Raw genomic sequence first — 72,089 nt, 5'->3', positions numbered from 1 at the left:
TAATCCCACTCACCCGCTCTTTCCCCATAGCCCTGCAAATTTTTCCTTTTCAAGTACATACCCAATTCTCTTTTGAAAGTTACTATTGAATCTGCTTCCACCACCCTTTCAGGCAGTGCGTTCCAGATCATAACAACTTGCTGCGTAAAATAATTTCTCCTCATGTCCCCTCTGGTTCTTTTACCAATGGAAAGTAAAATTGCACAACACATAAAATGGGTGGATTAGGTTTAAAATTTTGTGGGACCTTGCTGTGCACAAATTTGCTGCTGCGTTTCCTGCATTACAACAGGAACTACACTTCAAAAGTAATTCATTGACTGTAGAGCATTTTGGGACGTCCTGAAATCGTGAAAGGCACTAAATAAATGCAAGTTCTTTATTTCTTTCACCCCCTCTATTTTTCGCCCAGCTGCTCTTGGAAAAAAAACTCTAGCAGCAAATACGTAACCATTGCTTTTAGAGTTCTAAACAGCTTTCAAACATTTAACAGCGATGGTGAACAGAAGATAGCTCAACATATCAGGTCCCTTGAGTTTTATGGACATGTTCCATGTTGTTAGATCAAGCAATTTCTCTGAAGGAGTCAAGCAAGAAATATGTCAACAATGTTCACTCCGTAGTAAACAACTGGATAATGTTATTTATTTTCCTGGGCGTTTAGGTATCTCCAAAAGTGGATATTGACACATGACAATGATTGGAAATCATATACTTGTCTGCCTAGTGCTGCAAATATTAATATTATAATATCACTGCTCGCCCACCACCTCCCCCATCAAATAGAACTTTTAATGTGCTCATTTTTGAACAACATTTACAGAATGTAGGAGTGGCTTCCATTTTATACCCTAGCTGTTCAGGATATATTTAGATATACAAGCCAACCAAGACAAAAACAAAAATCTATTTTGTCACAGTTCCATCCTCAATTCTGGTGACCACAAGATTCACCACAAGAAAAATATTAAGTTCAAGTTTGAGCCTTACCTGAACATGCTGCAGGTGTATATCATGATCGCAAGAGTGATGGTGTATCACAAAGGTGGCGGCACCAAGGATTTATACATTTTTCCTAATCTTGATTTGCCTTTGGTCACATGGGGTGTCTTGTTTTAATCTTGTGATTTCAGAAAAATCTTTAAAAACGATTCAAAAAAAAGGAAAGTATTTCCACAGTATTGTCCCGATTTCCTGCCCTACATTTGGTGGAACACTGGCAGAACCCAGGGAGAAACGGCATGACTGAATGATTTTAGCTGCCTGTGTCATTTCTTCAGAGGTTCCGCTGACCTTCCACCAAAGTTGCAGCGAGAAAATTCCAGGCCAGTTTCTTTACATAGTAAAGGTGTTTGAGGAGCTAGAAAGGGTCATTTCCTTGGCAGACTAAGTGGCTGAAATTCTTTTTTCTAAAAAAATGGGAGAATTGGCGGTTTTCTTTAGATTGAGGAACCACGAACAAAGTTGCAGATATAGTTTTGAAACGTCCACCTGCTGAATAAAGTGAACAGAATATTTGACTATAAAAGCATTGAACAAGGCAAATAAAATGCTTAACTATATTGCCAAAATACAATACAATCAGAGCCAAAACAACAGATTACAAGTCACAGGAAGTCACAATCAAACTGCACAGTGCTCTGGTCAGACCATACCTTGAGCACTGAGTACAGTTGTGGTCACTTAGGTACAGGGTTGACATTCAAGCACAGGAGGCAGTGGGAGAGAACAGCCACGAGGCTGATCCATGGTGTCAACGATCAAAGTTATGAGGAAAGACTGGAGAAACTTGGACTTGAAAGAAGACATCTGAGAAGCGATTTTGTTGAGGTATACAAGATAATAAATGGTATGGAAAAGCTAGACCTGAAAAAACAAAATTGTGACAGTAGAAAAAGGGGACACAAAATTAATAAAAGGAAAATCTAGGGCTGATAACGGACAATTCTTCTTCACACAAATAGTGATTCAAGCATGAAATGGATTTCCAGAGGCAAAAACTCCGGAATCATTTAAGAAACAATTGGATGTCACAGTGGGGAGCTTTTTGGATCTTTCTGGATCAATGAACTAAGATGGGCTGAATGGCTCTATCTTCACCATCAATAGGTTACAGCAGTATTGCTCGGCTATTTTCCAATAATGTCTGGCAGTCTCAGAGACTGTTGAACTTGTATACTGCGCTATTGGCTCCTACGTAATGTGCAATGCTGCAGTAAATGTCCTTAGACATTCCTCTGGGGGCACGTGGCACCATTCTATGCTTTGCTACCACTCATCAGCTGTCTTACATCAATGCCCACATTGATTCCTGTTGACCTGTTTAACTAAACAGCCCAATTTCAAAAGCAGACAATGGAAACAAAAAGCAAATATTTTAATCCTCTGGTAGGCTCACCCTGTCCTTGAGAAAAGCACAAGCATTAAACACTACAAACCCTGAGTGGCACATCAGATATTTATTTTGACTGCTTATGCTGTTCAAATGCCTGTGACTGAAATTGATTAGGCATCACATGGGAATTCCAAATATCATCATACCCTAATCTAATCTCTAGTTTAAATAACTATTTCATCCAAATTTTTATTTCTCATCAATTTGTCTCATCCAGGAAAGAACTAGACTCATCTCAATGAGATGGAATCTACCTCCATACCAGGCCAATGAAGAGTGACTGAAGAGTGAGACTAATGGTGCATTTGTCAAATGTTCAAGCTAAACTACCCCGCGGGTGCACTACATTCCTAATCACAAGAGTCGTTCTATTCTCAAGAGTAGATAGCTGGAGACAAGTGTAATGGCATGCAAAAGGATTGTTGTCATAACTGGGCAGACTAGCAGTTGACTTAATTCCTTGAGAATACATAGGTCTAAAAATTTGGCTGTGCAGGGCCCATTTTTAGGATGCTAAATGGCTTCCTAAGCAAAAAGTACGTGCACATTTCCGGTCGTTAGTGCACCGCCCGCCATATTGTGAAAGATGGATGCACTCATGGCAGGAGCACGTCAGGAACATTTTAACTACAGAATAATGGCTTGCGATTTTTTCCCTCCGAGGCCCGATCTGCCCTTGCCCCCTCCAGCACCGATCCCTCCCCGAGGTTCGATCTTTTCCACACCCCCCCCCCCCCAGTACTGATCCCTCTCAGAGGCCCGATCTCCTCCCTTCACGATCTCTTCACTTTCCTAAGGGCCGCTGTGGTGTTAGCAGTGGCCCGATCTTGATTCAGTCTTCGCCAGAGGGCTCCTCCCGCCACACCAGCCTAATGTTAATGAGGTCCAAAGCCCAATATCGAGGGTTCCTTGGACCTCTCCATTCTAGCCCATGGATTGTACCCTGCGCTCCCCACAAGCCCAAAAATGGGCACTTTCGAAGTTCTGGGCCATAATCTCCATAATATCTGTGGCCTTGAGAAGAAAAGGAAGAGGACAGCTATGAAAATTTTATGCATGCAAGCACCAATTTACTAAAGTTGCTGTAGTTTATGGTCCTCCTGCTGCCGTAATCCTTTACAAGAAAATCTTCAAGTTAAGGTAGATTAAAGCTCAAAAAAAGATAGCACAAGCATCGATTATCTTACTCTGTACAAACTGTAAAGTAAGAAATTGGTAGATTTCATGTTTATGCCTCTTCATGTTTCCTATTTGCTTTACTTCTATTGCATCCTTCATTGCCAGTCCCATGAAGGTTTTTCCACTGTCAATTCGCATTTAGTAAACAATATTAATTCCATTTTGTTTGGTTGAATCTGAGTGCTCCAGAATCCAATTTATTACCCATTTTCCCCTGTCAAAGGAGACAAATATGAGCCCAAGTTCTGAGGTCCAAACTATCCCAACCACAGGTGATTTGAAACATTTTTCTCCATGAAATTCCTTAAGTTGACTATTTTGGAGTATTCAGAGGTGTCTGCCTTGTGCATGAGCTGAAAAGCCTAAATGGTATTTTAAATACAATTTAAAAACAATCACAACTGCTTTTAATGGAATTATTCTGATGACTAGGACCCTAGTGTGTTCATGAATATTTTTGAATGGACTTTCTGAGAAACTGCAAGGTGACTGTTGCCACAATACTTTGTCGGTGAGCATAGAATCATAGAATCATACAGCACAGAAGGAGGCCATTCTGCCCATCGGGTCTTTGAAAGAGCTATCCAATTACTCCCACTCCCCTGCTCTTTCCCCATAGCCCTGCAATTTTTTCCTTTTCAAGTATATATCCAATTCTCTTTTGAAAGTTACTATTGATCCTGCTTCCACCACCCTTTCAGGCAATGAATTCCTGATCATTACAACTCACGGCGTTAAAAAAAGAACACTCCTCTTCTCCTCTGGTTCTTTTGTCAAATATCTTAAATCTGTGTCCTCTGGTCACTGACCAACCTGCCAGTGGAAACAGTTTCTCCTTATTTACTCTTTCAAAATCCTTCATAATTTTGAACACCTCTATTAAATCTCCCCTTGACCTTCTCTGTCCAAGGTGAACAATCCCAGCTTCTCTAGTCCCTCTGCATAACTGAAGTCCCTCATCCCTGGTATCATTATAGTAAATCTCCTCTGCACCCTATACAAAGCCTTGACATCCTTCCAAGGCCTTGACATCTTTTGTTAGCATCAACCCTAACAATCAATTAGTGTTCCTATGAATCCAGATAGCACAAATTTAAATAGATTGTTTGAATGATCATCTGTTTCAATAGATAGTCCTAATGTCTGTGCAATCAATAGCACAGATACTTTTAACTATGCATGGCTCTCCTATCACAGCTTGGTTTATTCCTTTGCCTTAGTAATATCTGATGAGACAATCTCAATTCCAACTCCAGAGTACTTTGTCATATCTTCAAGGATGTAAGTTTCAAAGTCAAATTAGGTTTAAATCCTCATGCAATGGAGTTCATCAAATTTCTACAATAGTCTACATCAATTATTACAATACTGACTGTTACTTTCGAAGTTATCATTCATTCTTTTTTCTACTTGACTGTCCCAAGATGAAAATCTGGGTGGCCCTAGTTTAAGTAGACTAGGGTGGTGAGTGTCTGGAACGAGCTGCCAGAGGCAGTAGTAGAGGCGGGTACAATTTTGTCTTTTAAAAAGCATTTGGACAGTTACATGGGTAAGATGGGTATAGAGGGATATGGGCCAAGTGCAGGCAATTGGGACTAGCTTAGTGGTATAAACTGGGCGACATGGACATGTTGGGCCGAAGGGCCTGTTTCCATGTTGTAACTTCTATGATTCTATGATTCTATGACTGAATGTTCCCTACACTTCTTTTCTCCTTTATCTCAATGCAGGAATCTCTAGAATTAGCTCCATTACAGAAGAAGGAATAATTGGCCTCTTATAACAGTTTATTTATGGAAGTTCAATTTAGACCTTCTCCTATAGATGTCAATCTAAACTTTGTTCCTTTCCAATCTTTGTTCCTATCCACTCCATTTCAGCTCTATTACTGAAGATTAAACCGTTGCTTCACAGATTGGCCAGATAAATTCTTACTCGTGGTGTCTTTAGACATCTACTATCAAATCCTGTTCTTCTACCCTAATGTATGATTCCCCCATAACGAAGGACTTTAGCAGCCCTCCACTTTCTGTTTGACTCACTCCATTATCCAATGAGTTTATTTTTCCACAAAGGTCTAAAATTCAGGCTTCTTGTGTCCTTAAACCTTTACCTGATTAACAATTGTTTAAAACTTCAGCTCCATGTACCATTCCTTCCAGGTGTGTGTATCAACATCTGTCACTTTAGAGATACCTGAGGCCAGGTGATGAAGTTCCATGAGCTGTTGATCATTCTAAGATTGGAATCTCTCAGTCAGAGATACTACAGTCATAAAAGTAGTTACACTGTGCCTAGATTTACCAACCATTTTGCAACTTGCCAAATCATCAGAATCCCATACCTTCCATGGGTACCAATGAGTCCCACCATTAAAAAGAAATGCTGTTTTATAGAAGTAGTTTTCTGATTAGTGAGGCACACCTTCAATCTGAACTTTAAAAAAAATCAATGATCTTTCACCACTGTATTGCAAAAATATATCCAAGTTTATCATACATTTATCACATTTTCTCAATGGCTAAATTTCTTGAGGCTGAAGATTAACGGAGTGGGGGGGGGAGGTAGTGGGGGGGATGGAGGGGTTGGCCACATCTGGGTGCGAGTACTCAGGATGTGTCCGGTCATGACTTCTGCCACTGGCTCCATCAAAGTTTGTGGGGTCAGGGAGAGAACCATTAATTAATTTCAATGTCAGTGGTGAGCAATCGCAACACTAGGGGTGCTCTAGGGTTCCCACCTTGCCTCAGAAGCTCTGCATACAGCGGCAGAAGAGTGGCAAGTTGCACAGGGTGCCAGGCCCTCTGCAACCCCTGTAAATTTGACAACAGTGTCTCCTTCAGACCCCTTTAGGAGGGCGATGAAACCAGCTTCATCTACATTATGGTAGAAGAAAAGGCTATGATACCTGCTTTGACCCTCTCAGGTGGGACCCACGTGTGTTGTTTGGTAGCCCAGTTGTTACCACCAGCTGAGAGTCTGCAGAAGCAGGAACTCCCACCTTCTACATCTCTGGCCTTATAGTGGGTGATCATAAATTCTGCCCTTACAAGGCCCCGCAGAATCCCCGTTATAAGGACAGGACCCAGCCTAATTTGTGGCCCTTCGAACGCGTTCCCGCTGAAGGTATGGTGGGATTGGGCCGGAATGGTGACATATTTCCTTTGTCAATCACCTTAAATCTGTGTCCTCTGACCTTTCCGCCAATATAGATACTAGTACTGTTCCTCTGATAGTTTTGTTAAATATATTATCGCTGTTAACTGTTCAATTTTTCTGAAACCAGCTTGATTAAACAGGTACTTTACCCTATTCCCTTTTATTGTTCTTGTCTTTCATCTCATCTGCATAGTACTCAAGTAGCTTTTACCTCAGCTTCACCTTGACACAGTGAAACCTCTGATGCTTGACAACATCATGTTCAGTACATCACAATGGAAGCAATTTTGATTAAGTAATTACTGTTCTATTATCAGGGTCAACGCCTTGCATCTGAGCTTATCTTTATTTAAATCACAATTTCCTATTAAATTTAAGCAAAACCATTTACTTATTCATAATTCACAGTTAACTTAATTTGGTAACATTAATTAATATGACACTTTCATAAAAAGCTCATTGGTAAAATAGGAAACCCTTTTTACGACACAGTGGCCAGACATTTAATATTTGATTCTCCTTTGGGTAAGTGGAGATAATGGGTCTGATAATGGGACACTCAGCATGCATAGCACTGATGTGCATCGGGCACAGGCGATTGGGTGCCTGTGTGCCTGTTACACATAGTGGGATAACGCAGTGAGGAAGCTCCTGTGGTGCTGAGGACCTGAATGCCAGGCATGTTCGAGGCCACCTAAGACCTCAAAAAAAAAGCTAATGAGGTCCTTGCCCCATCATGTGGTCTCAGTGCCTGAACAGCACTGCTGGAGCTCAGTGCCCATATAAAACAGCAGCTGGCCTATTCAACCATGTTGGTTCCTGTATCTGAATGGGTTTGGTAGCTGTCTCAAGTTAGCTGCATGTTGACCCAGTGATTTCATTGTTTATTTCTTTGCGTTTCGGTACCACAGCTGTTCACACCTTCTTAAAGCTGCAGCTCATCTGGTATCTGTGGGTATTATTGAGCAGCACTTGGGCTCTATGTAAATAGGACCTATTGGTCACCCCACTGGCCATCTGCTGGCTGTGGAGCAGGCAGGGCAGGATCAGAGGGGGCAAGCAGTAAAGGCCAGCCTAGATATCCAAGGTGATTACACCCTGATGTGCCTCACACTACCCTGTCCTGCAAAGGGTCGTTGTCATGGAACAGATAGTGAACTAGGGAACCTGCCTCAAGCAAGGGCGCAAGAGACCTCCACCAGCAGCCACCTTATGTGAACTTGTGAACATGCAGCGTACAAATACCTCTGTGTTGGCTGCATGCTTGGTGTTTGTTCCATACATGTTTCATAGGCGACACAAGGCTAGAGGAAATCATATTTTAAGATGTCCCTAACACATAGCAACCGGAGGAAATTTTCCCCTCTGTAGTTGATGCTATAACTATATAACATTGTACTGTATTGGCATTAGGCACAGCTAGTAGTAAAATATTAGTAGTGTGCCTATATTAGTTTTTAAATGAATATAAAAACATCTCTTATTTCACTATTGGGTCATCATTCTATGAAAAATTGAAGCAGGCTCTGTTAGAATGCAGATTTTTCATGGCAAGTCATAGATATCTTTCTTTTTAATTTCTTTTTAAATTAGAAATGGTGCTTTGTGCATACTCTTACTCTTCAGTGTTCCTTGCTGCCTCTGTCCATGTCCATCTGATTTGCTTTCCATCACCAACACCAGACAGTAAAGCTGTATGCTGTACTATATTTCTGTCAAAACACATCACTGTCTGTATTGGCTTGTCGACCCATTGGATATTCAGTTTGCAAACACTGAATTCATAGCATTAGGCTTTGGTGTCTAAAAATAGCCCTGTATACTTATACTGCCTCACTCACACAGTCGGCAACAGCAGAAGTGCAGGAGTGGCAACGAGTCTGGATGGGTTTTTAATAAAGTTTATCAATGTTCTTTTCACAGTTCACAACCCACAATTGCAACCGGAGCTCTGCCCCTGACAGTAGATGCATTCCAAATTACTTCAGGTAGAGATACCAGAGGTCTAAACATCACATTGGCCCCGAGTAATCTATTCACCAGACAGTGTGTGACACTGTGGGTAGACTTTGTAAGCTTTCACTCTTTTTTTTTATCAGGGAATGCCTTTTTCCAATGACCCAAAAGGATGCTCTGGGTTGTCCCAGTGTCATCAACTGAAGACCTATTTGAAATGCGCCCCCTGCCCTTTTTTTTTAAAGGGCACAATTAATAAAAGAACTTGAGCATAAAAAGAACAAAAGGAAACTTATAAAACTAAATTACAATATTGTTTCTGGTATCCACAAAACACTCCAGTCCTTACTGTGCCCACCAGTCGCGGAAGGCCCCAAGTGTACTGGTAGGCATTGCGTGCCCCCTGTCCAGGGCCACCCAGTCAAGGACAAAACCGCAGAAGAGAGGCAGGCAGCCAGGGCGACCCCTGCTACCCTACCCCAGGCACGCCTGCTTGCATTACTATGATGTCCTTAAAGAATTTATATACAGATTGAATACAAATTTAGCCTAACTGCAGCCTAACTTGGTCAAATGGTCAATTTAACATGGCTTTTACTTTTTGCCTTAATATGATTGCCACCCTAAAATGAATCTGTAATTTTCTCATGTTTATGCCTGCTGTCTTGTGCTAATGGTTTCTATTGTGTTTTCCTTGCAACTTGTTAATTTACAATATTTATTCTTAACTCATTCTAATTGGCATGTTCATAGTTTTCCCATGGTAAAGTGGCGTGTCATTTAGGATGCTTCCAAAGAATTATTATTCTGGGAATGCAGAAACCTTCATCCATCATCTGGTTATTATAGATAATAATTAAAAGGTGAGTTGAGTGACTTACTGCTACAGACTTAGGAAGTAGGGTCATGCCTGTAATTGTCTCCATCTTGCATTCTTAATGTTAACTGTGCTGCTGTGAGGAGGAACTAAAAATAGGTCAGTCATTCCCCTCTTCTGATGGTTCACCCCTGGCTGCTCGCAGCTACCTCCTCAAAAATGCTTACAGAGTATCATTGCTATTGACTTGGGAAGTGATCACTTATGTGTCTATGGAATGGTGCATAGAGCTTGAGAATATAAAAGAGGGGAAAGAGACCTTTCTTATGAATTGTGTTTCTAAAGAATTTTATTTTAATAATGCAATTTCAATTTGAAAATAGTACTGCAAGAATTCTACCCACTAATAGCTATATAATGATCTCTTGCATGGAAACCTTGAATGCATTAAAGAAAGAACTTGCATTTATAAAGCACCTTTCACGTCCTCAGGATGCCCTAAAACACTTCATAGCCAATGAATTACTTTTGAAATGTAATCAATGTTGTAATGTAGGAAAATGTGACATGCAATTTGCACACAGTAAGTTCCCACAAACAGAAATGAGCTAATGAGCCCATTAAACTATTTTTGGAGGTGTTACTTGAAGGTTAAATACTTCCCAGGACATCAGGAGAACTCCTCTGTTTTCAGGTAGTGTTTTGAGATCTTGTACGTCCACCAGCACTGGCAGACAGGGCCTCGGTTTAACATCTCATTTGAAAGACGGCACCTTCGACTCTCTCTTAGTACTGGACTGAAGTGTCAGCCTAGGTTATGTGCTCAAATTCGGAAATTCCTCAACTATCACTTCATACTTTAATCAGTTCTCTGCACCTATATCAGAATAATACCTGGGGGATAGTGCACGATAACTTGACTGCTATGGTGATGACACAGCCCTTTACAAGTCCAACATCATAGAGGATATATATCAGGGAAATACTATTCATGAAAAATAAACCACATAAACCACAAGGCACATAACTCACAAGCAGCACATGTATGAAAGGTATATGCCCATAGTCTAAATGGCTTACTTCTCACAATTCATCTATCTACCTATATAGACATATAGGTTTTGTCAGGTTATGGGAGAGTGAGATGTCCTGATGCCCTATTCCATTAACCACAAATAGACAAAAACATTTTTATTCTGAAAAAAAGAACCAATCAGATTCTTCAAACAGATTACTGCAGCAGCCAATCATATTGCCGATTTTATTTTTAGTGACCATGTTGGTTCCTGACCTGGTGCACCTTATTCCCAGAAAAATCATCTTTAACATAGTAAACACGTAAAAAAATTAAGAATACTGAAAACAAATTGGAAACATATCCATCAATTCTTTACTCTCTAACAACTTCTTCACACACACTTGTTGGGGCCCATAGAAATCTGTGATCTTGGTTCACTCCAGGCAAACTTATAATATTTTAAAGAAACCAGTCTGGGACCCTGGGAATCATGCCAAACAACTGGACTATAATTCCCGGGAGCTGCCACCATCCACCACAATGTGCGCATGGGAGGAAATTGTTCAAGCCATTGCTGCCACATCTGATCCAACTCTGCAGCGACACCTCCGCACCTGCCCTAACTGTGTAGCCATTACTGCTAGCCTGACCCAGCCCAACTCTGTAAGTGCTATTCCCCAATCACTGCTCAAACTCTACAGCTGCTACAGTCTGCAAGTGTATGTACTCTCTGCTCAACCTGTTTATGCAGCTACAGCTCTCTGATTGACCTGACCGTACCTAACTCTGCTGTGATTTAAAATTGTCAAGATGCTGTCTGATTGCTATCCCCGGCCATGCCTGACTTTACTCTGCAATCAGACTGAGATGTCGAGAGGCCAAAACAAATGAAACCTGCAAGAGGCACACTTGTGTATTATATTTTTTCAAAAAATGACAAACCCTGCAAATCACTTTAGAGAATCATTGGCCAGGATTTTGACTCGGAGTTGGGAAGGGGGTGAGGGGGGGGGGGGGCGGTTGAATTGCTTTTGATGTAAGGACGTCTTTTTTTTGTCAGTTTCCCACCCAACAGCCCAGTCTGATTGACAGGCTGGCCTCAGTCGACGGGAGCAGAGCAAGGAAGAGAACGTGAAAAGGTAAGTCTTCAGGTAAGTCTTAGATTGTATAAAGGGGAGGGCATGGGGGAGGGGGGCATGGGGGCATCGATGGACATGGGGGCATCAATGGACATGGGGGCAGGGGGGTCACGGTGGGGTGGAGTCAAATCTTGGAACTCCCTACCTAACAGCACTGTGGGAGAATCTTCACCACACAGACTACGACGGTTCAAGAAGGCGGCTCACCACTACCTTCTCAAGGGCAATTAGGGATGGGCAATAAATGCTGGCCTTGCCAGAGACGCCCACATTCCATGAATGAGTAAAAAAAAGACAGTCATCCAGTGGTGAGGGGGTTGTCAGTCAAAGGAGGTCAGTCAGTGTGGGGGGGGAGGGGATCGGGTGTCATCGCAGTGGTCCGCGATTGTTGGGGTGGGGTCGTGATCATTTGGGGGTGGGGGTCACTGCAGGTAGGCTCGTTGGGTTTGGGAGAAGCACTCCTGCTCCTCCGAGCCCACATGCTGTGCAATAAAGGCATTTACCTGCAGTTTTGGGCCTTCTCACCTCCTCTCACGCTACGTGAAGGAGAAGGCCCGGGAATCCCGGTCCTCAGGGGCTGCAATTGCAAAACCTATCAAAATGGAGGCCCACAGCCTCCTAGAAAGGTTTTAGTGACTGACCCGCCTCCTGGGAGCGGGTTGGTCACCCGGTCCTCGTCCCGCCCCAGTGAAAACCGGAAATGGTCAGGTTGGGGGTGGGTCTGAAAGTGTTAGAATTTTCAATGCCCCCCTGCCCCCAACCCACCCATTTTTCAATTAAAACCCTACCCTTTGTCATTAAAGATAGCCGCAACACATTGTAAATATTTGTGATGGGTGCACTTGATTCCTATACAAGTTTTGTTATAAAGTGTTTTATGCACCAGCTTTTATCAAAGTCCATTGTTCCTATTGACAGCAGAGACAGTTATAGAAGATCCTCATCATCCTGAGGAAGAGAGAGATAAGGTCCTCATCATCCGGAATTCCTGGGGCTAGAGAGGGCACAAGTCACATTTCTGCCTGAAGGGAGCCTGGAATATAGGCCGGATTCCAGCCCAAGCCTCCCTATATCAAGCGGGCATGTCAAGGGAGTTCCCAGACATCCACAGGAAATTCTTCCCTTGAAGGAACTCACTGAGACCCGGCATGAGTCCCTCTGAGGCCTTCCAAAGGCCCCAAACCTTCACTAGAGTAAGTTAATTAACTGTAGCGGAGTCAGAGGGAAGGGGGGATTATGACTCCCCCAATCATTTTGAGGTCGACCAAATTTTTATGTCAGGACTTGGCCAAAATAGACTGCAAATAATTTACACATTTAACCCGATAGTGATCGCGTTGTCATTTTGAGTCTGGCGCGGATAGCGCAAAAGTGTGAATCTCAGTTAAATCTGAGTTTGGACTCACAGTTGTCCAGTTGACATTTTACCAGCAGCTCTACTGAAGAGGAACCTATTCCTGATTTAACCTCTCATTTCTACATGAAACTGAAAAGGTAACGGCTCAATTGCTATAAAAACAGAAAATGCTGGAAATACTCAGCAAGTCAGGCAGCATCCGTGGAGAAAGAAACAGAGTAAATGTTTCGGGTCGATGATCTTTCATCAGAACTGGAAGAAGTTAAAGATTTAATAGTTTTTAAGCAAATATAGAGCCAGGGAAAGGGGGAGGGGAGGAAAGAACAAAAGGGAAGGCCTGTGATAGGGTGAAGGGCAGGAGTGATTAAATGACAAAAGGGATGATGATGCAAGGCTAGGAGGGTGGTAATGGGACAAGTAAAGAAACAAAAGATGGGTCTAGAGGAGCTGTAAATGGCAACAAGAGACCCATTACCAGCACCTGCCGCCCGAGAAAATGGAAGCAGTGATTCCTGGCACCACGGGTAGCTCTGCTGCACAGGCTGGGAGGAAAAAGAGTGGCAGAGCTATAGTGATAGGGGACTCAATTGTAAGGGGAATAGACAGGCGTTTCTGCGGCCGCAACCGAGACTCCAGGATGGTGTGTTGCCTCCCTGGTGCAAGGATCAAGGATGTCTCGGAGCGGCTACAGAACATTTTGGAGGGGGAGGGCGAACAGCCAGCTGTCGTGGTGCACATAGGCACCAACGATATAGGTAAAAAAGGGGATGAGGTCCTAAAAGCAGAATATAGGGAGTTAGGAGGTAAATTAAAAAATAGGACCTCAAAGGTAGTAATCTCAGGATTGCTGCCAGTGCCACGTGCTAGTCAGAGTAGAAATAGGAGGATATTTCAAATGAATACGTGGCTAGAGGAATGGTGCAAGGGGGAGGGATTCAAATTCCTGGGACACTGGAAACGGTTCTGGGGGAGGTGGGACCAGTACAAACCGGACGGTCTGCACCTGGGCAGGGCCGGGACTGCTGTCCTAGGAGGAGTGTTTGCTAGTGCTGTTGGGGAGGGTTTAAACTAAAGTGGCAGGGGGTTGGGAACCTGAGCAGGGAGAGAGAGGAAAGCGTAACAGGAAGGGACAGAAGGTATGGAGTAATAGGTAAAGTGTTAAAAAAGGAAAAAGCAGGAACTAAGCGTCACAAAACAGATTTGAAAGTTCTTTATCTGAATGCACGTAGCATTCGTAATAAAATGGACGAGTTAACGGCACAAATAAGTACATATGGGTATGATCTTGTGGCCATTACAGAAACATGGCTGCAGGGTGACAACGACTGGGAATTAAATATGCCAGGGTATTTAACAATCAGGAAGGACAGGCAGGAAGGAAGGGGAGGTGGGGTGGCTATGTTAATAAAGGAAGGAATCACTGTAATACAGAGAAATGATATTGGGACAAAGCATCAAGATAATGAAACAGTTTGGGTGGAGATAAGGAATAATAAGGGAAAAAAAACATTAGTGGGCGTAGTATATAGGCCTCCTAATAGTTGCAACTCTGCTGGAAGAAGTATTAATCAGGAGATAGTCGGGGCATGTAATAAGGGAACAGCCATAATTATGGGGGGTTTTAATTATCATATTAACTGGACAAATCAAATTGGGCAGAGCAGCCTTGAGGACGAGTTCATTGAGTGCATCAGGGATGGATTTCTTGAGCAGTATGTAACTGATCCTACAAGGGGGCAGGCAACCTTGGACCTGGTCCTGTGTAATGAGTCAGGATTAATTAATAATGTCCTAGTTAAGGATCCCCTTGGAACGAGCGACCACAACATGGTTGAATTCCATATCCAATTAGAGGGTGAGAAGGTTGATTCTCAAACAAGCGTACTGAGCTTGAATAAAGGAGACTATGATGGTATGAGAGCGGAATTGATTAAAGTGGACTGGGAAAATAGATTAAAGGGTAAGACGGTACATGAGCAGTGGTGTTCATTTAGGGAGTTATTTTACAACTTTCAAAATAAATATATTCCACTGAGGAAAAAAGGGTGTAAAAGAAATGACAGCCATCCGTGGCTAAGTAAAGAAATCAAGGATAGTATCCGACTAAAAACAAGGACATATAAGGTAGCCAAACTTAGTGGGAGGATAGAAGATTGGGAATTCTTCAAAAGACAGCAAAAAGTAACTAAAGGATTGATTAAGAAAGGGAAGTTAGATTATGAAAAGAAATTAGCAAAAAATATAAAAACAGATAGCAAGAGTTTCTATCGTTATATAAAAAGAAAAAGGGTGGCTAAGGCAAACATAGGTCCCTTAGAGGATGAGACCGGGAAATTAATGGTGGGAAACATGGAGATGGCAAAAATGCTGAACAAATATTTTGTTTCAGTCTTTACAGTAGAGGACACTAAGAATATCCCAACACTGGACAAACAGGGGACTCTCGGGGGGGAGGAGCTAAATACGATTAAAATCACTCAGGAGATGGTACTCAGTAAAATAATGGGACTCAAGGCGGATAAATCCCCTGGACCTGATGGCTTCCATCCTAGGGTCTTGAGGGAAGTGGCAGTAGGGATTGTGGATGCTTTGGTGATAGTTTTCCAAAATTCCCTGGACTCAGGAGAGGTCCCGGCAGATTGGAAAACTGCTAATGTAACACCGTTATTTAAAAAGGGTAGTAGGCAGAAGGCTGGAAATTATAGGCCAGTTAGCTTAACATCTGTGGTGGGTAAAATTTTGGAGTCTATTATTAAGGAGACAGTAACGGAACATTTAGATAAGCATAATTTAATAGGACAAAGTCAGCATGGCTTTATGAAGGGGAAGTCATGTCTGACAAATTTGCTTGAGTTCTTCGAGGATATAACGTATAGGGTGGATAAAGGGGAACCAGTGGACATAGTGTATTTAGACTTCCAGAAGGCATTCGACAAGGTGCCACATAAAAGATTATTACTTAAGATAAAAAATCACGGGATTGGGGGTAATATTCTGGCATGGGTGGAGGATTGGTTATCGAACAGGAAGCAGAGAGTTGGGATAAATGGTTCATTTTCGGACTGGCAACCAGTAACCAGTGGTGTTCCACAGGGGTCGGTGCTGGGTCCCCAACTCTTTACAATCTATATTAACGATTTGGAGGAGGGGACCGAGTGCAACATATCAAAATTTGCAGATGATACAAAGATGGGAGGGAAAGTAGAGAGTGAGGAGGACATAAAAAACCTGCAAGGGGATATAGACAGGCTGGGTGAGTGGGCGGAGATTTGGCAGATGCAATATAATATTGGAAAATGTGAGGTTATGCACTTTGGCAGGAAAAATCAGAGAGCAAGTTATTTTCTTAATGGCGAGAGACTGGAAAGTACTGCAGTACAAAGGGATCTGGGGGTCCTAGTGCAAGAAAATCAAAAAGTTGGTATGCAGGTGCAGCAGGTGATCAAGAAAGCCAACGGAATGTTGGCTTTTATTGCTAGGGGGATAGAATATAAAAACAAGGAGGTATTGCTGCAGTTATATAAGGTATTGGTGAGACCGCACCTGGAATACTGCATACAGTTTTGGTCTCCATACTTAAGAAAAGACATACTTGCTCTCGAGGCAGTACAAAGAAGGTTCACTCGGTTAATCCCGGGGATGAGGGGGCGGACATATGAGGAGAGGTTGAGTAGATTGGGACTCTACTCATTGGAGTTCAGAAGAATGAGAGGCGATCTTATTGAAACATATAAGATTGTGAAGGGTCTTGATCGGGTGGATGCAGTAAGGATGTTCCCAAAGATGGGTGAAACTAGAACTAGGGGGCATAATCTTAGAATAAGGGGCTGCTCTTTCAAAACTGAGATGAGGAGAAACTTCTTCACTCAGAGGGTGGTCGGTCTGTGGAATTTGCTGCCCCAGGAAGCTGTGGAAGCTACATCATTAGATAAATTTAAAACAGAAATAGACAGTTTCCTAGAAGTAAAGGGAATTAGGGGTTATGGGGAGCGGGCAGGAAATTGGACATGAAGCTGAGTTCGGATCGGTCAATGCCCTGTGGGTGGCGGAGAGGGCCCAGGGGCTATGTGGCCGGGTCCTGCTTCGACTTCTTGTGTTCTTTAGATTTGTGGTTGGGATCAGATCAGCCATGATCTTATTGAATGGCGGAGCAGGCTCGAGGGGCCGATTGGCCTACTCCTGCTCCAATTTCTTATGTTCTTATGTTCTTATTATGATCTGAAGTTATTGAAATCAATGTTGAGTCCGAAGGTTGTAAAGTGTCTAATCGAAAGATGAGGTGCTGTTCCTCAAGCTCAATTGTTGTGCTGGGTAACAAAGATTAATTTCCACACCTTCACCATGGTGTCAATTTGGGCAGCATCTAACACTCATGTGGAAAAGCCACTGTTAACATTGTTAATGTCTGAATTATTCAGAATTACCTTCTGAGGTTAACATCCCTACCAGACGTAGGAGGGTGAAAATGGTTTATGTCAGTAGCACAGAACGGTTTCATTGAGTATTGGAAGCCCGTTTTGGACCAAGTCACTTCACAGGTTTTGATTTGCTGTGAGCCCTTACCGCACTACTGGTATAGATCAAATTTCACCGCCGTACTCTGATTGACATTGGCGGGGAAATTCCTTGGAGCTGCTCCTGCTCCACCGGAAATGCAGTGGCTACCCCACTTACATACAAAAACGCAGCTTCCACCGCATTACCTGCAAAGTTACACTGGCGGCGTGGGAGCAGCTCTGAGGAATTTCCTGGCCATTGTTTTGCTGTTCACTGTCAGTGTCTTCTGCCGAGGCGCCTCACTCTCACAGCCTCGTGCCTCTGCTGATCCACTTGCCCTTCCATTATTATGCCCATTCGGAATGCTATTCCAGCTGCTTAGGCCTTCTGAACATCTGGGGGACTGATAAATTGCAGGTGCAGTGAGAGTGACAGCACTTTGGTTTAAGTATAGTGCAGGATTCAGTGAGAAACCTTCAAAAGAAATAGTCAAGAAAATTGCTTTCAAACTCCAGGAATCTCAATTACCCCGATATCAGGTGACTTCGGGCCATGCTGTGCCTAAATATTTGGCCGTACATCTGTGCCAGCACATTATTCACGTAAGTTCAGGAAACTCACGCGAGCCGGACTCTTGTGTGGGTGGGCGGAGTTATGCAAATGAGAGGCAGAGGGTTCCAGTAGACATATCTTGGAAATCCGCGCAAATGGTATAAAATTAGTTAAGTGTGGAATTTCCTCGGGGAAAAAAAATGCCGTACAACCACTCTTACACCGCAGTTGCGCCAAAACCTTCCAGGAAATTCCTGGCATATATTCTCAATATCAAAAACAACAACAACTTGCATTTATATAGCGCTTTTAATAGCAAAATGTCCCAAGGTGCTTCACAGCAGCGATTATCAAACAAAATTTGACACTAAGCCACATAAGGGGATAGTAGGGCAGGTGACAAAAAGCTTGATCAAAAAGGTAGCGTTTTAAAGGAGGAGAAACAGGTAGAGAGGCAGAGCGGTTTAGGGAGGGAATTCCAGAGCTTAGGGCCTATGCAGCTGAAGACAAGGCCGCCAATGGTGGAGCGATTAAAATCGGGGACGCGCAGGAGGCCAGAATTGGAGGAGCGCTGAGATCTCGCACGGTTGTAGGGCTGGAGGAGATCGCAAAGATAGGAAGGGGCGAGGCCATGGAGGGATTTGAAAACAAGGATGAGAATTTTAAAATCGAGGCATTCCCAGACCAGGAGCCAATATAGGTCAGTATCAATCTGAGGTTGTGCAGCAAAGAACAGTTTGGAGATCAGCAGCTTGTTTTATATCCTCTCATCCACGGTGTAATTCAATGTCACATCATTTTCGATGCATTTGGAAGCTATGTGCGCTTTCAATAAGTTAATGCATCGCAAAAATGTTCCAATACTCTTGGGAAGCTTAAAATGTCAAAATCTTCCATATCAGGCTCTCTTATCTGCGACTCAGATTAACGATCATAAGATCATGTCCATTAAACATTTGACATACAAAATGATCCAGCATAGCTTTCATTTGGCTGCTAATTTTTTTTTTGGCCAGTAGTTAAGTGGCCTCTCGAATCTGCCAATTGATTCCTCTTTTATCCTCCCCTTCATATATTAATTCAGATACACTCTCAAGGCACAAACATGATTTGGTTTATTTTTTGACCTTTTTTCCTACATCTATTCATTAGCAATGTCACAGTTAAGCTACCATAACAAAACATGCCACTTATTACTCATCATATCCACCAATTTATAAACTTCACAAGGTACTTTCTATTTTATACCATTCACTGGATATCTGCTCCCAAACATCATCTGAGAGATGTGGTAAAGCACAATGTATTATTATAATAAATAGGAATAAAGGAAGCTCTGTGGTGCTTATACTGTGTAATGTACAATATTTTTTTTACCTCTGCTTATAGTGTCCTCAATAAATAAATAAATAAATAGAATTGAGATTGATGTGAACTGACAAGGAGCATGTTTGGCTCTTCACTTCCTCTCAACAAACACTTGATTTTTATTTGCTTGATTTCCTGTGCTATAACTTTAAAATTGTACCAATTAACATTATCTTCCATTATTCATTGTGTATGATCCTTACCTCCCGCATATTACCATAGCATTACACTCATCACCTGAGCCTCTCCGATCTTCAATTATCATTAACTGTGAATTGATTATCTAGGATAATTTTTTTTTGGTTTTCTCACCAATTTTCCCCTCTCCTCAAGCTGGGGTATTGTTCCAGGGCTGCCAGGAACCCTCTGGTAATTCATACAATTGATCATGTGTGAACTTCAACAGTGAGTCTTGGCAGGTTATTTGACCACAGGTGGCATCACAGCTGAGCCCGATCTTAGCCCTTGCCTCTTAACGAGGCTTCCCCGCCTGGCGATACATTCCACCACCTGCGCCCCCCCAGGTCTTAACCTCACACAGCTGAATAGGAGTTAAAGGGCATGAAGGACACCCCCACCAGCGTTATCTAAAGGGAGCATGCAGGAGTTACAGGTTAGTTGTTGGATTAGTTATTCTAGCTGCTGGGTGTTCGTGGAAGTTTCCTATACTTGGAGAAACTTGCAATATTATATAGAGAGTGGTCTGGCTGGTCGTACAGTACTGTTAGTGGCACTTTAAAATAGTGTGCTGAACTGGGTTGCTTCCAGACATGTGTGGCCTGCTAGGGCTTCCTCTGGGAATTGAATGTGACTGGAAGCAGACAGAGAGGCCACGCAGAACAGGACAAGCTGCTAGAAGAGGGAGGAGGAGGAGGTGCAGGGCACTCAGCAGGAGGCCATATCCAACGAGGGCCTTCAGGAACCAATTCTCTTACCTCAACTTCAGCGATGATCAGTGCATCCGACGGCTGCGGTTCATGAACGAGGTCGTGACTGAAATTTGTCAACTGCTGCAGCCACAACTGCAGCTTCAGAGCAGGGCAAGGACAGCATTGCCTGTAGCTGTCAAGGCAACCGTGACGCTTAATTTTTACAGCTCAGGCTCTTTTCAGGCTACTGCTGGAGATATAAGCAACATCTCGCAGTTTGCAGTGCACTGCTGTATAAGGGAGGTCACTGAGGCTCTGTACACACTCAGAAACAGATTCATCACATTCCCTCTCGACAGCAACAAGCAGATGAGCGAGCATGAGGGTTTGATCGCATTGCAGGCTTCCCCATGGTGCAGGGTGCCATTGACTGCGCACATTGCCATGCGTGTTCCACATCAGAACTCAGGCATATTCATGAACAGAAAGGGATTCCACTCCCTCAATGTGCAGCTGGTGTGCGACCACAGGCAGCACATCATACAGGTGAATGCCCATTATCCTGGCAGCAGTCATGATTCCTTCATTCTGCGGCAGTCTCTGATCCACCTATATTTCAACCAGCTGGCTATTGGGTGACAAGGGTTATCCCCTCATGAAGTGGCTCATCATTCAGGTCCAGAACACGCACACACATGGACGGCAGGCGTACAACGAGAGCCATGCTGCCACACGGAACATCATCGAGCATGCCATAGGCATGCTCAAGCACATTTCCGCTGCCTGGACTGCTCTGGAGGAGCCCTGCAGAACTCAACTGAGCGACTATCAAGATTTGTCGTTGTATGCTGCATGCTGCACAACCTGGCCATTGTGAGGGAACAGTTCATGCCACCGCCTATCTGTTGAGAATCTGAGGAAGAGGCAGAGGAAGAGGAGGTGAAGGAGGAGGAAGTGGAGGAGGAGAAAGTAGAGGAGGAGGAAGTGGCAGGAAGGCAGCAAGATAGAAAAGCCCTGTCTACCAGGACTTTACGTGATCAGATGATTAACGAGCGATGCCAGTAACCTTAACGACACTTCCCCATGCACTAACATTCCCACAATCCTTACCTTTCCTCTCCCACATGACCATCAAAATTGTCCTCCTTATGATTACACATTGTTTCCTCCCTCAGCTCCAGAAATGAAAACCAAAACCAAATACAAATTCATAACCACATTTACAGATTTACACATGAAATGATTCAAACAAACTGATACTATCCACCCTTGTTCGTTCCTGTCATTCGTGTGCCATTACCTTTCCTTGTGCTCCTACGAGGCGCACCCCTGTGGCTGGAGCATGGGTAGTGGGAGGCTGCTGACCTTCATTTGAGGACGATGCAGATGGAGGATGAGCTGGAGCAGCTCTGGGGTGAGAGGGCCCAGAATCAGACTGCACCATCTCGGCCTAGGCTGCAGCAGTCTGGCCTGACTGGCTGACAGGCAACAGCAAGGGCACTGGCGGAGTGGCAGGAGTGGGAGCAGGAATGCTGTCATCCTGAGAGAGGACAGCAGGTTCGTCTTTATAATGACGCCACTGCCACTTTCCCGGGCGACGCCTCAGAACTCCTGGTGATCTGCTGGAGAACAGTTTGCTGGAGTGCTGTGATGCCCTGGAAGCCCCGTTCCACAGTGGAAGCCAGAGCCACGATAGCAGCAGTCTGAGCGCCAAATGCAGCATGCAGACCTTGGATGGTAGCTGCTTGTGCTGCAATGGAAGCTGAGACATCAGTCATCAGACACTGTATCATGGTGGGTTCCACAGGTGTGCTGCTGGAGGTGACCATTCGTCCTATGAGGGAAAGGATGGGGTCCAACCTTTGCGCAAAGCCCTGCGCCAAGTTGGAGCTGGACTCCTCTATGCCTTTTGACGTTGTGCGCAGGCTTTCCAGTGCACCAAGCATTTAGTTGTATACACCAATCAGCCTTCTTCTGTAGCCTGGACCATCGGAGTCATCATCTGACTCCTCAGCAGCACAACTAGTGTGCGACCTCGCCCTCCGGCAAGCTGGCACCTGCAGTATCCATTCCCTCTGCCCCAGCTCGTGGGCACTTGTGCCCAATATCTCATCACGTGCAGATCCCTCCTCTATTCTAGCCTCTAAACTATGCGCGTGTCAGTATCTGAGCTGGGGTGACTGTGAGTGTAAGATCGAGTGACGGTGTGTCTACATCATCTCTGTCATCTTCCTCTGCCTCCTCTGACTCTACTGGTTCCAGTTCTTGGGTATCTGAAATGACAAAGGGACATGAGTTGAGTTGTGGTGAGGGGAGAGGAGACGGTAAAATGTATGTGCTCACACCATCTTCAGCACTTGAGTCAGAAAAGATTGTGGGATGAGGGAGAAGTGGGAAGCGGACAGCACTTTCTCCTCCATGGGGGTGAGGACATGTAGGCGTGTCTGTCCTTCCCCAGGTCTTTCCTGCTGCCTACTGTTGTGCACCACCTTCTCCTGCAAGAAAGAGGGAAGTGTGTCAGTGAGTGTCCTGCAAGATGTTTGGATGTTGTGGCTATCATGGTTGAATAGCTGCCAATGTGTGTGATCTGTGAGTTGTGGATGTGCGGCTTGCAAGAGTGGTATTGTGTGAGGGTGAGATGCAGCATCTTATTTGAAGGGTTGCATACTGATTGAGTTTGTTGGTAGGTGGGTGATGGGGAATGTAGTGCAGGGAGCAGTGGATGAGGCTAATGGTGCAGTTAGTAGGAGACACCACTTGACAGTTGAACTCACTCACCTTGACCACCCATGTCAAATCACTGAACGTCTTCCTGCACTGCAACCATGTGCATGGTGCGATGCTCCTGGCATTTACTTTGTGCGCGATATCTTCTTCCTCTTCAGCATATGTCGGGAGGGCCTCCTGCACCCCTTCCCCTCCCCGATGGATAAAGGATGCCCCTCTGTGCCTCCACCTCTTCGATCAAGGCCTCTAGTGCACCGTCCGAGAACCTTGGTGCACGGTCTCTCGCAGGCGCAGCCATTCTTCAATATCTTCCAGCACAGAGTTAATTCCCAAAGGACTTCCTACAGCCACAGTGCACCTCCCCTTTAAGAGGTGCAGGCTGCCTTTAAGTTGTGCTAGCCACTCCCAATATCGGGGCCCCCTGCTGCTGCTTGTAGCCAATCAACAACGCAGGTACCGCTGGCCGCACGCGGCAATCGTGTAGATCAGCAGGCAGCACAAATGTTACGTGCTGTCTGCATTGCTACGATTGGGTGCAGGTTAATCGCTAACAGCTCTGGTCTTCCCAATGTTTAACAGGAGGAAACTGGGGTCTTGATCACAGGTAAAGCCACCTCCGACCACTTCACTTCATCACCCAAATCATTCTACCCACTTCCAATCCCACTTCCTTCTTTGCCTGCCTTCTGGAAAATACTCTTCCCCCCCAAGTCACTTATAATTGTACTTTCAAGCTGCCAACTGCTTAGACTTTGCCCCCCCCCCCATTGTCCACGATACTTCTGCAGCTGTTGATCTGCTCAACCACTCCCTCAACTTCACCTTTGATGCCATTGCACCCAATAAAATCTTTACCCTTTCTCATTCTGTTTGTTCCCCGGTCTGGCCACTTTCTTTGCTCCCTCAAGTCCAAGGGGAGCAGACCTGACCATATCAGGCATACAACTGGTTTAGCCATCCATCATCAGATCTGGCTGCACTACATTCGGAAATATCAGGCCTCATTCTCATCTGCCAAAACTGTCCACTACTCCAGGATCACCCTGGCGATCAAATATAACCCTTTTTTCCACTATCAAATGTCTTCTTAAACCCTTATGCTCTGCTCGCTCCACCCTCGCCTCCAACAACCACGATGAGAAGCTAATAGACTTCTTTGTCTACTGAGATTGAGACCATCCATTCAACTGCCTCTGCTGCTTCCCCACCTCCCCCCCCCCCCCCCCCCCACCGCCTTGCCCACCAAGCCAAACCTCTCCCCAGGCTCCATTTGTGAATGCAGCTATTGAATATGCAATACTTAAAACAATTGTATGAACTGGGTCCTCCTGGTCCTGGTGAGCTACATAATGGAGAAACAGCGGGATCTTTTGCTTGCTGGAGGATGAACCCCCATCAAGGCAAGGATGCACAATCTGTGATGATATATAACCGAGCATGCCTGGAAGGACTCTGGCATACAAATTGAGGGCCAGTGTCATTGGGAGTGCAATATGGATGGGTGACTGTCCCTGAAAGGCTATGGGGCCTGGTGCCAGCTTCCCATGTAAACCTAATCATTTATCTGATTCATTATATCCCTTCCCTGGATAGTTTGTTCCCGTGTCTTCTGAGCTTAAGAGATGCCTGGCAAGAGCTGCTATGCCTAAGTCATGGCCCAGTAAAGATCTCTGTTCCATTTACTTCAATTGGTGCAGTGGTGATACTTTGAAATTTTGTTCTTCATTTAGAAGAGGACCTACAGTTCCATACTCACTTCATTTATAGCAACTCCCCCAACCCCCACTACCCCCCCCCAAATAAGGGTAATTCTGCGACTGTTTCTTATACCCCTGGCTTTAATTGACAAAATATTTTTTGTTGCTAATTTTTGTATAGGACCAATTCTCAGAGCATCAATAAATACAAACGCTGTCAATGCTTTCCATTGGTAAAATGTTAGTACACAGCTGCTTTTTCACCAAAATTAACAAACATGAAAATATTACTCCATATTGTTCCGTAAGAAGATGGAAGGAAGGAAAAAGACCAAGAGGGAGGAAAAGAAGAATGCTTCTGGACCCACCTGAAGAATGGAAGACCGTGTGGAGAATTGAAAAGAGAAGCACCAATGGTTTGAAGAAGGGTAAATTGAGTCAGAACCTGCTATAGAATCATAGAATCATACAGCACAGAAGGAGGCCATTCAGCCCATTGTGCCTGTGCCAGCTCTTTGAAAGAGCTATCCAATTAATCGCATTCACCTGCTCTTTCCCCATAGCCCTGCAAATGTTTCCTTTTCAAGCATATATCCAATTTTCTTTTGAAAGTTACTATTGAAGCTACTTCCACCATCCTTTCAGGCAGTGCTTTCCAGATCATTACAATTCACAGCGTAAAATAATTTCTCCTCATCTCCCCTCCAGTTCTTTTGCCAATTATCTTAAATCTATGTCCTCTAGTTACCAACCCACCCACCAGTGGAAGACCACTGGTGGCGATGATAATGATTGTTATGTGATCCTAATTTTTAATGCTAGTTAGGAAATTTAAAAACAATATTAAAAATCTCCCTTAAAGCCAGAAAATTGATATAAATTTGAAAAAAGGATGAAGTAAATTTCTATCCTGACTTTGCCAGTGCCAGCTGTTTTGTTGCCATGTTATTCTTGGATAATCATAGTAGATAGGATCATTTTAAAAATCATGAGGTGAAGTTTCCGCTTGCTTCCATTAGTTTTGCACCCAGATTCCAGCGCAATCGGCCGAACCAGCGCAAAAGATCGGGGAATTTTAAACGCAAGTGAGTTATGTCCAAAACCACCTCGTTTTCCGCGATTTTTTACGCTGGTTTAAGATTCAATTCGCCCAGATCAGACCCCGCCCACAAAACTGGCCACGCCCCTAGGTCGACAGTGCGAGATTCTGCCGACTGCACTGGTTAAGGAAGGCTCTTCAAACTGGGCTCATTTTCTTAGGCGCACAGGCACTAGTTGGCACGTTTTAAAAGTATTCAGATATCAAAAAATATTTAATTTACTAAGAGACTGACTAGTGTACACCAATGAAACTAGTAAATGGTTTAGTATTTTCTTTAAGTCATTTTCAGTGATTTAAAATCAGGTTACTCACAGGTGGAGGACTGCACACTCCTATTAAAAATGCTTATTTTTTGTGATAAACCCATTTTCAGCTGCATTAATAAAACTGCACCAGGTTACCACTCTCAAATACATCAAGGAATATTTTTTAATGCAAAGAAAAAAAAATAAACAATTCTGTTCTATTACATTGCCCGATTGCATTGGTTCATGGAAGATTTTAGGTTTGTGATTAAGCGAATGCTTTTAGCGGAAACTTGAACTGTAAACTAACCAGCGCAATTTCAGGTACATTTTGGGTTCAATTCCCCGATTACGCCCAAAGCCGAAATTCTACCCCCATATTTTAAAATTGTCTGAAAACATGGTCCTCTGTTCGGTTAATTACTGTGAGAATTGCATCTGCATCAGGTTACAAGAAGATTATATCAGGTATTGTTGAGCCCGATTACCTTCATGAAACGGCTTTAAATTGAAACAACTGGTACCCATCAGAAACACATGATAAAATGGGTTGGCAAGAAAACATATATAAAAATAATCATGCATCTCCTAGTGAAGATGAGCAGAGGAAAGCTTTCAAATGTTATTCCAGCCTTTAGGAATGTTGACCATATTTCTGGGATCCAAGAGCTTTGGGCAAATGCAAACCTTTTTAATGGTCTGTTTTATTGAAAGCAAATTTATTAAAATATATTAATGAACTCCCCTCTTGTTGTAGATTTGACAGTGTTATTACAGGTTCTCGTGATATAGTCATCCACTATAACTTTACCGCAGTGAATTTAAGCAACGCTTCATTTTAAAATGAACTGCTAACGCTATAATAATTACACACTAATAAATCAATACTTATTAATTCATGCTACCTTTTCTAATTGCTGTACATAATATCTTATTATGATCAAACAGAGCACCACGATAATTAATATGCAGCAATATCCGTATTACTTTATAATAATATGCATGGGATAGTGCACATCCTGGTATAAACCCAATGCACAGTCTTCAGTGAAGCTTTATTTCATGTAATGTGAAGTCCCAGTGTAAAACTTGACAGCCATAATGGGGGCTCGTGGCAGTTTAAATGTAAGTTATGAATGTCAACAGCAAAATTCGAGCCAAGAATGCCAAAACAATAAAAAGGAAGACCACATATATAATATTAAATATATTACTGAATAAATTGAACTTGTCTAGTCTATTGTGGGTATAAACAATGTCTCAGGGTTTGGTGACTGTATTCAATGCGTCAATTTTATTTTCACAATTCCTACTATTCTCAAGTGTGTTATAGCTTTGTAACTCCCATTCACCTTTTATTCTCCAAGTTATTCCACTGCAACAAATTGTATTTAAATCCATTATTCTAACCATTTATATCATAAAAATATTTTATTTATAAAAACAACTTGCATTTATATTGTGCCTTTAACATAGTAAAACGTCCCAAGCCATTTCACAGGAGCGTTATCAAACAAAAGTTGACACCGAGCCACGTAAGGAGATATTAGTCAGGTGACCAAAAGCTTGGTCAAAGAGGTAAGTTTTAAGGAGCGTCTTAAAGGAGAGAGTGGTAGAGAGGCGGAGAGGTTTAGGGAGGGAATTCCAGAACTGAGGGCCTAGGTAGCTGAAGGCACGGCCGCCAACAGTGGAGCGAAGGAAATCGGGAATGCGCAAGAGGCCACAATTGGGAGAATGCAGAAAAGTTGAAGCAATAGATACAGTCATCAGGCCCTGAGACATTGTTTACATCCACAATAGACTAGACAGGTTCAATTTATTCAGTAATATAGTTAATCCATTATTATGTATGTTTTAATATGCATTCAATGGAGAAGGTAAAGTTCAGCTTAACGTCCACAGTCTTAGGACTTCTGACTTCACCAGTTTCTCGTTCTCTGCAAACTACCGAACGCAGCCAAAATAGATTGTCCTTACCGGGCTTCACAGCAGGGATTATATTTCAGCAAAGACATCAAAAAAAGGCAATAATAAAATGGTAAAACTATGGTTTTCAGCCAGTTAGTTCTTGCAGCCCATTCAGTTGCGGAATGTCATGAACCAAACTTCAGTGCAGACCAACTGATCGGGGTGGAAATTAGTTACGACCAGTTTTCGGCTCCATAACCTGTGGCACACCGATAGAGCGTGCCCCAACCTGGGGACCCGAAGCTGGCCCGAAATTGGTCCTTGGGTTTCAATCACATTTTTTGTGCAAACTGCGGGTGCCTCTCACACCACCACAGGCAGCTCATGCATTTTGCTAAGAAGAATATCAAGCCATTTGCCTCCCCAGCAGCAGCCCGAAGGTAAGTCCTGGGAGGGAGGAGGTTGGAACGGCAGCTGGGAGGGGGGAGAGGAAATTGCGAGGACTGTGGAGTCAGAGGAGCATTCCTGCTTCTCCTGGCTCCTCAACAACGATTTCTGATTTTTAATAAAAAACAAACCATTCGTTGACAGCTGGAGGGCTGCTGAAGAATCGCGAGCAGAGCAGGCGTTCATCGCAAACCAATTTCAGCAAGGGGATCCAAAACTGGTGTTCGGCCCGTCATTTACATGTGTAAGGGGCCTAAAGCCTGTTTTAGGCGGCCACCAGAGATGCCGGAAAAATGGCCCCAACGAATTTAGGAGTGGCCTGAACACACGGGCTGATTTGGCGCGGGACAGCCCACTGCTAAATTTGTCATTGTTGCGTCCATTTTACACCCAAATTCTGCCCTATCATTTCTACTCTGTGTGACCTGCAGCAGAAACTGCAAGAAGCCATGAAATCTGGTCCAGAGACAACTTAAGAATTAATTCCAAAGATCATATTATCATTAGAGACGTCTGGACGCATGTGATTAGAGTTATCTAGACAATGGCTTAAGGATTTCTGCTAATGCATTAATTTCTGGCTGCCTCTAATTAGGGCTACTTCGCAATGACTTAAAGAATTTGCATTAATTTGCGACTTATTTGTGACAAAACAAAATTAACTGGTCATTCATTTCTTTTATTGTTTGTGTGATCTTGCTGTGCAAAAACTGGCCACCGTTTGCCTATGTAAGAAAACCGACTACATCCAAAAGTGATCCATTGGCTGTGAAGGAACACCCTCAGGATACAATAAGGCAGTGTATAAATTCAAATTCATTCTTTCTAACAGTTTTGGCTAGTTCTGAAGATCTGTCTTTAAAAGCGGTGAAATGCTGAGTTTTACCTCATTTTATCCTTTAATGCCTTTGCATTTTTATTTCCTTTTTGAAATATTTCGGTAACCAGGGATGTAAAGCCTGTTTTTAATGTTTCTCTTAATCAACTTAAATAGGTGATTTTGGAATAACATATAAATTGCAAAGCTTATTACGATACTAATGAAGTGTTTAATTACTGGAATACTAATATAATCACAAAGTAAACGAGACTCGGTACAATCCTAGTGGTGTTGCAGTGTCAATATGCATACCTTACAGTCCCCTAATGGGTCAGGGCCTTTTGGTGAATTCATTTGAAAACTTCACCTGGTCTAAACATTTGAGCACACTTACTAACAATAACAGAAATTAAGAACATTCATGTAATTTGAAGCAGCACCAATATATATTTAATCCACAGATAAGAGTCAAGAGCTAAGCAGAGATTAGTTCTGAAAACTGAATACATTACCATAATTTGTATGTAATTGCATTTACTAATATATGGGTGGAATTTGTTATATATTTTAAAAGCTGGCTAAATCTATGAGTCTAATTTCTTTGCTGATTAACAACATTAATGGTTCTGAATTTCCTCAATGTCAGTTACACCATAGATATGCCGTTACACCTCCCACCTTCCACCCTCCTTAAACTTCAGCTCATCAAAAATATCCAAAACTCTGCTGCCCATATCCTAACTCGCACCAAGTCCCGTTCACCCATCACCCCTGTGGTGGCTGACCTACATTGGCTTCTGGTCCGGCAATGCCTCGAGTTTAAAATTCTCATCCTTTTGTTCAAATCGCTCCATGGCCTCGCCCCTCCCTATCTCTGCACCCTCCTCCAGCCCGACAAACCTCCGAGATCTCTGCGTTCCTCCAATTCTGGTCAGTTGTACATCCCTGATTTCCTTCTCCCCACCATTGGCGGCCGTGCCTTCAGCTGTCTAGGCCCTAAACTCTGGTAATCCCTCCCTAAACCTCTTCCTCTTTCTACCTCTCTCTCTTCCTTTAAGATACTCCTTAAAACCTACCTTTTTTTTATTCGTTCATGGGGTATGGGCATTGCTGGCAAGGCCAGCATTTATTGTCCATCCCTAATTGCCCTTGAGAAGGTGGTGGTGAGCTGCCTTCTTGAACCGCTGCAGTCCGTGTGGTGAAGGTTCTCCCACAGTGCTGTTAGGTAGGGAGTTCCAGGATTTTGACCCAGCGTTGATGAAGGAATGGTGATATATTTCCAAGTCGGGATGGTGTGTGACTTGGAGGGGAACGACTAAGCCTGTCCTAATATCTCCTTATATGGCTTGGTATCAAATTTTGTTTGCTAACGCTCCTGCGAAGCACCTCGGGACATTTTACTATGTTAAAGACGCTATATAAATGCAAGTTGTTATTGTTATTGCACCGAAAAGGTTTTTCTCTCAGTTCTGCTCAAATCTCTCCACGCCATCCAAAACCTTTATTTTTATTCTATGTTGACAGCAGGATGGTAATGATGATGGCACGTGTGCCCACTGGGCAGGCAGACAGAAGAGGTGGGAGAAGAGCAGTGGGCTTCACAGAGGAGGACCTCAATGCTCTTTTAGGGAGGAGAGAAGTTACAGTCTCTCAGGACAGTGCTCTTCCAAGCCTGGCAGAACAGTCAGCCAAGCTGCCTGGATGTAGTTGGCACTGGCACTCTTGGCCAATTTCCTCACTCCCAGGACAGCAGAGCAGTGCAGCAAAAATTCAATCATGTCACCAGATCTGACAAGGTAAATCACTCACAGTGGTTTTCTACTCTTCCTTGCGCACTCTGGACACCACCACAATCTTCACTTTCTTAAAGCAACACTCACACAACTGATCCTTCACACTGCACTTTGGTTAAGGGCACCTACTAACCCCCTAGCCTGCATTATGACTATACACCTCCCCACAAAATATACAAAATCTTCTTTATGCAACTCTCAAAAAAAACTTTCAAGCGATTGTCGAGTCTATCTCTGCTTTGCTGCAACATCTCAGAAGGCTTCTCATCCTTGCAGGAAATAATACAGCAAATGGTAGCTGCATTGCAATCTGCAGCAGAGCCCTGGATGAGAGGCAGCCAAGGACCAGTAGGGCCTCCACCTCCACGGAAGCACAGGCTGTAGCTCTGAAGGCGAGAGGGGGCAGATTAGACTGCAACAACGATCATGGCTTCCAGATGGTGGCCACTGCCTTGTCTCAGGGCTGGACAGATCTGATAACTGCCACTAAACCAGACATCTCACTGATCATTGGGGCTGCAGACCCAGGGTCCAGTGAAATGGTAGCAGCTAAAGTCGTTATCGCTGATACTGCCATCTCTCGGAAGAGCAACACATGCTAGGACAGTCCCTCTCAAGAGTATTATGTCTGCATACGGTGACGGACAAGACCAGGCTGCCCAGAAACACCTTCCAGCATTCGGCAGAAGCTCCCTCTCAGAATTCAGCTGCTGTGAATCAAGAGTCATCTTAGATTCATGATCCTTTTGCAGAGTCTAAGCAGCCAATCACCTCTCATGCTACAGGCCCTCAGGCAGTATTTAAGCACAGCACTGGAATTCTCATTGAAGCATATAAAATTCTGACAGGGCTAGACAGACTGGATGCAGGGAGGATGTTTCCCCTGGCTGGGGGGTCCAGAACAAGGGGTCACAGTCTCAGGATACGGGGTAGGACATAACGAACTGAGATGAGGAGAAATTTCTTCACTCAGAGGGTGGTGAACCTGTGGAATTCTCTACCACAGAAGGCTGTGGATGCCAAGTCACTGAATATATTTAAGAAGGAGCTAGATAGATTTCTGGACACAAAAGGCATCAAGGGGTATGGGGAGAGAGCGGAAATATGGTATTGAGATAGAAGATCAGCCATGGTCATATTGAATGGCGAAGCAGGCTTGAAGGGCCGAATGGCCTACTCCTGCTCCTATTTTCAATGTTTCTATGTTTCTAGGAAGTAGGATGGGACAGTTAGCCACGAGGAGGAAGCACGGTGTTAAGAAAGAATAGCAAGTCATGTCATTTGGATACAAATAAAATTTTTTTTGTAACTAATAGAAATGTTTTGTTTGGAATACACTGTGCAGTTATCTTGTGCTCTATTACTTATGGTCATGCCAGTCTTTCAGGAAAGGGATCACACATTTGGTGTGGACTTCTTCACTTAGATGATGCTTCACGTCAAAGTACTGTTGGGTGAAAGAGGTCTGCTGTGGTGTCATCTGGTGGGGTGGGCAGAAGAAGGTAAAGTGCTTCCACTGCAGTTGATCAGTCAATGAAGACGTCCTGCAAAATCTACCCCCTGATGCCCTTTGCAGTGTTGGATGAGGACAGAGCCTGGTTTGTATCGCAGACGAGCTAGACATTCACATATTGGAATCCTTGCCTACCGATATACGTCAGTGACTGCTTGGTTGGCACTGTCAGTGCTACTGGGGCAACATGCACCCTGGGGAATCCAGCTATCCTTACCTATTCAGTCATACCCAGAGAATCTCCTGCAATGGCGCTTTTCCTGCTCTGGTACTGTTACCTCTGGAGTCATCCATGGATTTATCCTTGGTCCGTCCTATTTCTCATCTACATGCAGCCCCTCAGCGACATCATCATCCGAAAACACAACGTCAGGTTCCACATGTACGCTGACGACACCCAGCTCTATCTCACCACCACCTCTCTTGAGCCTCCACTGCCTCTGTGTTGTCAGACTGCCTGTCTGACATTCAATCCTGGATAAGTCGCATTTTTCTCCAATGAAACATCAGTAAGACCAAAGCCATGGTCTTCGGTTTCTGTCACAAACTCCGTTCCCCAGCCACTGACTCCGTGCCTCTCCTTGGCCATTGTCTGAGGCTGAACCAGACTCTTTGTAACCCTGGTGTCCTTATTGACCCGAGCTGAGTTTCTGACCCCATGTTCTCTCCATCACCAAGACCGCCTACTTCCACCTCTGTAACATTGTCCGTCTCCACCCCTACCTCAGCTTATCAGCTGCTGATACCCTCATCCATGCCTTTGTTACCTGCAGACTAGACTCTGCTAATGTTCTCCTAGCTGGCCTCTCATGTTCCACCGTCTATACACTTGAGCTCATCCAAATCCCTGCTGCCCGTATCCCAACCTGTACCAAGTCCCGTTCACCCATCAACTCTATGCTTGGCTTCCAGTCACCAATGTCTCAAATGTAAAAATGCTGGGCCTCTTCTCTTCCATCGCTCATGGAACTGTTTGGAGCCAGCACTGCGCAGTTCTTGTCTAAAATGGCAATTGGGGTCCTATGTATGTCATAGGGCCTCCATTTCTATGTTACAAGGGGCCTATTGCCTGAAACAGGCAGGCGCTTTGGACACTCTCCCCATTTAAAATGGAGCCAGTCACTTCACCGGAATGACTGGGGCAGTAAGGCTACCGACCCCATTTTAAGGCCATTACCATCCCGTTAACGCCAGGCGAAGGCACTCAAAATTGACTCCAGGGAGAGCTGTTATTCTGGATGTTTTGGGTGTCAACTTATACCAAGTTCAGGAGTGGCGCAGAGCCAACAAACTTCCATATAGTTGAACAGCGCAGCTACGCAAATGAGCCTCGACAGACTTTGACGGATGTAAGGTTTGCACTGTTAAAGAGATCAAAGAAACTTTCCTCGATCTCTTTAGGGCAATTGCTGAAGATAGTGAGATAATGGGGGTGATTTTAAAATGGAGCCGGGAAGGGGGCAAATTGATTTCGGGAAATCCATTATTACGGGTTTCCTGAATGTCCTTACGATTTTGACGTAAGGATGTCTTTTTTTTGTCAGTTTCCCATCCAACTGACCGGCTGATTGACAGGCTGGTTTCAGTTGGACGGGAGACTATCCAGGGAGAGGACGTCTGCAGGTAAGTCTGCAGGTAAGTCTTTGTTTGTATGGATGGGGGAAGCACGGGAGTGCATGGGTGGGCACGGGGGCATGGGTGGGCATAGGTGGGCACGGGTGTCGCGAGTCATGGGGGATGGAATCGGGAGTCAGTCATGGGGGGGTTGTCGGGATCGGGGATCATTGCGGGGCTCCGCGATCGTTGAGGGGGAGGGGAGGGGGTCGGAGGATCGGAGTTGGGGGCATGATTGAGGTCGGGAGATCGGAGTCGGGGGTCAGAGAGGGAGGATCGGGGTCGGGGGATCGGGATCAGGGGTCGGGGGATCGGGGGATCGGGGGTCGGGGAGGTTCAGTGTCGGGGGATAAGGGGACGGGGGAAGATCGATGTCGGGGGATTGGGGTCGGAGGGGGAGGATCGAGGTCAGGGTTTGGATCCGGGCGTCGGGGGATTGGGAGTCAGGGGGGAGGGTCGGGGGATCGGGGGTCGGGGGGTGGATCAGGGTCGGGGGATCAGGGTCGGTAGTCGTGGAGGTTCGGAGTTGGGAAGGTTCGGGGTCGGGGGAAGGATTAGGGTCAGAGGTCGGGGGTCCGTGATTGGGGCTCGACGGTCCACGATCTTTGGGGGATTGTTGCAGGTAGGCTTGTTGGGCCTGGGGGAAGCATTCCTGCTCCTCTGGGCCCACAAGCTGTGCCTTTCTAGGCACTTACCTGTTAGTCTCGGGCCTTCTCGCCTCCTTTCACAAGACGTAAAACAGGAGACCCGCCTCCTGGGAGTGGATTGGTCGCTCGCCCCTTGTCCCGCCCCAGTGAAAACCGGAAATGGGCAGGTTGGAGGTGGGTTGGGGACGGGTTTGAAACGGTGGCAATTTTCAATGCCCCCAACCCACCCATTTTTTAATTTGAAAATTGAGCCCAATATCTTCTAGTAATAAAACATTTGTATTATTACTGAACTTGTAATGTAATAATCTAATTGCAATTGCCATTGTAATCAATATATATTAAATACTGCGGTGTTAGCCATTTTGATCATAATTAAATACTATGGGGTTCAATAATTTGATTGCTTGGATTATTTCTGTCACAAACATATTTGCCACCTGCTCTAAAAGTTTGCATAGTTCTGTTATTACTGACTGAAGAGTTTCTTTTTATTCGTTGCTCCTGTTGAGGAGTCTGTGCTCTTTTAAGTACCTAGTTGAGAGTCTGGATACGATCTATATTTCAAGGAGGCTATCAATAAAAAAGTACAACAGTAGAATTGATCTACTCCTTCATACTGGCACTAATACATTTACAACATCAATACTTAAATTATTCATTTATCTCAGGCCATGAATATGCAGATGTTATCTGACTTAAACCGCCTTGTGACTATCACTGCATCAAACACTGCCCTAAAATTCAATTGCTGGAATCACACTCAGGTGTAACATGCTACAAGCACTTGAGGCCGCCCAGTCACAAAATGGCAAGTGGAATCACTAAGATGGCAGCTGCAAGTGCTAAAACGATGGCTGAATTGGCAACAACCCCAAGAAAAGGTGGCAGGACCGCTGTTAGCTATAGAGATGACTGGGGACTGGGTTGTGCCAAGTACAACAGCAAGAGCATAGTGGGGAGTAGCAGCAGAAGGGTTGGACTCAGGAGTACTTTAAAGAGGATGAGTGTTTTGTGCTGTCCTTAATCTGCATTTCAAGGCCAGAACTGAACCAGCAGAATTCTGAGCAGTGTGCAGTGCAATGCAGCTTGCCTAAACAAAATTAGTCTCTTGAGTTTTCACCATCCCACAAAGCTGCTGCCCTATATAGACTGCAGCAGGAAAGCTGAGAGTCAGTTTTGCAGCTTAGGAGAAAATGACTGAGCTTGTGAAAGAAGACCAACTTGGATTCTTCAGGGAGCAAGCACCCTACTAAGTTCCTCACCCAATTCGTGAGAAATGGAGAGGGTCTACTCTTTCCCATTAGCTGCTACTATCCTGATCAATGCATTTAAAAGTCTTCATATTATGTTGTTAGCCTACTGTTAAAGAGAAATGCCTTTTACTCATTTGAACCTTGCCTGAATTATACAGCATTTTGCACTGATAGGGGGCAATTTTGACTTTGGGTAATGGTGTAAAACGAGCGATATCAGCTCAGCCGCTTGTTAAACATCTCTCTCAATTTTTATTTCCGTTGAAGTCAATAGAAGTGAAAATCGGGAATGTATAATGGGTGACTGATCCCCTATCACCCTTTTTACACTATCAGTCAAAGTCAAAATTACCCCCACAGTGTTTACTAACAAAAATCAGGGCAGTGCATGGACCCTCTTCTAAGATCTTCCAGAATGGCTTTTGCACATGCACAGAGTTTGTGCACATGCGTGATTATGTGGCTCACACACTGGCCCATGATGAAATGGTACCCACTGGCATGAAAGTACTTCAGGGGAACTACAGCAGCAGGTAAGGCAATGGTCGGCATCTGTAATACTACTGCAAACCGGGTGCAGGAAACCCGCATTGTCTGACAATGAAGCCTGGGGCTTGCTGTGTACCCATAGTGCACTTGTGGTATAATGTGGTACCGGTGGCATTGAGAGCTAATATACCAAGCATGTACCAATCTCATTAACATTTTTTGAGGCATTAATGAGTGTCAACACCTGAACAGTTCTGCTGGAGCTCTGCACCATTTTCAAATGGGCTTTGTTGGTTCCTGTTCCTTAAAGATGAGTCTGCATGGATGTTTGCATCAAATGGCTGCATGTTGGAGCAGGGATGCTATTTTTATTGCAGCTATTCACACCTTCTCAAAGCTGCACCCTATTTGCCATCTGTGGATCGCAGCTGAAGAAATTGTAATTGAACTCTTGCTGAATAGGAGCTCTAGATATTCTGATGATCCTCCTCTATCTGCTGGTTCTGAAGAAGGAAGGCGATAATCAGTGGAGGCATGCAGTACAGGCTTCCCTAGGTATCCAAGCTAATTCAAACTGATACTCCTTAAAGAACCTCACCCTCCAAAGGGACATAGCAATGGAACAAATGGACAACCTGCCTCAGAACAGTCCCTCGATTACCTCCAGGCACACAATCTGCAGTGCTCTCTCCTCATAGGGTGGGGGGGGAGGAGGGGTGAGGGGGTCAAGATCTTATGATTGTCGTGTCCACTCCCATCTGCAATTGTTGGCACTTATTTCTACCTCCTGCAAGTAGATAGAAAAAGGACATATGTTGGAAGGAGGAAGGTGAGAGATGTGTATCACCCAAAAATGCAGCCCAACTCTTACCTTATGTGAGTTTCTGAACATGTAGCATACAAGCAGCTTGTTGTGTCAATGTGCTTGCTGTTTGCACCTTGCTGCATTTAATGGGCCATAGAGCAAACACATTGACATGGCAGCAATATGGAATAGGCAGCAGAAATGTGGGCATGGCTGTGCATTTGAGAAGCAGGTGAACAATTGCCAGAATGCTGGCTATTCTCCCTGTATGATTCTGAATCATCCTTAAAGTGAAGCCACGAGAGCATATGTTTTTAGAGAACATTGTAGAATATGGCAAAGTGTGGTGGCACTCATCTTGTCAACCTTTCAGAGACCTGTACATTTCTTATGCATCTGCTCTCACCACCTGTACACAGGTGAAACAGCACTGACCCTTCCACCCACTTCCATCTCTGTCACTTTCTCAGTGACTATGATAGAGGTCTTTCTGCAGAAGTTATGGATGAGGAGAAATGCCCTGTTTTGGAGGAGGCCAAGCAGAAGAATAGCTTAGGCCCAGTGGAGGAAGGTGGCCTTGGCCATTAATGCCATAACCACAAGGCCCTACACAACACCACAAAAATGTTAATGATCTAACCGGGTCAAACAAGGCAAGAGACGTCCACAGCACCTTCCAACAATGAACTATATTAATTATTTGAAGCACTTGTATAACCTTTCCCTCACTGAACGAAGCTCTTTGACAGATTCCCATTAATGGGCACAAGTGTCATTGCTGACCTATTGCAGCAAGAATATACAAACTGTTCCTTCCCTGCATGCCTTAGATGTAACCCCCCACCAAAAGCCTCACATGGGAAGTAATTATTTAGATATGGTTGAGACACTCCATAGGCCCTATTCCGCCCTGCAAGAACAGGCTGAGTTAGGGTCAGGCGCCCGTTATACTCCCCACCCAGTTTTACTCCTCATTGACTCCCAAGAATGCCTGAAAAACATCTAACGCCATATTGTTCTTGCAGGAAAAGACAGAGCACATTGCTATGGAGAGAATGGACAAGGGTGGTGGTCCTCCCTACCTTAAGCCTCACACCTCCTATGAAGAGGAAGCCCTCAAAATCAGTGAGATGCCAATGACAGAGTGGGTTGGTGATGGCAAGTGCCAGCTGCAGGTTCTATTTGGTACCTTGCCATTCTTCTAGCTCATGCAGCAGTACCACACATCACTTGTGTGTTGCACACTTCTGGAAACCTCAGTTACTTCTTGTACTAGTAGCCTGAAGTGAAGTGAACCCATTGAAACATGGTTTCTTCTCCTCCTCATCTCGATGTAGATGAGGAAGAAGATGCAGATTAGAAGCCCTGCAAGCACAACATCATACAATCCGTCAAGCTCCTTCTCTCCAGCAAGCACCAGTCCAGAGACATGTACTGGGGTGCCATTAGAAAGTAAGACAGGGCACTGCACAGGAGGATGCACAAACAATGAGTGGTCAAAAAGAGCTGGGGTGGAAGATGACTGGCCAAACATTCCTGAGCAGAGGGTCAGGAAATGTCTGCCCTTGGCTGAAGAGTCTGCAGATCCCAATCTCACAGGTGTTGTTTTTAAAAGAAGTATGCTTGCAGAGCATCACGACTATATACAGAACAGGGGACATATCCCAAAACATACAGCACCAGCTCAATCAATGCAAGTGTTGATGGCTAGCCTGTTCTGCAAAATAGGAATGGGTTCATAGCACTACATTGAAACATAGGAACAGGAGCAGGCCATTCAGCCCCTTGAGCCTGTTCTACCATTCAATTATATCATGGCTGATCTGTATCTTAACTCCATCTACCTGTCTTGGTTCCATATCCCTTAATATTTAACAAATATCTATCAATCTCAGTTTTGAAATTTTCAATTGACCCCTAGCCTCAGCAGCTTTTTGGGGGAAAGAGTTCCAAATTTCCACTACTCTTTGCGTGAAGAAGTGTTTTCTGACAGCACCCCTGAACGGCCTATCTCTGATTTTAAGGTTATGCCCTCTTCTTCTGGACTCCCCCCACCAGAGGAAATAGTTTCTCTCTATCTAACTATCAATTCCTTTAATCATCTTAAACACCTCAATTAGATCACCCCTTAATCTTCTTTACTCAAGGGAATACAAGCCTAGTCTATGCGACCTGTCCCCATAAGTTACCCCTTTTAGCCCCAGTGTCATTCTGGTGAATCTGCGCTGCATCCCCTCCAAGGCCAATATGTCCTTCCTGAGGTGTGGTGCCTAGATTTGAATGAAGTACTCTAAATCGGGTCTAACCAGAACTTTATATGACTGTAACATAACTTCCAACCCTTTGTATTCCAGCCGTCTTGAGATAAAGGCCAACATTCCATTAGCCTTTTTAATTGCTTTTTGTTCCTGTCTGTCTGCTTGTTTTTAGTGATTTCTGTACTTGGACCCCTAAATCTCTCTGCTCACCCACTGTTCCTAGCCTCTCGCCGTTTAGAAAATACTCTGATCTATCTTTCTTAGGTCCAAAGTGGATGACCTCACACTGCAAGCCACACTTTGGCATGTGGCACTCCATGTAGAGCTGTAGTAGATGCCCTATAACAAAGGCCCAAGGAGTAGGCAAAGCTTCTTTGGTGGCTGCTCAGATGGCTGCCATTGAGACGGTAGGTAACAGATTAGAGAGGGTTGTCTCTTTTGGCTTCCAAGCTCTTAGAGCTGGGCTGCTGACATCCAACTCAATAATCTGATTGGTACCATTTGGCCTGCATCCCTGCTGTTCACTGACGATTCAGACCCAGGATCCAGTGTCAATGGCATGGTCGGAAGGTGCTCATATGATGTTGCAGACTCATGTTAGCATCTCATGCATGTCCTCTAGCCAGATGGCTGCACATGGAGGAGAAAGAAGACAGGACCAGGCTACCCAGGCATCAGTACTAGAGTTGCAACCTACATCTAGTCCAATTCAGTATGCAGCTGGCATGAGACTACAGCCATCTCAGTCCCAAGAGACTCATTTAGAGAGTCAACTGCCACCCAGCTCCCCTTAGGCAGCATCTAAGAGGAAGAAGAGAATAGACTTAATACATCAATCATTGCACACTTGCACCAAGGAAAAATACAATAGTTAGAAATAGTAATCAGTAATTGGGGTTGTAAATAAATGTTCAGAACCATTACAGTTCCTTTTTCTAAGATTTGGAAGTGACTTGGATGCAGTGGTTGAATAAGAGCTGTGTGGCTTGTTGAACACACATAGGATTGTGGTATGATCTTTGAAATGTGAAGGGGAACATATTGACAGAACTGTTCATGCAGTGGGCCGATGTGGTTATGAAGAAAAGGTCTCCTGAATCAAATGGTTAAAAATGTCTCTAGCAGCAGGCAATGAGTGGTCTCCACCTTCTTTGTGCTGTTAAACACTTTCACCGCCCCCGCCCCCCCCGATGCCCTTGGTCACTTTTTTCCACAATGCCCTTCGTGAAGAGTGCTCTTTACAAAGCAAAATACAGCATGCAACATACCACTACAGTCCCTGAGACTCAAGCCAAGCTAGACTGCAAAGCCCCCAGATCAATCAGAGCACCTTAAGCATGCATATAATAGTCAAATCATACACTTAATGATGACCATATTAGCAGAATAGAATTGTTGTAGTGTTGTTCTGTTGGTGTTCTGGAAAAGTACACAGGTGTCATCAAGGATGTATTGGGTAGCCTTGAACTCCCAGAATCCTCCGAGACACTCAACTTCTACCTGAAACAGTGACAGTGGGCAGCCTTAATGTAAAGGCATTATGGCAACTACCCATGAGAAATGAGCTTTGATTAGCATGATATAGTGTTGGTAGTCACAGGCTTACTCGACATTGAGGGAGTGGTTGCCTTTCCTGTTGATGTAAGAGACTGGAATGATACAATAAGCACCTTTGGTTATATGGTGTCATCTATGGCTCCTTGTACTCTGTGAAATCCAACCACGCGATAAAGTTCCACAGCCCTCTCAAGCTGATGTCAGGCACTCAGTGGAAGGCTGATGAACTGGCTTGCTTGAGCAAACAATGCATCTGTTACCTGCTTTATGTATGTATGCACAGCCAACTGAGCAATATCCCCTGAAGCAGCCTGGAATGAGCTCGTGGCATAAAATCACAGCACAGCAGTAACCTTGACAACCAATGGTAGTGTGATGCATTTGCTGGAGGTAGTCTGCAGGTCAGGTTGCAAAATATGGTACAATTCTTCGATTGCTTCCCTTCTGAAGCAGATCCACCTTATGCATCGCACCTGGGATTTAAACACATTTCTGGCTATGCTGTTGCCATTGCCATTGCACCTAGCAACTGTGGATGCTTGTTTTATACAGGCATCAATTATGGCAAGTAATAGTGAAGGTGTAATATGGAAAATGTGATGGACAATACCACACCATCGTAATGTCTCCAATGAGATATATCTGCTGTATGGCACCTGCTGTCACTTCTGGCAGAAGATTCAACAATTTTTGCAGGGCAGGTTCCACCCACTGCCCCCCCACCCTCCTATTTTCTGCCTCACCCATCCCAGCTCCACCTGAAATCAGGCAAGCAGGGAATTGAAGATTGGTCCTACTGAATCAATCTCTCAAAAAGGAAGAAAGGCAAGGTTGTCCATTGTCGCTCATTCTATTCAATGTCTTTAACAATGGCATTGTAAGGAATGGCCTCAGAGTCTGTTCTAGACATTGCTGAAAGTATTGTGATGCTCTTTCTTTTTGAAGATGATATTGTTTAATTGGCGACTCATCTGGAGATCTAGTGCAATCTATTCACCATCTTGAGTACAATGGACTAACCAGTGGGATCGAATGGTGAATTATGGTTTTTCAGGGCTCAAGAGAGGATTCACACAATGGCCATCTGTCCCATATCAGTACCTGGTTGGTGCCAGCTTCAGTCTGGACAAAGTTCTTTGGAACTAAACTAAGAAAGGTTGAAGATCTTTCTTCGAGACAACAAATTAAGCTTGTGGCATGAAAGATATATTTATCAAACATCTACACTTATAATGAAAGGGCATCATCCAGCCCATGTATGAGATCTAGGACCACTTATTATTTACATTATTATATCATTCAGCAATGGTACATGAATACATTAAACCTGCTTTGCTGTGCTAACTATGCATTACCTTCTGATTGGACAAAAATTAATTTGTAACTTGTAGTTACTTTAATATTTAAAATATCTGTAACTTTTCCAGAATAATTTTTTTTTGGCTTCAAATGCAGAATTAAAGTCCTAAATGCTGGAAAGTGTATCAAAAATGTAAAAATGTGTAAAATTTCCAAAGGACCATACCACAGACCCTCTAGGGAATCATTTTTGTGCCTTTAGTAGCCCCTTCAGAACTTTCAAAATCCACCTTTGCAAAAGATACACTTTTATATACTTTTTCTCTGTAATACAAATGTAAAATGTTGGGTAAACCTGCAGCTTAAGTAACAAGCTCATAATCCCACTGCACTCTCATTGCCACTACTTGTTTTCACAACAAACCCTTGCCAATGGGTTTCAGTTTTCCAAGGTTAACAGATTAAGTTGCAAAATTTGATCACCAAAATACTGGTAAAAATCCTAGAATCCCATGTAATATAAATGGAATTTAACTTGTTCAGTCACCTTGGTCATAGCCCTATATTCCAGGCTTTTTTTGAATGGTCTGTTGTTTTTTTGAGCTATATCAGCTTTTTTGAAACTATTTGCCTCTTTTGAGAGCTTTCCAGGCTGGCAGGTATGCTGAATACCTGTGATATCAGAACGTTAAGTGGTACCAAAATTATAATCTTATGAAAGGTCATCGATCTCCACAGTTGCTGCCTGACCTGCTGAGTTTCTGTTTTCTGTTTTTATTTAAGATCTTAGCCGCCTGTACTGGAGTTAGTGATGTGTTGAGAGAAACACTATAATCATTTGGATTTTGTCTATCTGTGAACACAGAAGTGGAGCCAAGATCTAAGTCCAACTGCCTTGATTCTAACTGAAGATTCAGAGGAACAAAAACTGTTCCAAAGCCACTATATGTCTCAGAATGAAAACTATCATGGCTTGTAAGAAGTTGAAACCCGTGTAAATATGAGAATCACATATTTGCTTCGTACAAAAGGGAGGCAGCTCAAAAGGCATAAAGTATCAGCATTCCAGGGTGTGCACACACTGTACTGGACTGTTTAATGCATGGAAGAAGAATAGCATCAGGTGAACCACAGGAAACAACGCACAGGCAGTCCCTAGGGAGATTGTTCCACATACGGGTTAGCATCTGTAGATTAAGATAGAAGTTACAAGCTGAGCGTGCATAATAGGCTCTAGGACTGTCAGCATTCGGGGACAGGATCTAGATGTACCAAGGGAAGAGTGTGTCCTACCAACGTTCTTGTGTATGACAGCACTTTATTTGAAGTTGGCAAACACATTTTATATCATATGGTGAGGGAGAAGGCTTTAATCTAACAATAAAACACTCTGGGCACGATTTTAATAAGGCGGTTGGTGGGGGGGTGGTCAATGGGCACGCGGCAAACACGAATAATAAAAACTTACCACTCCCCACACGATCGTGACTTAACTGGTGGCCATTAATCTTGTTTCAGGGTTTGCCGTCCGAAAGCTGCGCAGTGGGCGGACTGTGCACCCGCATGACAGGCTGTCAGCTAGAGTGTCTAGATTTAAAGGGCCATTGCTCCAATGGATTTTGTTGGAGGAAGGAGTAAGAAGACACTTTGGAGCAGCACAGGGGCAAGGCTGCTCCAAGATTCAGCAATGCCTCACTTGAGGTGCTGCTGGCCGGGGTGAGGAGGAGGAGGGAACTGTTTAACCCGGCCGACAGGAGGAAGCGCCCTGCCTCTGCCACCAAGAAGGCCTGGCTCGAGGTAGCAGAGGAGGTCACCAGCAGCAGCAACATATCCCGCAATTGGGTCCAGTGCAGGAAGCGTTTCAATGACCTAACTAGGTCAGCAAAAGTGAGCACACTTACTGATTCTCCTGCATTCCGTGTTACACATCAAATCCCCCTCCCGCTCCTCACATCGTTCTGCACTGCTAAGAAACAATCCATCACATCACTCCTCACACCCATTCAACGCTCATCCTCAACTTACTTTCACTTCCTGAGCACTTCCTCACCTCCCCAATTGTGACCCAACCACTAACACTCACTCCAATCCTGATCCAAGGTGATGTCTCTGTCTAATACTCACCCTCTGATGCACCTCTTTCACGGTCAGCCTCATCCAAAGCAATGCATTCATCGGTTGGCCACTTCACCATCACTCACTCACACGTCTGTACTTTCTCCCCTTCTGGGAGAAGTGAGCTCAAAATGCACGCGAGAGGGCGAGGACTGGATGGGACCACAACAAATAGTGGTCCTCACAGAGGCGGAGGAGGAGACCCTGGAGAACAGCCACACCCTTGAGTGCCTCTCCGTCAGGGACGCAGAGACTGGCACCCCACAAACGTCTGATGACACAACTTTAACATTCATCACACACAACATGAATTGATGTTAACAATGCTTCGCATGTTGAACACCTCAGTTTGCTCATCGCAACATGACACATCTGTGATGATGCTTAATATTGCCTTCTGTTCTCTTACAGGCCGTCCAACGACCTCAGTGACGGGAGAGGGCGATTCCTCAGAGGAGCTCCCGGCCTCTGAGGACGCACTGTCACATCTTAGTGAGCCATCCACCAGTCCGGATACTCACACCTCGATGGGTGCTAGTAGTCAGTTAGTTGCGTTGTCACCTGGTGAGTCACCACACACAAGTGAGCATGAGCAGATATTGGTGGCAGGGGCAGCTGTGGAGAGTCCGCGTCGGTGGGAGCACTCCTCTCCAAGCTCTGCTCAGCTGGATGCAGATGCTGAACCCCGCAGGCCATCCTTTAAAAGGAGAATGATCGAGGGACAGCAGCACACTTGCGAGGTACTGGAACAGGTGCCATGCACAATCTCCACAATAGTGCAGAGGATGGAGGAGTCGAACACCTGCATTAGTAGAATGGTGGCACAGGTACATGAGAGAATCTCTGAGATAGTGTCACAGGGACGTGAGGAACTGTCTGAGATAGTGTCGCACGTAACTACAGAAATGTCCGAGATAGTGTCCAGGTCTCTGTGGAAATGTCTGAGATAGTGTCGCAGGTAACTGCGGTAATGTCTGCGATGGAGAAAAGGCTATCCTCCATTGAGTTTCAAGCACAGCTCACAAATGAGTCCATCCAGGCCCTGACAAAGGCTGTTTGGACTCACGGTGAACAACATTCTGCCACCTTAAACAGGCGGACATAAACTTTACAACTGGGCTTCCAAGGCATCAAACATGTCCTCCAAACTGTTCTACAGCAGGGTGGTAGGATTGACGTAGGCCTGGCGCAGGAGAGAAATGATGGTGAAAGGAAACATGGATGTGGGGACGCCACTCAAAGCACTCCCCATTGCCCCCTTCTCAACCAGTACCTGCATTGCTGCTCCACCTGCATCAGTGCAGAGGCAGACCCCAGAGAGCATAGGCTGAAAGCATCTAAGCATTCCGGGCATGCACATGAACATGCCGCTACCTCTGCTGCAGCCACTGGGGATGCACCACGTAGAAGTAGTAGGAAGAGAAAAGTTAAGGTTTTGAGATCACAAAGGGTATGCACTAGGATGCCTGACAGATTGTCATGTTTTTCATTTATATTTGGTTTTTGGTAAAGTCACATTCAATGTTATCATTCTCACCACTACTGCCACGTCTTGCCCATTCTTGACTGGCTTTTGTGATAGCGCCCTTTCATGTGCTTCATCATGAACGGCGAGACTTGATGCCACCCTGTGGGTGACTTTACAGTGGGTGAATGTGTAGTCGCAGGACTGTTTTGTGCAGGGGTTGGGGGGGCTGGTGTTAGCGCTGCTCTTTCCAGATGGTGTGAGGACTGGACTCTTCCCACTTTGTGATATGATGAGAAACGTTCACATATGAATGACTCCCTGGCCTCACGAGTAGCCAGGTGAGACGCTGCTCTGCCGATGAGTTCATCATCCTCTTCCTCCTCCTCCTCCTGCTGCTGCTCCTCTTCAATGATCATTGCAGATGTGGATGCTGGTTGAGGGCATGGGAGCTCCTCAACCGGTACCCCTCTCTGTTGCGCCATGTTGTGCAGGACACAAAATACTACTATAATGCGACCCACTCTCGCTGGTGTGTATTGAAGCTCTCCACCAGAATGATCGAGGCACCAAAATCGCATCTTCAGTAGTCCTATCACATGTTCAATTACAGACCTGGTGGCGATGTGGCTGTCGTTGTATCGACGCTGTTAGTCGCTGATGGGGTTCCTCAGAGGTGTCATCAGCCACATGTGTAGGGGGTATCCCTTGTCCCCAAGGAGCCAGTGCTTAAGGCTGTTTGGTGCGTGGAAGAGGGCCGGCATGTTGATTCCCTCAGAATGAACGAATCATGGCAGCTGCCAGGGAATCTGGCACACATGTGAAGAAATCTTTTGCGGTGGAAAGTCTTTTGCACAAATGAGCTGAGCATTGATCGAGTGATAACCCTTTCTGCTGATGAACAGTTCTGGCTCATGTGGAGGTGCTTGGATTGCTATATTAGTGCAATCGATTGCACCCTGTACTCATGGGAAGCCAGCCACAGAGTGGAATCCCACTGCCCTCTCCGTCTGGCTGAGGTCGCCATGGGGAAGTTGATGCATTGCAAACTGTCAGTGACCTGCCTAATGCATTTTTGGGCAGACGACTGAGAGACTGAGAGACGGTGTTACCAGTGGCACCCGGAGGCGAAGAAGTTGAGGGCAGTGTTAACTTTAACAGCCACGGGTAATGAGATGTTGCCAGGCCCAGCTGGGAGCAGCTCAGCATGAAGGAGGCTGCAGATGTCTGCGACCACCTGGCGACTCACTCTCAGTCTCCGTATGCACTGCTCCTCAGAGAGGTCTTGGAAGCTCAGCCTTGGTTTGTAGGCCCTCTGACGAGGGTAGTGCCTCCTGCGACGTCAGTCCCTCTGTTGTTCCCCTCTGTGCTCATGTGCAGGTGCCTGTGCTGCATCACTGTGTTGTGGAGCTACAAGTGGCGGAAGTGCACGCCGTGCCTGGTGAGGATGGTGATGTTGCTCGTCCTCGGATGTACTGATGAATGCAGCCATCGCACCCTCCAGCCTGATGGTGTCAGCTTTACGGGGTCCGAAAAGTTGGTAAATATGTGTAAACAGAACAATTCTGAGTGGAAACCAAGAATTTTCAGTCTAAACACAAAGATCTCCCAGCCAGAAGTTTGTCTGAGAGAACTGAGTGCCCTGCTGCAATAACTCATCTTTTGTCCCCAACTGTCAAACAGAGATTTATATGTCTCAATGGCTGCCAGCTGAAACCTGACTCGTTTCCCAATGCCGTGCTTCACACAGTACAGGAAACACGTTGAGGCAGCGTTGAAATTCCTTGCCTTCATAGTTAATTGCATTTATAGATTTTTTTAAATAAATGAAATAGGTGAATTGCTGCTTTAAATATCGTCCCGCCGGCTTTAATTGCGATTAAAAACGTGAAAATCCTCAAAAACGCAATTTTCTTTGCCTCCCCCCCACCCTCCCCAAGCAACCGCACTTTCGTTTTAAAATCATGCCCTCTGTTTTATAGAGATAAACTAGTTCCAATGGTTGGAGCACCAGCACAGGTCGTTAAAGGATGATGTTGAAGATTTGATCCTTCACACTACTGAGTTACTGATCTCAGTTGTGTCACTCTAGGGAAATGCTGAACAGAAGACCTGAGGCTTTCCCACAGGAAGGGACAGTCAGACAGAAACTCACCCACATTCTAATCCTGAGTATACCTAGTCCCAACCATTAAGTTATGGAGGCATGGGAGCAGGTCATCACCCCCCTCCTCCCCTCGTCGTTGTTGCAAGGTCGCATAACACTGGGGAGAAGGACAGATGGCGTTTCTTTTCAAATTAAAGTTAGAAAAAAAAGACAAAGACACAAACACCCATTGTTTGAATTGTTCACTTGCAATTGATTCTTGCAGAAAACTATTCCTCTACTATGATAACTAACTTTGGAAAGTATTTTTCAATCCACACTGCTACATTTTGGAATGCATCAATGTCTTTCTGATGGTAAGATTTCCAAGCTGCACAAAATAATGAAACCTCATCAATGATCTCTACAAGAATAACTTGTTTCAACTTATAAGCAGATGCCCTTGAGATGTATCCTAGTATTTGATTAGCTTTGTTGATAGTAACTTTACATTTACTGGACTCTTTCATTGAATGATCAATAATCACATCCAAATCTTATTCCTTTTTTCACCTTTGCTATTTGTATTAGTTTCCATGTGCCATGAGGGCACCCCACCTTCAAAAGGACATTGATGCATTGGTGAAGATTCAGGAAAAAGAAACAAGGATGATTCCAGCACCGTGGACTTTATTAATGAGGAGAGACTCACACAGCTGAATTTGTTTTCATTGGTGGATGAGACTGTTGAGGTAGGGATCTGATCCAGTTAAATATTTCATGGGACATAATGTTTTACTGCAGCCGGGCAGACGGGAAGATGGAGGATGGGGGTAGTCATCTGTGGAGAGCAGTAGACAAGAACTGAACAGTGGAAATGTGGAGATGGATAAATATTCTGGAGGTTTGTTTCATTACCTTTGGTGACCAGAAAATCTTTATTCAGAACCTCCCCTCGAGAGATTCAATGGATGGCATAGCCACAACAAAATGGATTGTATATGGTCTGTGGGATGGGCTGGCTTGATAGGACAAATGGCCTTTCTTTGTCCCTTGCTTTCTTACATCCTTATGACAAGCAAGTGAATAGAAATGATGGCAAACAGAACCATGTATCGTTGAGGGAAATTTTCTGTGTGTCATGTACTGGGCTTTTAATGAACCTGCGTGTTGTTATCTGAACAGAATTTCAGAATTGACAAGAATGGTTAAGTTTCTCTCAGAATCCCTACGTTGCCCACTATTCTTCATGTTTAGTGAACTTTTGGAGTTAATTGCAGCGGAGCAGTGATTATTAAAGTTCAGCACTTGAACAGCACAAAATGAATCTGAAGATATCTGTAAGGGATGTATTTTTTGCCAGTGAAATTTGGTGCACAGTAGCTTCAGATCCAGAATGGAAAAATCAACCAGAAATACACATTTTATCAAAGCATTGGTGGCTTTGATTATGCAAGAGATACTGGCCAGGGGGACAACAGTTTTTAGCTCTGACACGCATTCCTCAAACCATTTCGCCCTGGCACTCACCGCAATATAAAATGTGTACAAGACTGACCTGATCTGGAGAAGCTAGATTCTTAAAGCTGAGATTTACTTTAGAAAGCTGCTACAAAACTTCAATAAGCACTGATATTTAGTTGCATTTCGTTCTCCACATCCATTTCTGTTGCTGTGAAGGGTGCCAATTTTGAACAGTAAGTTTTTGTAGGCCCATACTTTCCTACAATATTGTTGCTTGTAGCTGCAATTGAACTTGCAGCAATCAAAGCCCCGAGGATGGGAACTTTATTGGGTTTTTATAGCACTGCATGATTTTGATGAGAAAGGTGAGTTCATAAGAAGACACCACATACAGAAATACAGGTGCAATGATTCCTGAGGTATCACCCTAGGACCTGCATTTACAGACCTCATCAGTCCTACAGGTCAAAGGAGACTTATCTTCACCACTCCAGTTCACAAGGGAGGTTGTTACAGAGCCAATTTTCTGATTGACATCCAACTAGCACTGAGGCCTCACTACTACTATACCAGGCCTCGGCATAGGGATGGAGTCATCTGAACCTTCACAGAACATGGGGGCATTATAACCTTCGCTATTTAACGTTCGTTTGGAGAGACCACTGAGGGATGACAGGTAGCCTAGACCAGAGGCTGAAACAGACAGAGTGATGGAGGTAGGGATCAGAAGGCAGTGGAACAGCAGCAGAATGTACACAATGACCATCATGGATGCTATGATGAAAAAGAGGTTAGGCAGGATGGAAACATCCACCTCAGAGACTTCCATGTCTGAGCTGAGTATCTATATCTTATAGCTGGGTGCATCCATCTCAGTTAATGTGCAGAATCAATGGTTGGCTGAAATGCAAAACTTATTAATCCAAGAAACAAGCAACATTGCGGCATTGCTTAACGATGCTGTGACTATCCTATGAGGTTTACAATCCACGATGCCCTCTGATTCGAGCTAGGTAATCAGACGCACGGCATTGCAGTTCAGACTAGCAGCCTGTCCTCGGGCCACATTTTTTCTGCTGTCCCACCGGATTGCAGAGAACCATAGTAATTGTTCCCCTAATACTACTCCATATGCTGCTAATCCCTCCTCTATTCCATTATATGGAGATGCCGGTGATGGACTGGGGTGGACAAATGTAAGGAATCTTACAACACCAGGTTATAGTCCAACAAATTTATTTTAAAATCACAAGCTTTCGGAGATTATCTCCTTCGTCAGATGATTGAATGAAAAGGTTCTCAAATCGCATATCTTATACGATGTTGGGACAGCATCACACCAATCAAAAGGTGTCGTTGTTATTCAAACAGGCCAGTCACGGAGAACAGCACGTCCCAGTACACTCGATATACATTGTGTCTTTTACACAGGCGGGCAGAAAGAAACTTAAAATGGCAGAGAGAGAGAGAGAGAGAATTTTAAAAAACATATAAATTTTTTTCCCCCTTTTTGCTGGTGGGGTTACGTGTAGCGTGACATGAACCCAAGATCCCGGTTGAGGCCGTCCTCATGGGTGCGGAACTTGGCTATCAACTTCTGCTCGACGATTTTGCGTTGTCGTGTGTCTCGAAGGCCGCCTTGGAGAACGCTTACCCGAAGATCGGTGGCTGAATGTCCTTGACTGCTGAAGTGTTCCCCGACTGGGAGGGAACCCTCCTGTTTGGCGATTGTTGCGCGGTGTCCGTTCATCCGTTGTCGCAGCGTCTGCATGGTCTCGCCAATGTACCATGCTCCGGGGCATCCTTTCCTGCAACGTATGAGGTAAACAACGTTGGCCGAGTCACAGGAGTATGAACCATGTACCTGGTGGGTGGTGTCCTCTCGTGTGATGGTGGTATCCGTGTCGATGATCTGGCATGTCTTGCAGAGGTTGCCGTGGCAGGGTTGTGTGGTGTCGTGGACGCTGTTCTCCTGAAAACTGGGTAACTTGCTGCGAACGATGGTCTGTTTGAGGTTGGGTGGCTGTTTAAAGGCGAGCAGTGGAGGCGTGGGGATGGCCTTAGCGAGGTGTTCGTCGTCATCGATGACATGTTGAAGGCTGCGGAGAACATGGTGTAGTTTCTCCGCTCCAGGGAAGTACTGGACGACGAAGGGTACTCTGTTGGTTGCGTCCCGTGTTTGTCTTCTGAGGAGGTCTATGCGATTCTTCGCTGTGGCCCGTCGGAACTGTCGATCGACAAGTCGAGCGTCATATCCCGTTCTTACGAGGGCGTCTTTCAGCGTCTGTAGGTGTCCATCGCGTTCCTCCTCGTCTGAGCAGATCCTGTGTATTCGTAGGGCCTGTCCATAGGGGATGGCCTCTTTGACGTGGTTGGGGTGGAAGCTGGAAAAGTGGAGCATCGTGAGGTTGTCCGTGGGCTTGCGGTAGAGTGAGGTGCTGAGGTGCCCGTCTTTGATGGAGATTTGTGTGTCCAAGAAAGAAACCGATTCTGAGGAGTAGTCCATGGTGAGTTTGATGGTGGGATGGAACTTGTTGATGTTATCGTGTAGTCTCTTCAGTGATTCTTCGCCGTGGGTCCATAGGAAGAAAATGTCGTCGATGTATCTGGTGTATAGTGTTGGTTGGAGGTCCTGTGCAGTGAAGAAGTCCTGCTCGAACTTGTGCATGAAAATGTTGGCGTATTGGGGTGCGAATTTGCCTGCCTGTGTAAAAGACACAATGTATATCGAGTGTACTGGGACGTGCTGTTCTCCGTGACTGGCCTGTTTGAATAACAACGACACCTTTTGATTGGTGTGATGCTGTCCCAACATCGTATAAGATATGCGATTTGAGAACCTTTTCATTCAATCATCTGACGAAGGAGATAATCTCCGAAAGCTTGTGATTTTAAAATAAATTTGTTGGACTATAACCTGGTGTTGTAAGATTCCTTACAATATTGCATTATAAACAAGCCATAGTCACTCAAGCCATTTTCCACTGCTGTTGCCAGGAGGTTACATAAAAAGTGCAACCATAGATTCAGATTCAGAAGAGAACAGTAGATACTTATTTCATGCTAAGAAACTGAATAAATTTGCTCAGATCTTTGCTTGTATTCCTTCATTACATTTATTTCTAATTAGATATCAAGGCTTAGTAATTTTATATAATGGGAACTGTTACAGATGGGATCAAAGAAGAAAAACATGCTTACTTATCATTGATGATTTATTGGGGTTGATTTTCAACTTAACACCCTCGCATATAAATGGCCTTGCAGACTGGCGGCCACTATGGAAACTGTCCGATTTTCATTTCCATTGGTTTCAATTTTACACTCGGGCGACAAGTTGAAAATCTACCTCCCTATTTTCCTATAATTGAAATATACAAGACTCTTTAATGATTCCCCTACATTTTGCTCCCTTGTTTTGCCACTTTCCTTTAATTGCCCGCATCTCTTTAACTTTCATCTACATCTAATTTTCCAGTCCCAAGGTTGTCCAGTTTTTCACTAGGAGCTGTGAATCATTATGTAAATGAGCTGGAAACAGATGCTCTTAGCACATTGCCATTCTGGCCATATTTGCACCAATTCTTAACCTTTCAGGAGTGAATTACACCATTACAAGAAAATCTCTCTAAGATTTGGAGAGAAATGAAGAATTGATATATCAATGAGCTTTTTGCTCACTATTGTTTTTGTTCTGGTTCTCATCTATCCAACTCGACAAACATTTCAATCCTTATATTATAACCCTTAACATCCTTAGCATTTTGTAACACATGATTTGGTGAGTGAAATGCTGGATATTGATTTTGTTATTCGGCCTTTCACAAACCTGTTTCATAATCCTAAGTACTTTGAGTCAACAGAACAATATATGGAAGAAGAAAGTTTTAACTAATCCATTATGATATCAATAATAATGAAATAATATACATAAGAGGAGCATGGAGGCTCTATTTCAACTAAGTTAAGAGAACATGTTATACTGTTACTCCTTATAGTAATGGCTTTGGTGTATAAGCATAATCAGTTTGTTACTAGGAATCTTTCTCTTCGAAGTTTCATTAAGATACCCTTCTCAAGGCTGTATCAGATTCAAAGCAAGAAACACTTTAAGAAGTAGTTCTGCTAACTGGAAATCTGTTGGATTGCCATTTGTGAGTTTCTTACATCTTTTCTGTAGTGACAAACCGAGAATAAATTAGTCCATCCCCTCAAACCTAAACCTTGATATATTGATCCACTCCATTTGAAACCTGTGCAAAGACCCAAAAATTATTAGTGGTAATATTGCTGGATGAATGATTAACTCTTTTATACAACACTCTTTAGTCTAATTTAACACAGACATTAACCGTTTTAGTATAAGTGGGTGAACACTTCAATTACAAAATAGCCGACAGGAATGTCATACTAACACATTAAACCTATTTCCATTAATATTGCCAAAAGCAATTTTAGGCTAAATTCTAAACATACTTCCATCGTATGCATCTGCCTTTTAACCCTTAATACAGAAAATATTAATTTCTAATACCTTTGATATTTTATCAAAATTAATCATAATTATCGTGTTTCAATTTGTCTAGTTAGTTTGGCACTTTATGGACGAATAGAAAATGGTCTATTTAAAAACCTAGCAAACATATTGAATAATATGTTTAAAGAATAAACATTTGAATTTTTTGACTACATTATTCAGACATCAAACTTTTAATTACAAAGTGTTGCCTAGATTCCTCTCTGATCGATGGACCTCCTCATATCATGATGTGTACTATAATCAGAAAGGCATTACTATTAATAGAATGTACTTGAAGTAAATCCATATTAATTAAAAAAGTAATCTACTGTATGTACAAAAATGTTTTCAAGCCATAAACTGTCTATGGCTTTTTGTTAGACTTTGCAGTTCCATCTATATTAAATTATCTACTTATTCCAAAGATACATTCTACTTTTATTTGAACCTATGATGTCAGCTTTCATTATCTAGATCTTTAAACAGTGAAACGTTAGCCAAAAGCAGTTTTTCACTTGCCCTTGAGCTAACTTAAAAATCAATTAGAATAAGCTGTCAAATAAATGTGTTCCATGGAGCATCACCGTGGATGATTTGTAGTTATAAATTATTCGATTTTGAATCCCTGCCAGTGACATCAAAAATTATGCTTATAGTGTCCAAAAAAAACTTGGCGTTTTGCGTTGAAACTGATGTGATTTGCTTTGAAATGTGTTGACTTTTAACCCAAGGCAGAACTTAAAATGTTCTAAAACAGGTAGAAGTGTGATATCATTAATTTACAGCTAGTGCTCTGATAAAGCCTTTAAAGGAAGGCCAGTAAAAACTTTTACTACTAGAAATCCCTTTGATAAATTTCAAATGAGATGGGGCACTGGCATGGATGTACCAAGTGACAGGGATTTTTATGGTGAGTTAATGCAATTTGGAAAATGCCAGTCAAAATGCCACAGCTACTTTAGGCAATATTAACAACAGTTTGGAAATTCTGATAGAAGTTTAACTGTTTTATACTGGTGGAATAGAAAACCCAATTTGAGCCAGTTATTGAACGGGCGAGGTGCAGGGGAACCAGTTATCTTAAGTCAGAATGCAAATTCCAAGTAGTTGGATGGCACACTGTGCCATATTACAAGTCACACTTAAAACAGGACTTAATCAATAACAGTCGACTATAAATCAATACAATTGACTGGTATTTTTTAATAGTTGTCATATTGTATCAGGTAACATGAATGCACATATCATATTGATGCAATTGGAGACATCTTGTACTCACTAAGATAGATTTTATACCATTTTCCATGAACAGATGAAAAATCTAGTTTCGCCCCATATTGCAACACATGTAATGAATCCTTTTTGAATTACTCCATATTTGTACATTATTTCAAATATACACATGGATGCTAGTGTAATAGTTACTTGGAGGAAATAATTTCTCTGTTGTAACTGATGCTATCAACATAAATCTATGAAGGATAGAAAGATGCTCAGTTGGAAAGGCGCAGCAGTGGGTGGAATTTCCCATGGGGTGGGGGCGCAATCGTGAAGTTACACCCGAAATTACATAATTCATGTGCCCATTTTGCCAATGTCAATTTACTCCGAAACCTTCTGCAAATCACATTAGCATACACAGGAATATAAAAATCAGAGCAAACAAGTGGAAATCAGTGTAAACAATCAGGGCCCAAGCAAAGTGGGGAACTCACGCCATATATTCCTCCTTTAAGTGTGAAAATTAAAGTTTCAAGCCATTTAACCATCATTCATGCACATTAGGCACAGCGTGTTTTAGAGCATGCAATTGTGGAAGCTTTTCAATTTTTAATGTGCCTCATACTAATGCCATAAAAATGCATTCAAAGAAATGGCAAGGATAAATGTTTTAAAAATCACATAATTGCAGGAAATTCGCGTGTAGCTTGGGGGCGCAGCCATTATAATGAGCCGAGATCCGTTGGGGCGTAGGGATCAATGGATGGGCGTAAAAGATGGAGGAAATTCGGGCCCAGCGTAATCATGTGCGTAATGCTATTGCGACTGACTTTCCTCAGTCTTTTAAGTCATGAATTTGCTTTTATTCTCTGATTATGCGTGTTTCATGGTGCAAGTACAAAAGGAATTCCATCCCCATATGCCTAAACTTCCCAGAAACTGCAACAGCTTCACGTAAAAGAGTCAACAACCAATACGCTGCATGCTTCCGCTCAACATGAAATTAAACTGAAAACCTGTGGGATAGGAAAAAGATGATACTGTAATATTGTTAGAAAACTAATCTTTTGCTGCAAAAAACCCCAGAATATTAGATATCCACTTGTACCGAGAAAAGCAATTTACATTGTAGTGCAGTAACTTTCATCATAACTTGAGCTAGAATGCTGTAGAATAAGTAGAAAATGCTGCAAAATGACACAAGTGGTCATGTGCAATGTCTGCATTGATAAAGTAATTCTGTTCCGTACTGGAACAAAAGATGCACCAGTAAATGAATGATATAGAAAATACAATTTTATCGATGTATATCTTAACATACTCTATGTACCTTTGTACCAGCTGTCATGCTTTGAGAGGACAGCATTTGGAGGATACTCCATTGGATGGTACTCTTGATTGGAGATCCCCTTATCCACAAAATTGGATGCCTCCATCCGACCGGTCGTGGGAAGGGCTTCAGCAGATTATTGAGAGCTCTGAATAAAATAAGTCATTATGCAGCCTGGAGGAAATTGGCCTAAATGGGCAATCTGCTCTGCCAAGTGTGCTTAGCCAATTGCGTAATCTCATGAAAGGTGCAAGACATGCATGGGCATGGTCCATGCCAGAGGAAGCTGATGCATACAGCCCATCAACAAGATCTGGGATGGTAGAGGGAGGGAGTAGAGGGACTCAGTATTTGTTTTCCATGGCTGATGTGTTTTCTTGATTGGTGTTGCAGACCCTCTGGCTTGTATAGTTTAACCCCATGAAAGCCCTATGGAGGATCCAATGACAAGTAAGGGTTTTCCCTTTCCTTTATAACTTGTATATTATTCTAGTGATACATTATATCCTTTCTGTGCCTATAATAACTTCCCTGCAATGGAGGTGCCCAGAATATCATGCAATACTTAAGTGCTTTTACTGAAGCTTCTTTGTTATTTGGTGGACCTTTTCTTAAAAAGAAAAACTTGCATTTATATAGCTTCTTTCATGACCACAGGACATCATGAAGCTCTTTACAGCCAATTAAGTACTTTTGAATTGTAGTCACTGTTGTAATGTAGGAAATGGGGCAGTCAATTTGCACACAGCAAGGTCCCACAAACAGCAATGTGATAATGACCAGATAATCTGTTTTAGTGATGTTGTTTGAGGGATAAATATTGGCCAGGACACCGGGGAGAACTCCCCTGCTCTTCTTCGCATAGTGCCATGGGATCTTTTACACCCACCCGTTCATGTTCCACTTTCTTTGTTGCCACCCATTTAAAGTCATAAATCCCTTTATTGCAATCCTGTGAATTTTATGGAATTTTTGATGCCTTGTTGAGATATCATAATCCACAGCCATTTTGATACTCAATTTAAGTTTAAAGAAAACACTTTTGTTTTTGATGAATTATTATGAACAATTCAGTCCTTATAAATTGTGGTTATCTTTCCATTTTAGTCTTGGTCTCCATTTGGTGTCCTTCACTGCCACCAAACTATTGGTAAAACATCTTGTTCCTCCTTATTGAGGTGGTTAGAATTCCAATTAATTTTTGATTGGGCATCAACTTACCATTAGTTGTAAGTTAAAAGGCTATGCATCAGAATCCGCAGTGTCCCCGCCTGAGTAGTAAGTAATTGCACTTACTGTCACATAACTATCTAACGTATTTCAAAGCTCAGAAGTCAGAATATCACAGCCATAGTGACTTACAATTGTTAACATCACAGTTTCATCATTTTGACAGCTTTATCAAACCGGCATTCTGGAACATCCCCCACAGTATCTGAAAATTAAATGAGAAATTGAAGACAAAAAAGAAGTAATTCAAATGAACTTAAAATTTATAGTTAATTAAATGTTTTAAACTAATTAGCTTCTTTTTATTAGCTGCATCACAAACATTCACCTGTCCCTTTGGTGTTGACGTCTTTATGATTGTGAGTACCTGTCTTGACAGCGTGGATGAAGACACTGCAAATTACAGACTTGCAAATGAAAATTAAAAAGGAAAAATACGTTGATAAAATAGCTAGGGAGTTATTCAATTGCATGAACAAATTATCTTGTCAACTGATTTGTTCCTGGAGTTTTAGGCAGGAATATGTTTGGGGCTGTAAGGCATCAATTTTAATGTGATGTTATTCTGCCCAAACATAAGGTAATATCTCAGACTTTTCAAAAATTCCAGTATAATTAAAGGACCAACTTCAGTCATTCTAAATGGATTAAACATTTCAAAATGCATAGACACTCTGATAATGGCCTGCACACATACCCATGTCTGGTTTCCCTGGGGTGCCACCAATCTTTGAGGTGAGACAAGAAGCTTTTTCTCTAATCCATTTGCTAAATTCTACCATTCAGTGCAACCTCATTAGCTTTCAAGAATACAACCTGTAAATCAAAACAAGAAGTACTGCCAACTAAAGGCATACTTTACAGTAACATAGTACGCTAGGCACTTTTTATAAGGCTGTCAGTGGGAGTTATACAAAAGGTATGTGATAGAGGAGACATTTTGTATAATTTTTCCACTTGATTGGGAGCCATAATTAATGTACAATATCCATGAGAGAACATTATAGATACTCCAATACTTTGCATATTATTATGTGATATGAATAACAATCGTATTTCATTAAGTTTACATTTATTAGGGGCCCAGCAGCTTTGATAGTAGATATAAAGTACTTGGTCCATGGAGAATTTATTCAAGAATATTAAGGTAATTTAATAAGGATGTTGTGGGAGTGCTGCCATCCAAACTAATACAGAAGGCAAATACATTTTAGCATTTTATACTCTTTAAACCCACACTGGAATATGGGATGAGGACCCTATTGTTGATACATCTGTTAGGTGGACCAAGTAAGTGTTTTTAGGTATTCTGATCCAGATGACTATACTTGTGATGATATTATCAGCATACAAGATTTTGTACATGCATCATGAGGTCACAATTGAGAAGACGTGGTACTGTGAGTGACATCAATGGGGTCACTCAGTAATCCATACATCAATTTAGTTTACATTTAACATTTAAAACTTACATGAAACTTTTCTCAATTTAATTAATAACCTAGCAGTGTCTACAAAATAACGACGAGGGTAAATTGACTGATCCCACTCTCCCAGCAGCGCTGGGCTGGAAGAGCATCCTATCTCCCACCTGTGCTCCCCTTTCAGCACAGCTCGCTCCTGGGAGCACAAGATTGGTGAATTTATTCTATGATTATCCCATTTGTGGCACTGATCATAAGTCATACTCGACTTGGTCACTTGTGAGTTACCAGGTCAGTCCACTTTTCGAATACAAATTATATCCCATGGGTTCTTGTCATTCTTCTATTCCTCCTGCCCTTTGTGCTGATCCTTTCTGATGCAAAAGTGTAGATGGTAAAAATGCCTAGGTTTGTCCTAAAAGCCAAAAACGGCCATGAAAGTAGAAAGGTTGAAAAAAGGTTGTTGAAAGGAATTTCAGCCTTCTTTTGTTATTAAAAAAGCACGGGAAATGAAATGGCCCACTTATCTTGTTTCAGCTCTTTGTATTCTTTAATTTTGGCACATGACAAACACATCATCTTTACACACTTCAGCAGACTAAGTTCATGTAATGATAACTAATGTGGCTGGGGTTCAAAAGAGCACAGCGTCTATTAGGCTGTTTACATAGCTATTAGAAGCTGGTTCTTCCTGAGACATTCACAAATGCTCCATATAATAGTTGGCAGATATTGGAACCTAGGTGTAGTGAAGACTCTAAAAGATAATTTTGCAAAGCCTTGCTGCCTTGGTGTGGAGCTAGATATGAGTGTGGGTAGGTAGCAACATTGTAGTCCCGATTTCCTGATCCACGCATGCCGCTTGTGAGGCTGCACATCAGCAGCACAGTCTTTGGAAATTGCTTCTTAATAGTCCTTGCGAATTCTATAATAGCTTTAATCCCTAAAACAATACAGTCAGATTCTTATTTCTGTGTTTTGTACATGCATCATCTGCTTATTAATTCTTAGTCCACATCAAATTCAACCCACCAAACAAATAAAGCTAAACTATTGTTAGCAGGACAATTCTTTTACTTGGATCACCTTCATTTTTGTCATTGAGATAAATTGAGATTAACTGATGTTAACACATTCTTAATAAAATATGAAAAATCACATGTAGCAAATGCAACTACCTTTTCCTCTCCGATTGCTGCAGTCAGATTAACAAACCCAGGCAGTAATACTACATTTAATATTTGTAGTATTGAATTAAATCAGCAAAGAGCAGGATTTTATTGGATGAATCCACATGTTGACGAATCAGTAACAAGGGAGCATAGACTCTGGATTATCACTAGAACAGTAAAAGGGCAAGACAGAAGAATGTTTTCCCCAAAGAGGATGATTTAGGATGTAGAATTTTTTACTTTAAGTAGCAATTGAGGCAGAGACTATAATGATACAAGGCCAGCTATCTCCCTGTGATCGTCAATGACTCCACCATTGTTAAGTCCCCCCACCACCATCTTCACATCAACCAGAAGCTTAACTGGACCAGCTGTATCAACCACGTGGCTGCAAGGCCAGGGCAGAGGCCTGGTTCTCTGCAATGAGTGGCTCAACTCCTAACCCCTCAAACTATTTACAAGGCTGAAAACAGGTTATGATGGAATAGTCACCATTCAGCTAGATGGATGCAGTCGCGACAACACTTATGAAGCTCGACACCATCTAGCAGCTCACTTGACTAACACCTCTGTCACTGGACTCAATAGCCACCCCGCCATCACCATCACGAATGGTTGTTTTTAGACATTTCTCCTGGGGTTCCACAATCATCTGCCAGAAGATTCCAGTGGAATTTCTAGGCAACACACTTTACCTTTGTTTTCTTTGTCATCCCTATAGTCTCTGTTTTATTTTATTTTAAATTATTTTATTTTAACTTTAATTTTACTTTTTTCAAAGTAATCTAGTTTATCTTTTCTTGCTCTTTTTGCTCTAATAAATTATAATCCTATTTATTATCCTTTTGATGCCTTTCTTGTGACTCCCACATTATAATTTGAAGGTTGGAATATGTTTTTGTCTCCTAATTTGGATGAAAATGCTAATTTTACAGCCAACTGAAAGTCCTCAAGTGTAAAGATTGATCTTGTCACATTACGGATAGACCCAGTTCAATCTTTGCTGTATAGAGAAGGGCTGCTGCCAGCAAGTATATGTCCCCAGGGCCCCCACAGGCTGACATTGCCCAAATGAGTTAACTTGTCATTGGCATTCTGAAGGTAAATGGTCATGTTGACTATTCCCTGCTGCTTCAGCTTTCTGTTGTATGAATAAAAGAAATAACTTGCATTTATATATATCCTTTCACAAAGCGCTTCATAATCAAGGAAATACTTTTGAAGAGCACTCATTGCTGTAATGTAAAGAATCATGGCAGGTGCCGCAAACAGCAAAGAGATACATGATCAGATAATGGTTTATAGTGATTTTGGTTGAGGGATAAATGTTGGCCAGGACACTGGGAGAACTCCTCTGCTCCTTTTCAAATAATGCCACAGGATGTTTTACATCCACCCAAGAAAGCTTTACATCTCATGTGAAAGACAGCACCTCCAACAGGGCAGCACTCCCTTAGTGTCAGCCTGGATTCTGGAGTGGAGCTTGAACCCACACCCTTCTGATTCAGAGGCGAGAGCCAAGGCTGACACCTTAATTCATATAAGTGTGTTAAGCAAGATTGGTGATGTTAAGGTTGGCTGATCAATGTATAGAGGGACATCATATATAACCATATTGGCACATCACATATATGACACCATTGAGATAAAGGCACCAGTAGATACATGACAGGTTACTTAATTCAATGTGTACATTTCCCCATTAAAACATCATAAAAAAAGGTCCCAATATCATGCTAAAACAAACCATTTTGATTATAGCAATAAGTAGCACAATATAATACAGTCATAGTACTGTACATTTAAACCCACATTATGGGACCTCTGATATGAATGAAGCAGATAATTGATTAGGGCAGTGACTGGACATGTCACATCTATTTGGTACTGTTACTTATGTATTTTGTCGTTCTTATTATCAGAGTATCTTTTGAAAATATCATCAATAAGAAACAGAAAACAAATCTGCAACTAATTAAGACTCCTTCATCATGAGGAGTTTGTCCTTTCATCAGCTCTGTTATTGTAAGATGTTTAGTCATTTTTCTTCTTGGTAGCTGTAAATTTGGTACCAGGATCATTCTGCTGACTCGCAGTGATGATCAATACTGTATCCTGAATTAATGTCCTATATTTATTTATTCCAATTCCAGCAAATAAATTGTTGGTAAAATATAACATGTTAACTCATTAATGTTAAAATATTACTGTGATGGACACCAACAAAAATATTAAGCATAAAATGTGATTAATCATTCTATAAATAACGATTTACTTATCTCTTCAAACTCTGGAAAGAACAATCAGATACAGAAGCCACCATAGATGGAGGAAAGGAATTCGACACTGCCAAGACTTGAACAAGATCACAAGGTAGTTAAAAACAAGGTAAACCATTCAGCCATTTCAGCTGATCCATTCAGAATAAAGAAAAGTTTAGTCTCCCTCCATCATATCATCTGCCACTTAAACAAGTCTAAGGGTTTCACCTCCATTACCAGTTGTCAACTGCGTTTTGCATGAAAAAGTTTTCCTGATATCTATCCTAGATTTCCCTTTCATCAGTTTTGACCAATGCCCCCTTGTTCTAATCCTAACATACCTGAAACAAATTATAAAGCCTTATTCTACCTTATTTATAGAACAATTATGCAGTTATTTATAGATCAATTAAATAACCTTATTAATCTTATCTACATTACATAGAATTATATAGAATGCACAGCACAGAATCAGGTTATTAGGCTCAACAGGTCCATGCCGGTGTTTATGCTCTACACGAGCCTCCTCCCAATCCTTTTTATCTAACCCTACCAGCATAACCTCCTATTCCTTTCCCCCTCATGTTTTTAATCCAGCTTCCCCTTAAATACATAATTTAAAGGAGTGAGCCTCTGCTTAGTGGTAGCATTCCTGCCTTTGAGTCAGAAGGGTATGCATTCGAGTCCCACTCCTGATAGCCCCAGCAAGTGGAGATAAGATTTCCGGTCTCTGAATAGTGGGTTGACATGCAGCATGATACCCCATTGCATCTAGCCGGTTCTACTGGTAGGGAGTTGTGAGTCAGGCTGACGACCTGCCCACATGCAACAGGGACTTTGCTACAGATACAACCCAGAGCACGACCTGCTGGATGTATGTATCTGTGATACCCCCTCACATTCACCTCCTTTCAAGATGAACCACTGGTTACTGATGCCCTCATTCCACACCTTCAGGATGAGGGGTCACTAATGTGTGTTATTACCTCGATACAGTATCCGCTGAGTCCCTGAGTGTGTTCAGTTATTCCTGACAGACTCCTATTAGATGTCCTAAAGACATAATGTTGTACTGATACCTGTTTCTATATACCAATAATCTCAGACAAACTGATGCAAAAACTGGTAACATTTTAGGGTATATTACTGTAATGAATTTCCTGATAAATATGCATAATTCTTCATCAAAATAGTCTCTACACTTATAAAATATGGCTCTGTATCATTAGAGACTTTATAACAGTAATAGAAAACACTCAAAAGTGATCACGTAGCATTACACATATAGATAAATTGTTATGTATTCAGTGTAATAGATTCTTTCTGGCATATAGAATATTTTCAGACTAACAGTAATTTATTGGCACTGAAACCCACTAGGATATAACAATAATTTTATTAAAGAATTACTTACACTTTCAAGGGAGTTTATTTTTCTTAAATGACGACTGTTCTGAGAAAAATGTTTGCAAACCAGTTATGCCAGCAAAGATAAGCATCATCACCAGACGAGTTATGTTTCAAATGGAGTATACAAATGAATGCATATCGGTTAAAATGATTATTTTATGGTAAATGGACACTAAGCTACTACATCACCTAACTTATCTAATTTATAGAAGCCCTAGAAAGTCAAGCTCCAAATTCTTTGGTCTTGAAAGGATTTGTTTTTCATTAAAAATTCTGGAGCCTGAAATTATCAATTATTTTATGTATAATATTATCTCCAATTGTAAAAATCTGAGGTTATTTTGATTCAATTAACCAATTGTCCAAGTGCATGCAGCCCACCACTGGCTCCAGGGCAAGTTCAGCAATAAAGGGGAGGAGTTGGTATTACAGGTATAAGATAGACTGAGACCTGGAGTTTCCTTCGCAGATACACATGTAATCTGGGCGCAAACAAATTACATGGCTTAAAAGATGGTGGAATTTGGACGTAAGTGAGTTACGCGCACAAGTCTTCTCGATCTTTTATGTCTGTCCAACAAATCCGAACGAATCCTCGTCCACAAAACTGGCCACATGCCCGACTCTCAAATGCGAGGAATCTCCAATTGCGTTCGCTTCGGGTGTCTCTCAACATTGCGACCAGATTTTCAGGCGCAGTGGGAAAAAAAGTCATTTTTCTGGTTTCTTAATTGCAGTTTTTTTTAATGTTATTTAAAATGTATCCTCACTGAGACCTGCTCTGTATTTTCTGTTTCTTTTAATGCCTTTTTATGGCAAAGCATGAGTCACATTAAAAAATTGAAAAGCTTCCCCGATTTGTCCTTAAACATGCTGGCCGCTAAATTGGGCCATGTAACGCCTGTTGTTTCAGTGCTACACGGCCTCTCCGACATCCAAGATGGCGTCTTGGAATGCCAAACACGTTTCCAGCATGACATGCGCCAGATGCCATCTTGGTATAGGAGTTAGCGCAGGCGAGATAACGAACACTGGAATCAAGTAAAGTAGGGAGAAAATGGCTTCAATCAGTGTGCAATGCTGATTTAAAGTGATAGACACCATTTTGGAATTTAACGCTCAACTCAATGCACAGTCTTAACACCGACCATCTGAACATGTCTTAGAGTGCCCGGAGGACCTAACACCGGCGCTATTTAAAGGGACCATGCAGGATTTACAGGTTAGTGGCTGGATTATGGCTTCTGGCTGCCCAGACATATGTAACTGTTTTTGGAGGTCTCCTATAATTGAATACTAGGACTAGGGGACATTTAGAGCCAGGATGTGTAGGAGTGAGGGCTGTGCAGTAGACGTGGTCTACATGGACTTTAGCAAAGCATTTGACAAGGTACCGCATGGTAGGTTGTTACATAAGGTTAAATCTCATGGGATCCAAGGTGAGGTAGCCAATTGGATACAAAATTGGCTTGACGACAGAAGACAGAGGGTGGTTGTAGAGGGTTGTTTTTCAAACTGGATGCCTGTGTCCAGCGGTGTGCCTCAGGGATCGGTGCTGGGTCCGCTGTTATTTGTTATTTATATTAATGATTTGGATGAGAATTTAGGAGGCATGGTTAGTAAGTTTGCAGATGACACCAAGATTGGTGGCATTGTGGACAGTGAAGAAGGTTATCTGGGATTGCAACGGGATCTTGATCAATTGGGCCAGTGGGCCGATGAATGGCAGATGGAGTTTAATTTAGATAAATGTGAGGTGATGCATTTTGGTAGATCGAATCGGGCCAGGACCTACTCCGTTAATGGTAGGGCGTTGGGGAGAGTTATAGAACAAAGAGATCTAGGAGTACAGGTTCATAGTTCCTTGAAAGTCGAGTCACAGGTGGATAGGGTGGTGAAGAAGGCATTCGGCATGCTTGGTTTCATTGGTCAGAACATTGAATGCAGGAGTTGGGATGTCTTGTTGAAGTTGTACAGGGCATTGGTGAGGCCACACTTGGAGTACTGTGTACAGTTCTGGTCACCCTATTATAGAAAGGATATTATTAAACTAGAAAGAGTGCAGAAAAGATTTACTAGGATGCTACCGGGACTTGATAGTTTGACTTACAGGGAGAGGTTAGACAGACTGGGACTTTTTTCCCTGGAGAGTAGGAGGTTAAGGGGTGATCTTATAGAAGTCTATAAAATAATGAGGGGCATAGATAAGGTCGATAGTCAAAATCTTTTCCCAAAGGTAGGGGAGTCTATAACGAGGGGGCATAGATTTAAGGTGAGAGGGGAGAGATACAAAAGGGTCCAGAGGGGCAATTTTTTTCACTCAAAGGGTGGTGAGTGTCTGGAACGAGCTGCCAGAGGCAGTAGTAGAGGCGGGTACAATTTTGTCTTTTAAAAAGCATTTGGACAGTTACATGGGTAAGATGGGTATAGAGGGATATGGGCCAAGTGCAGGCAATTGGGACTAGCTTAGTGGTATAAACTGGGTGACATGGACATGTTGGGCCGAAGGGCCTGTTTCCATGTTGTAACTTCTATGATTCTATGATTCTACTTCTATGAGTGAAGATAGGAAATGCTTCTACATGCAAAGATTGGGAGAAGTTTGGGAAGCTCTTCTGCAAACGGCAGTTGATGCTAGCTCAATTGTGAATTCTAAATCTGAGATTGATAGATTTCTGTGAACCAAGGGTATTAAGAGATATGGGGTTAAGGCGGGTATATGGAGTTAGGTCACAGGTCCACCATGATCTCATTGATTGGCAGAACAGACTCGAGGGGCTGAATGTCACTGCCACTTGCTGCCTACTGATATGTGCTACCTTCTCCTGCAAGAAAGCGGCTCGTGTGTCTGGGTGATGTGCCTGTCGTGTATGAATAGCTGCCAGTGTGTGTGGCCTGTGAGTTGTGGGTCAGCGGCTTGCAACAATGGTAATGTGTGAGGGTGAGAGGAAGCATCTGATTAGAAGAGTTGAATACTGATGGAAAGAGTTTGTTGGTAGGTGGGTGTTGGGGGGTTTAGTGCGTGGGGCAGTGGATGCGGCTAGTGGCGTAGTTGGTAGGAGACGCCACTTGACAGTTGACCTCACTCACCGTGACCACTCATATCAAAGCATTGAACTTCTTCCTGTACTGCCTCCATGTTCATGATGCTGTGTGCCTGGCATTGACTTCGTCCCTTACTGCCTCCCACTGCCTTTTGGGTATATGTCTGGAGGACCTCGTGCCCACCCCCCCACCCCCTCCCGCGGATATAGGATCTCCCTCCTTCTGTCCACCTCTTGCATTAAGGCCTCTGGTGCATCAGAGAACCTTGGTGATCGGACTCTCACAGGCCTGGTACAAACTCAGATTGGCAGATTAGTGAGGTCAGGCATGCAGATTGGAGGATGTGGGATTTAGTGGTGCGCAAGCTTTATTCAATGTTTTAACATATCTCAACAGTGTGTAAACATAGAGACGGGACCTGCATCTGTGCTTTACGTGTGCAATGTCTGATCTTCGTTCAGACTCCATGCAGACAGCAGGCTGTTATATTGAGCAAAAAACACGTACCAGTTACCTTTCAGAGATTTCTAACGGACAGCCTGCCTTTAAGAGATTGGTGCTCCCCCTGCTGGTGTAAAGTGCAAATTGCATGGAATCCTCCTTCAACGCTGATTTCCAACGCAGATTGCAGATAAGTCCTCAGGCCTGACGAAAGTCTCGTCCTGCCTGCGCAGGGACCATTGGCTGCGGGGTAATAGCGGATCATGCTACCCCCACCCAAAAACAGCCCTCATCCAATTTTTCCCCCACTGTGGCTGATGTGCATGAATGATGGTTAAATGAGTTGAAACTTGACTTTTCAAAAAGACAGACAAAATGGAAAAGGAGGGGGGAGTAGCTCTGATAATAAAGGATGACATAAAGACAATAGTGAGAAAGGACCTTGACTCGAAAGATTAGGAAATAGAATCAGTGTGGGTGGAGATAAGAAATAACAAGGGGCAGAAAACACTGGTGGGTGCAGTTTATAGGCCCCATAACAGTATTTATACGAATTAAGTTTTTTTATACACTGTTGGACAGAGTATCAATCAAGAAATAAGAGGAGCTTGTAACAAAGGTAATGCAATAATCGTGGGGGTCTTTAATCTTCATATAGACTGGGCAAATCAAATTGGCAAAAGTAGTTTGGAGGATGAATTCATAGAATGCATTAGAGACAGTTTCCTAGAACAATATGTCGTGGAACCAACCAGGGAACAGACTTTTTTAGATCTTGTATTGTGTAATGAGACAGGGTTAATTAGTAATCTCATAGTAAGGAATCCTCTGGGGTGAATGATCATAATTAAAGGATTTCACGTTGAGATTGAGAGTGTCGTAATTAAATCTGAAACTAGAGTCTTAAACTTAAACAAAGCCAATTACATAGGTATGAGGGATGAGTTGGCTAAGATTGATTGGGAAATTAGATTAAAAGATATAACAGTAGATAAGCAATGGCAAACATTTAAATAAATATTTCATAATTCTCAATGAATATACATTCCACTGGGGAATAAAAACTCCACGGGAAAAGTGATCCATCTGAAGCTAACTAAAGAAGTTAAAAAAAGAGGCTTATAATGTTGCCAAGAAGAGTAGTAAGCCTGAGGATTGGGAGTGTTTTAAAAACCAGCAATGGATGACCAAAAAATTGATAAAGAGGGAGAAAATAGAGCTTCTACAAGTATGTAAAAAGGAAGAGAGTAGTGAAAGTAAACGTGGATCCCTTAGAGGCTGAGACAGGAGAAATTATAATGGGGAATGAGGAAATGGCAGAGAAGTTAAACAAATATTTTGTATATCTTCACAGTAGAAGACACAAAAAAATACCAGAAATAGTGGGGAACCTAGGATCTAACGAGAGTGAGGAACTTAAAGTAATTAATATTAGTAAAGAGAAACTACTGGAGAAATTAATGGGACTAACAGCCGTCAAATCCCCTGGACCTGATGGCCTACATCCTCGGGTTCTAAAAGAGGTGGCTGCAGAGATAGTGGATGGATCGGTTGTGATCTTCCAAAATTCCCCAGGTTCTAGAATGGTCCCAGCGGATTGGTAGGTAGCAAATGCAACACCGATATTCAAGAAAGGAGGGAAAGAGAAAACAGGGAACTACAGACCAGTTAGCCTGACATCAGTAGTAAGGAAAATATTGGAATTTGTTATTAAGGATGTGGTAACGAGGCACTTAGAAAATCATAATATGATTAGGCAGAATCCAGGGATATGGGGATCAGGCGGGAAAGTGGAGTTGAGGTCGAAGATCAGCCATGATCTTATTGAATGACAGAGCAGGCTTCAGGGACCGTATGATCTACTCCTGCTCCTATTTCTAAAAAAAAGTACATTTTGAAGTTTAAGACTCAAAGAAGAAATATACTGGTGTGGGTTCAGCATTTCCTTGGGCCCCAATTGTTTACGCTGATTTATGCCCATTTTAAGTTTGGGCATATTCTAATAAGATTGGAAGGATTCTTGGACGTAACTTGACATCGGAAAAATGAATACAATTTTGAGTGTAACTTCTGGGTTCCATCCAAGGAGGAAACTCCAGGCCTAAAACATTTCATGTAATGAGACATAACTGATGCAAATTGAGAAGTAGCATACTATTGATGTGAAGAATGATAAATAAAATCTCTATTATTCCAATGTTGGTGCGGTTGGGGATTATGTGGGCTAAGTGTAATGCAATGGCTGAAAACAGACATTACAAGGTGCAGCATTTGTTCAGCACTAAATTTAAAAGATGTGTTAAGTGTGTTTTTTGATTGCAAAGGATTAAAAGAAAGAACTGGGATGTATGTTGTGCCTCATCATGGCCTCTGGACATCCCAAAGAATTTATTATGGCACATGTCGGTCTATTGAAAATGTGGTGATATTTCTCTTTTGGTTGTGATTGTACAAATTAAAAAGGACATTATCATTTCATTGGGTCTTTTTTGTTTGCAAATAACAGCATGTGCAATGTCATCATTGCAGATCTCTGCGCTCCTCCAATTCTGGCCTCTTGCGCATCCCTGATTTTAATCGCTCCGCCATTGGCGGCCGTACCTGCAGTTGCCTACGCCCTGACCTCTGGAATTCCCTCCCTAAACCTCTTCGCCTCTCTACCTCTCTCTCCTCCTTTAAGACGCTCCTTAAAGCCTACCTCTTTGACCAAGCTTTTGGTCACCTGTCCAAATATCTCGCTTGTCCTAATTATGTCGCTCGGGGTCAAATTTTGTTTGATAACACTCCTGTGAGATGCCTTGGGACGTTTTACTACGTTAAAGGTGCTATAAAAATGCAAGTTGTTGTTGATGATGGCATCATAGGATCTGCTTTGTGTAATAGATGCTGAGTATGACCAAAGCCAACTGCAATAAGGTATGACAGACTTAATCTGTCAGACTGATGGAAGCGTCAGAAATCCCAACGGAAATTGTACTGGGATAGCAGTGAGCGAGTTTGACAGATTTCATTTTCAATACTATATTTAACTAAACCTCATTGAGACCTCATTCTGCAAACATTTAAATCCATCTTGTTGTTTTCTGGTACTGCCTAACTCCAAAGGTTTCAGGGCTGGCAGTGATTTTGTTGGACACTTTACTCTTTTATTTAAAATATATACTGTTTTGATTCCAGGATTTAACCAAGATGCCGTGAGTTTTCATCCTGACTAACACATTGGCCAGGCTCCCTTGTTCTGTACACTTCACAGTGGGAGAGGTGGTGACCACTGCCCTGCAGCACATGACCATTAACTGGCTTGAAATGCTTCGGACAGCATCCTTTCTAAACTTGGCAGATAAAATTTTTGATGTAATGATAAATTAAAAGAACACCCAATCGATCCATTGTTGGAAGTAATCGTGCCAGTGGGAAGCCTCGCTTGCAGGCAGAGCAGATTGTAAGTCCAGTCAGGTACTGTTCACTACTTGTATTAAAGGTTGGAAAATCATGTACAATGCACCTGAATGGCTTGCTGCCCGCAAGCAAAACTTCCCACCAGTTGGGTGAAGTTGGAAAAATTACCACTTTTGAGTAGATTTTTGGATTCAAATAGAATGTTGCAGGGCAACAAGAAGAGATCTTATTTTTAAAAATTTGTTCATGGGATGTGGGCGTCGCTGGCGAGGCCAGCATTTATTGCCCATCCCTAATTGCCCTTGAGAAGGTGGTGGTGAGCCGCCTTCTTGAACCGCTGCAGTCCGTGTGGTGAAGGTTCTCCCACAGTGCTGTTAGGAAGGGAGTTCCAGGATTTTGACCCAGTGACGATGAAGGAACGGCGATATATTTCCAAGTCGGGATGGTGTGTGACTTGAAGGGGAACGTGCAGGTGGTGTTGTTCCCATGTGCCTGCTGCTGTTGTCCTTCTAGGTGATAGAGGTCGCGGGTTTGGGAGAGGCTGTCGAAGAAGCCTTGGCGAGTTGCTGCAGTGCATCCTGTAGATGGTACACACTGCAGCCACTGTGCGCCGGTGGTGAAGGGAGTGAATGTTTAGGGTGGTGGATGGGGTGCCAATTAAGCGGGCTGCTTTGTCCTGGATGGTGTCGAGCTTCTTGAGTGCTGTTGGAGCTGCACTCATCCAGGCAAGTGGAGAGTATTCCATCACACTCCTGACTTGTGCCTTGTAGATGGTGAAAAGGCTTTGGGGAGTCAGGAGATGAGTCAATCGCTGCAGAATACCCAGCCTCTGACCTGCTCTTGTAGCCACAGTATTTATATGGCTGGTCCAGTTAAGCTTCTGGTCAATGGTGACCCCCAGGATGTTGATGGTGGGGGATTCGGCAATGGTAATGCCATTGAATGTCAAGGGGAGGTGGTTAGACTCTCTCTTGTTTGAGATGGTCATTGCCTGGCACTTGTCTGGCATGAATGTTACTTTCCA

The sequence above is a fragment of the Heptranchias perlo genome, chromosome 15, assembly GCF_035084215.1.
Source record: "Heptranchias perlo isolate sHepPer1 chromosome 15, sHepPer1.hap1, whole genome shotgun sequence".
Classification (NCBI taxonomy): Eukaryota; Metazoa; Chordata; class Chondrichthyes; order Hexanchiformes; family Hexanchidae; genus Heptranchias; species Heptranchias perlo.
Note: the sequence above shows the minus strand (reverse complement) of the source record.